The 72089-nt window shown below is 35.5% G+C and overlaps 1 non-coding gene across 1 annotated transcript; it reads right to left on the minus strand.

Moving 5' to 3' along the window:
- Window positions 1-37048: 37048 nt before the first annotated feature.
- LOC140851840 (small nucleolar RNA R71) lies at window positions 37049-37155 on the minus strand. The gene has a single exon (XR_012134597.1). It is a non-coding gene; the product is annotated as a small nucleolar RNA R71 (small nucleolar RNA).
- Window positions 37156-72089: the final 34934 nt, after the last annotated feature.

Genomic DNA, 72089 nt, shown 5'->3' on the forward strand with positions numbered 1-72089 from the left:
ATATGAATTAATTTTTTTATTAATTTTTTATTTATTTTGATACTTAAATTACTCAATTAGTTTGATATCTATTTTTCATAAATATGTTCTAATTTTATATTTTTAAAAATTATTTATTTTTGTAAAAAATCTAATTTATTTATGAAATTAGATTTTTTAGAAGATATTAGTATCATTAATTATCAAAATACTTAAAATAAATGTAAAAATATATGACTTATTATACCTTTCAATTTGAACTTTGCTCGTCTTTAAGTAAAGAAAGAATATAGAGTTAAGTACCATTTAACTTAGAGTTTCGAATTTTATCGGGTAATTTTCAAAAAAGAGCACTGATGTTTAATAGAGCATGAGTAAGGTATGTCATTAGGGTATTAATACTAATCAATATGGAAGTTAAGCCAAGAACACTAAATTTTTTTAAAATTATCCCTACTTTTATCTCTAAATCATTAACCTTTTTATGGGCAAGTATATTGTTACTTCTGTTTTTTATTTATTATTATTATTATTATTTTAACGTTGTATCGCTATTGAGTGTCTTGATCTTTTAAACTATTTGTTTGACTTATGTAGTGAGTTTTCAGCCAATGACTCTCAAACCAGATAGCTTTTAGGGTACTAGGTATAGAATATCCCTTGGACTTACTTGCTCAAATCAAACAGGCTACGAGTTAAAACTAGCTTCACAACAGAGCTTCTTTGTCTTTTATACCTTTTGACGTGAAACTCAATACTTACTTAGGCAAAGAGGCCTAGTTACTCAGCATTAAGTACTTGAATTTTTTTTTTATATATATATATAAAAAAATGTATAGTTATCCTATATAAGTCTATAGAAAGTAAACTCTTCTTTGATGCTGGTAGAAAAATTTAAAAATACTCAAAAAAATTATTTAAATTCTAAACTTAACTCTTTATTAGATTTTTTTAATACTTGATCCCTTGATCTCTCATAAATTCTCTGGTCCGTACATCAATTTTTCTTTTAAAAATACTTGATTTAACTCGATTCTTAAGTATATTTAGGTACTTAAATGCTAAATACTAACTTACTCGAAGACTTAACAATTTAAAAATTTTTATTATTCTTCTCCCCCAACTTAATCGACATTGTCTTCAATGGAGTAGGAAAAAAAAGGATGCATATAAAGAGAAAGAAAAGGAGAGATGTCACCTGATCCAAAAATCTTTTCAAAAATTAATTCTCTTCCTAACTTAGCCAATATTATCTTCAAATTTCTACAAAAGATACTAAGCAAGACTTAATTAACCTAAACAAAATGTCAAAAGTAGAAGCTGGGCTGCCTCCTAGAAAGTACTAAGTTTACCATCTTCAACCAAATCAATACAGATTCTCTCACCTACCTATGTCGAATATTTGATTGACAAATTCTAGTAGGTAAGGTGAGAAAAGTGAATCAAACAAGACATTCACCTCCTGAACTTGAGTTTCTTCATTAGGCTCATCCAGAAAATTATCTTTTATTAATTTTAAGGAGAAATTAGATTCAACTATTTTATCTATTAATTCAACTATCGAATAGTTTTCTCCTTCTGTGTATATTTTGAGGTATTAAAAATATTAATTTTTACCTTTTGATCCCCAAATAAAATATCCATGGCTCTTGTCTTATAATTGATATTGGCATTGGCTAGGAATGAACGACCTAAAATTATGAAATTCTAATTTAGCTTCTAGGATGGTTTCATATCAAGTACAAGGAAGTTTACTAAAAAATAATATTGATTTACTCTAACTAAGACATCCTCAATTAGACTACATGGTATTTTTACAAATCTATCAGTTAGTTACAAAATAATCGATGTGGGTTTTAGTTCTCCTATCTCAAATTTTTATAGATTGAGGTTGGAAGTAGGTTGACACTAGCTCCTAAGTCTAACAAGGCTTAATCAAAGGTGATGCCCCATATAACACATGAAATAAAAGGAGCACTATGATCTTTCATTTTCTGAGGCAATGGGTTCAACGGGACTGCACTTATATCCTCAGACAGCATAATTCTCTCTATTATTCTCGGCTCATGCTTTTGTGTGCAGAGTTCCTTAAGAAATTTTGCGTAAGCCAGAACATGTTGAATTACGTCAAGGAGGGATAGATTGTTGCCCAGCTATGCAACCCAAGAGGGGAGGGGTGAATTAAGTTTTTATAATTTTAAAGTTAATTTAGAATCACAAAGATTAAATAATAATAAGCAAGTTATGTGTAGTAAGTAATTTAAGCTAAGTGTAGAAATGAGTTGCAAAAATACTAGGAAATAAAAAAATTTAGATAGAGAGCAAGTATGCACACCACAAACAAACAAGATTTATAGTGGTTCGGTGCCAACCTTGCACCTACATCCACTCTCCAAGCTCCTACTTAAGAATTTAAATCTACTAAAATATATTCAACAAGATACTGAAAGGAATATGCCCTACAAGCCAATTGAAATTTGTATTTTGATGGGTTTTCTTGTAATCTTTCAGACTTATGTATTGACTCTTTAAATAATAAAAGATATTTTTCATCATATGCTGCATCTTACTTTAGTAATGATTATGATAAACTCCATAAATCAGAAAAATAAGTTTAGGTTTATGATGAGATCATACCTATGAGATCTAAAACCTTAAAAATCCTGATTTAGAATATTCCTAGTCATAGGAGCATTGAGTAGGGGATCAATGTTCCGGATAGATTAGCACTTTCTATGTATGCTCGATGGAGAGGATGGTAGATCTCATATGCCACTTGTGTGAGATACTAATACAAAGAAGTGGGTGCTCATTAGAGAATAAGTTCACTGAATTGATCCGACTTAAGAAACATCTTATGGAATTTACTTACCTGTCAAGAGATGTTTTCTTATAGTGGGAGTTGTGCATGTAATCCTTTGACCTGAGACTATCATAGAACCTTGTATACATGAATCCATATTTTTTAGTTCATACTCATTCATGACTTAGTCATGTATGGGGTGTTTTAGATATGGTAGAATATGTATGGAGGTTGTGAGTAGGTCAAATAGAATCGATCACTCCTGATAAGAGAAAATCGCATCCTACTTGTTCTGATCGATTGATGATTCAAAAAGTCGTTGATCAAAGCAGAATAAAAATTAAAAAAAGTTTCTAATATTTTATTAATTGAATCATCATATAATATTAAGAGAAATATGAGTATGATATTAGATTTGACATCATTCCATATCCAGAGTCATATTCAGGGTGCAGGGAGATCGCAGGATCAAATTGCACGGTAACTTTCCACTGAAGGGTATTTTTGATATTTTTATCAAAAATTTTATATCTTTAGGTAGACATGATATGTTGCTAGATGTCAATCTTATCTTATAGGTTTGATCGAATTAAAGAGTTTAATTCAATCACCAATTAGAAAGAGTTCTAATTGCTGAAATCGAATTAGCTCGATTGGATCTAGATCGATTAGATTAAATTCTAATCAAATCAAATAAACTTGAACTCAGACCTATTACTGGCTAGATGTGGAACCAATGGATCATACACAAAGGGTGTTGATCAGGGGTCTAATTGGATTAGATCATGTTTGCAAAATTGATATGCTAGCACATGTTGCAAAAAACTAGCTCCTTATTTCAAATTAGGTTTAAAATTGATTCTATATTAGGCTAATTAAAGCCAAATTAATTTAAATAAATTTTGAGTTTGAGTTGTTCAGCCCTTGGCTATATGTACTAAAAATTTGGAGCCAGAAAACTAAGTCTCCACAAGTCAAGAATTTTTCTTGTGCGTGGGTACAGTTTTTGTATGCAGAAACAGCTTTCACATCCCATGAGATGAGATGCCTCATCCTCAAGCTTATCTTATGTTCCATGATGAAATAAATTTTTAATAATTCTTACTTTATTTTGAGCATGAAAATTTTTTTGAAGTTAAAATTCCTTCTGATTTAATCATGGAAATTCGTTGAAGTTGGAAATCCTGACAGCCTGATTCATGCGCCTGACCAAGAGTCCAACTTGTGAAGGACTCTAACCCATTTGTCACGCCACTTCTTAATATAAATTTTTTTCATGACATTCTCATATTAGTTCCTTGATTTTTGGCCATTGGATGGACAAAATTACATTGATGGGTGGCAAAAAAAATTATGCCATGGGAAGCTGCATGATGCATCAAAGAATCATCAAGAAAAATATTCCGAAGAGTCCTTCTGCATGAAGCATCTCTTGGATTTTTTTCGATGATTGCCATGTGTCAAAAACTTTCAAATGGGCATAAGAATTTATCAGGAGGTATGAGATTTTCTGATGGATGCGAGATGGCCTGTGAAAGGGGTGCGAAAAATTCCCGAAGGCAACCCATCGCTAAGTATTTAAAGGGGGGTATGCCGGGGATTGGATTCATTCAGATTTTCAATTCTTCCTTTCTTTCTAACATTCTCTCTCTATTGTCTAATTAGTCTCTTCCTTCTCTTGTTAGGATAAATCCAAAAATAGAAAGGATAAGTTTGATTTTAGGACAAGAGTCTAGGAAGAGAATTAAGGAAGACAAGGAGAGAAGAAAGGTAGGGATAGGAAGGCTAGGAGAAGAGGAAGAGGGTCTTGAGGTCCTGGTGTTCAAAAAAATTCTCAGATTAGAATTTTGGAGGAAAAATCATCTAAAAAAGTTGGTGTCCTGATCATAGCCCTGTGTGGATCACTGTTGGAGGGCGAACATTGGGCGCCTGGTGGAGGTTCTACCGAAATTTGGATTAAGTGCTGCAGGTATTCTTCTATAACTTAAATTTAATCTTGAATTTATATTATATATAATTGTTAATCATTAAGGAGATGCTAGTTTAAGGGTTTAATATTTAAGATTTTTTTATTAAAATTTTGAAATCCATTATATTTTCACTGTGCATGCCCACCCTGAAACCCTACAGTGGTATCAGAGCCGGCCTTATTTGGTTCAATCATATATACATAATATTTATGTGATCCATAGTATGATTTATACTATAAAATAATTTATGCTTTCATATGATAATATGAAATAATACATATATCATTCACCACTTCATCATCTTGACATAAGGTTGTCCTAGCATAACGGGGTTATGCTGCAAGGTTGTCCTAAGATGATGAATGTCCATATGTTACACTTGCACATATAGAAAGTTTTAATGTTGATACATAAATAGGTATTATGTAGTTAGAATATGCATGAGACCAAATAAAAGCCCTCATTAAAAAATTATATTAAGTGGTAGTGTTATGCAACTATGGGTTAACTAATTCTTGATCAATTGATCAATTGGTGTCTAGGAAAGTGCTATAGGTGGTTCTTTAATTGGTTTCATTGTCTGACATGGCCAATTTATTGGTATCTAAGGAAAGTAACGGGAGAACCTCCACCTTAGTTATCTGGCCAATTTGATTAAGCGATCTTGATATTGAAAAACCCTAATGTTGAAAATACTATTAAGGATCTTCCTTCATGCTAGGTCAATGTTACATCATGAATTATGGCTAGTTTGTTGTGTTAACATGAGGCTTGTCATAAGGATTGATATAATATAATCCTGATGCATAGAAGATGTTACAGCAATTTTGAATATGCTGTTTTGTTGTGTTAACACAAGGACAGTTATATTAAATTTGACTGTATTGAAATGAAGGATCTAACTTAACTAAAATATTATAACTTGTTGTGTTAACACAAGGCTAATAATTTTTGGAGGCCAAGATATAATATTAAAAATTACATGAGATGCAATTGAAAACAGTTTCCTACCTATGAACTCATAAGGATTTGTTATATTAATACAAGATCATTATGAGAAATTAGGGTCTCAATCTCACTAAGATAAATATTAAATATGTCTCGTTCATCATAGTAGAGGATTATGATGTTCGATAAAATAGTGGGAGGCACAATTAAATCTAAAGACCTTATTTAATTGTATGAGTCAATATGAGTTATTTGCTTATGTAATATTCTTTAATTATTATAGATTAAATTCTACAAATGACATCTTCACTATCATTGTGAGAAATTTTAGATTCCAACAAGTTGATCGATCCCAATTATATAGACTAGTTGAGGAATTTAAAGATCGTACTCACTCAGAAGAAGCTCTTCTATATTCTTGACATCCCTGAACCACAAGTGGTTGGGGATGATGCCACAGAAGATGAGGTATCCATATACAAGATGTGGAAGAATGACAGTTTGACTGTCAAGTGCATCATACTGGCCTCTATGAGCAATGACTTGCAGAGGCAGCATGAGAGTATGGATACTCAATCCATACTCCTCAATCTTAAAGAGTTGTATGGAGAACAGAGTAGAACTGCTAGATATGGATATCTAAGTAGTTATTCCGTGCTAGAATGACTGAGGGATCATCCGTATAAGACCATGTCCTGAAGGTCATTGATCTAATCACTAGATTGGGTCAACTTGGTTTTGTGATGGATGGAGAATTAAGTCAGGATTTGATCCTGCAATCTCTCTCCGAGTCATTCGCTCAGTTTGTTGTGAACTATCATATGAACAAACCGAATACCTCCTTGCTTGAGCTATTAAATATGCTTAAGACAGCTGAGAGCCATATTAAGAAAGAAAAGGCTCCACTTCTTCTTGTGGGTAAAATCTCAAAGAAGAAGTCAGATTTTAAGGGTTCAAAGAAAGTACTGAATCCTAAGGGTGGCAAGATGAAGAAGAAGGGAAAGAAAGTCTTCGGACAGGCTACCTACTTTCACTGCAGCAAGGCAGGACACTGAAAAAAAAATTATAAATTATATCTTACAACTGTAAAGGTAGGTGCAAGCGATGCACCAAAAGATATGTATGAGATACATACAATTTTGTCATTAAGTTCTTCCAATTCAGACTCTTGGGTATTGGATACTGCCTGTGGTTCTCATATCTGCAAGTCATTGCAGGGGGTGCAGAACATTAGAGTACTGAAGAAGGGTGACTTTGAGCTCTTCGGTGCTGGAGGAGAGTCAATCCAAGCAGAGGCTGTAGGGATATATATGTTAAAGTTACCTTCTGGAAAGATCTTAGAGCTAGAAAACTGCTATTATATGCCTAAGATCATTAGAAATATTATTTCTGTATCGTTACTATTGCAACGAGGTTATGAAATAAATGGAAAGAGCAATAGTTGCTCAATTTTTTTTTTCTAATAAAATTATTTGTCATGGCGTTATTAATAATGGTCTTCTAATTCTATCTAATGACAATGTTTTTCATATTAATGAAAGTAAAAAGCGAAAGAGAGAAGAGTTGAATAATACTTTACTTTGGTATTGTCGACTTGGTCATATAAGTGAGACAAGGATTAACAAGTTATACAAAGAAGAGTTCTTTAATCCTTATGATTATGAATCATTAGGTACTTGTGAATCTTGTCTTATGGAAAAAATGACTAAGACTCCATTTAGTGGACATGGAGAAAGGACAAGTGAGTTGTTAGGACTTGTACATACTGATGTATGTGGTCCTGTGACAACAGAAGCCAGAGGAGGATACTCTTATTTTATAACGTTCACTGATGATTTATCTAGGTTTGGATATGTGTATCTTATGAAACACAAATCCGAAGCCTTTGATAAATTTAAAGAGTATCAAAGTATGGTCAAAAAATAAACTGAAAAAAATATTAAAATTCTTTGATCTGATCGAGGAGGAGAATACTTATCCAATGAATTTTTAGATCATCTTAAAGAAAATAAAATTCTCTCAGAATGAACCCCTCCCTATACACCACAGCTAAATGGTATAGCGGAAAGGAGGAATCGCACTTTATTAGATATGGTGCGGTCCATGATGTGCCTTACAGATTTGCCAATTTATTTTTAAGGATACGCCCTAGAAACTGCTGTTTATATCCTAAATAGAGTACCTTCAAAATCTGTGCCAAGCACTCCATATGAGATATGGAGAGGAAAGAAGCCTAATCTTAAGTATCTTAAGATATGGGGCTGTCAGCTTATGTTAAAAAAAATTTTGGACATAAGCTGAGTGCTAGGACAGATAAATGCTTGTTTGTAGGTTATCCTAAAGAGAGTATAGGATACTTCTTTTACCATCCTACTGAACATAAGGTGTTTGTCAGTAAATATGCCACTTTTATGAAAAAAGAGTTTATCCTAGAAAGAGGCAGTGGGAAGAAAATTGAACTTGAAAAAATTCAAGACCTACAAATGCAAGCACAAGATGATCCTCAACCAAAAATATCCATTAATGAAGTACAAACACAAAGTACACCTCCTCTCCAAAGGTCGGATAGGGTGCGGAATGCACCTATGAGGTATGGGTTCGTTATTGAGAATAATGAAGCCTACATCATTGAAAATGATGAACCTTTGACTTATACGGAAGCCATCATGAGAAGGGACTCAGATAATTGGCTAGAGGCTATGAAATCCAAAATGGACTCCATGTATTCCAACCAAGTATGGACTTTGGTTGATGCACCAGAGGGTGTGACCCCTATTGGATGCAAATGGATCTATAAGAAAAAGATTGGAGCGGATGGTCAAGTTGAAATCTATAAAGCTAGATTAGTAGCTAAAGGTTTCAGGCAAAAATAGAGTATTGATTATGATGAAATATTTTCACCTGTTGCCATACTCAAATCTATATAGATTATGCTTGCAATAGCAGCATACCATGATTATGAGATTTGGCAAATGGATGTGAAGACCGCCTTCCTTAATGGTTATCTTGAGGAAGAGATTTACATGTCTTAGCTAGAAGGGTTTGTCTCAAAAGAGAGAGAAAATCAGGTATGCAAGCTTAAAAAATCTATTTATGGATTAAAACAGGCCTCGAGGAGTTGGAACATCCGATTTGATGTTACCATCAAAGAGTTTGGCTTTATCAAAAATATGGATGAACCTTGTGTATACAAGAAGACTAGTGGGAGTGCCATTATCTTCTTAATTTTATATGTGGATGACATACTTCTTATTGAAAATGATATCCCAATGTTACAATCGGTCAAAAAATGGCTATCAAGTAAGTTTTCCATGAAAGATTTGGGTGAAGCATCCTATATACTAGGTTTAAAGATCTATAGGGATAGATCTAAGAGGATGTTAGGTTTGTCCTAATCCAGGTACATAGACTTAGTGCTAAAGAGGTTTAGCATGGATGGAAGTAAAAGAGGTTATTTACCCATGAATCAAGGCATACATCTCTCTAAAAGGATGTCTCCTAAAACATCGAAAGAGAGAAATAGAATGAGTTCTATTCCCTATGCTTCAGCAGTAGGGTCGATCATGTATGCTATGCTATGTACTAGGCCTGATGTTGTCTATGCCTTAAGCATAGTTAGTAGATTTCAGGCTGATCCATGAGAAGATCATTGGAAAGCAGTGAAAAATATTCTTAAGTACCTAAGAAGGACTGAAGATATTTTTCTGGTATATGGAGGATCTGATTTAAAACTAGAAAGTTATTCTGACTCTAGTTTCCAATCAGACCCTGATGATAGCAAGTCCACTTCAGGATATGTCTTTACACTTAACGGTGGAGCTGTTAGTTAGAAAAGTTTCAAGCAGCAGACTGTAGTTGACTCAACCACTGAGGCAGAATATATAGTGTAGGAACCAGATCTAGGGTTTCAGGCTTAGATCTTGAAACTTTTTCAAGATCATACAGCGGAAGACTAAAATAAATCAAAATTTATTTTCTAAGATCAAAAAATCCCTAGATCTAAGATCCTATTACATGATTATTACATAGCATTAAATCAAAAATTAAAATATATATAAATATAGTATGAACTACATGTTGATCATATCAACATGTTTCTATACTAGCTACATCTAATGTATGTATTAAATAATAGATCAGATCTATTACCTTGCAAGTTAGACGCTCTAACCTCGCTGATCCGGGCTTAAGGATGATGTTGCAAGCCACACACACGTCCGGCCTCTAGGAGTCGTCCACACGAGCCCACGAATCTCGATCAGAAGTCCTGCTTCAGGAAATCAGCACAGTATGCTAGTACTGCGCTGATCCTTCTTTGATGGTTGATCAGGTGCCTCCTTCTTCTTGATTTGGACTCTTCCAAAGATGGAAAGTAGAAGGAGGAGTTTCAGATCTGAGACACTCTCAGGAAACTCAAGATGGAAGGAGGAAAGATATGAAAATAAAAACCCTAGAAGAAGACCCTCTTCTTCTTCACGTTTTTCTCTCTAAATGCCCAAACTTGCATCTTTTATATCTCCACGACCAAAAGGTATTTATCTCTGATTTTTGGATGGTAGAAAGGTCTCTCGAAAAGCTATCTCCTCTTAAAATTTCATGAAGAAACTCGTCTTATATAGAGAGATATGGTAGAGTCCTTGTCTAGGTCAAACACCTAGTCAAGGCTTATCCAAACATGGCAAGTAAAGGGACGCCCAACTCTTGAGCACCTCCTTCATATTTTCGTAGATGGATCAACAGAAAAGGGTGCACAATGTAAACTCTAAAAGCCACGAAAATTCCAAAACAAATTTGGATAAATTCGGTGCAAAATTGAAAGAGTTTTGGATTTCTAAAACTCTATCTCATAGAATTCAAAATCCAAACTTATTCCTTTTAGATTTGATCCAAACCACCTTCCATGTAAGAAAGAAGAGAAGAGACCTTTTGTGAATATGAGAGAGATCTGGGAGAGGGCTTTTGTCGCACAAAATAAGTGGAGATTGGCGTTGAATAAGAGAGAGGGCGTGGAGAAGGCTTATGTGGCGCAAGGTGGAATCCTAGTCCTACTAGGATTCTGTCTCATAACTTGTTTTAATTTGGTTTCCCAAACCAAATCAAATCAAAATTAGATCAACCCAATTAAAATAGGTCTTAACCTAATTAAGAACCTAATTTAATCAGATTAAATTATATTTAAATCTGATTTAATTTTCTAATCAAATTAGAAATTAGATTGACCCAAGTCCTAGTTGAACTAGGACTAGTTTTTCCTTGCACTTGGCTTATCCAATAAACCAATTGGACTTGATCCAATGAAGCCCAAACTAAATCTAATTAAATCATATTTAATTAGACTTAATCTCAGCCCATTGGCTTAATCAAGCCAATTAGCAATCGAATTACTAATCGATCCTCCTACAACACTTGCACTGGGTTAAATGTCAATCGTATTGATCATTTAACCCTAGAACGATTCTTAATCGTTGATCAACCATCCGATCGGATCATGAACTCTAATGTGTGTGACCTCATAGGTCCGAACCTAAGCCGGTAGCATAGGAACAAATTTCTATACCAATCGAAGTGACCATCTAGCAATGGTACCCGACGACCGGATAGGTCGAATGTGTAGAACAACATCCTTAGAACCCATGCGGATATAGTTTTCATATAATTCATCCCCTTGACCAAAATGATCATAGGACACCCCAGAGCTCAACTGTCAACTCTGATCAGGTTGTCCACATTGTATTTCAAAATATCAAATCCATCTGATGGATTACCCTGGCCAAGATTTTGCTAAATTGAAATACAGCGACTCATTCTTCTCCAACTCTTGGAGTGGTCAATCCCATCTCGATCACACTCTGACTTCGCAAGTACTTGACTGTGCCCAGAAGCCTTCCATCCCTGAATTAAAAATTCAGTTAGTCCAGTACCAAAGCACAGTGAGTTGCTTGCAAGTCACTGAGGCGATCTCAAGTCTAAGGGACACTTATACCTATATCCCATCAGAGACATTCTCGACAGCAGAATGCTCTGGAGTTGGTCACGTTCAATGACGATGTACCCTTACATCTCACCTGTATGCCATACCAGTGTCTCCACACTCCTTGGTTAAGAGGACAACCAACCCATATGGCCTACAGCGACCTATGCTTGATAGAAGCTGTCGTCCTTATTAACAGCCTATCATTTGGTCGTGAACAGTTTTAAGGACTAATCGATAAATCCTCTCTTTATCGAACTTAAATAGTCCTAAGGACTTCATCATAACAACGGAGTTCATTAGAAGATGAAAGCTTATGATGAAAATGCCAAATATATTTTATTTATTAACAAATCAATTACAATACTTGGTTGCTCAACCGTCAACAGCTTGACGATTGGCTTTTTAGGACACATTTCCCAATATATAGCTGCAAGTGAAGCCGCCAAGGAAGCTGTCTGGATGAAGAAGTTCATCACTGAGTTGGGTGTCATTCATGAGATTAAGAATCCAGTATCACTTTACTGTGATAATACTGGAGCAGTTGCTCAAGCAAAGGAACCAAGATCTCATCATAAATCTAAGCACATTCTAAGACGCTTCCATCTCGTTCGTGAAATAATCGAAAGACAAGATATTGTCATTGAACGAGTACAAACAAAGAATAACATAGCAGACCCATTCACTAAGACTCTACCACAGCAGCAGTTCGATCGCCATCTCGATTGTATGGGGATAAAATATAAGGACGATTGGCTTTAGTGCAAGTGGGAGATTGAAAGGAATATGCCCTACAAGCCAATCGAAATTTATATTTTGATGGATTTTCTTATAATCTTTCAGATTTATGTATTGACTCTTTAAATAATAAAAGGTATTTTTCATCATATGCTGCATCTTACTTTAGTAATGATTATGATAAACTCCATAAATCAGAAAAATGGGTTTAGGGTTATGATGAGATCATACCTATGAGATCTAAAATCCTAAAAATCCTGATTTAGAATATTCCTAGTCATAGGAGATTGAGTAGGAGATCAATGTTTCAGATAGATTAGCACTTTCTATGTATGCTCGATGGAGAGGGTGGCAGATCTCATATGCCACTTGTGTGAGATACTAATACAAGAAAGTGGGTGCTCATTAGAGAATGAGTTCACTGAATTGATCCGACTTAAGAAACATCTTATGGAATTTACATACCTGTCAAGAGATGTTTTCTTATAGCGGGAGTTGTGCATGTAATCCTTTGACCTGAGACTACCATAGAACCTTGTATACATGAATCCATATTTTTTGGTTCATACTCATTCATGACTTAGTCATGTATGGGGTATTTTAGATATGATAGAATGTGTATGGAGGTTGTGAATAGGTCAACATGAAATCGATCACTCCTGATAAGAGAAAATCGCATCCTACTTGTTCTGATCGATTGATGATTCAGGAAGCCTTTGATCAAAGTAAAATAAAAATTAGAAATTTTTTTAATATTTTATTAATTGAATCATCATATAAGATTGAGAAAAATATGAGTATGATATTGGATTTGACATCATTCCATATCCAGAGTCATATTTGGGGTGCAGGGAGATCGCAGGATCAAATTGCACGGTAACTTTTCACTGAAGGATATTTTTAGTATTTTCATCAAAAATTTTATATCTTTCAGGTAGACATGATATGTTGCTAGACGTCAATCTTATCTTGTGAGTTTGATCGAATTAAATAGTTTAATTCAATCATCAATTAGAAAGAGTTCTAATTGCTGAAATCGGGTTAGCTCAATTAGATCTAGATCGGTTAGATTAAATTCTAATCAAATCAAATCAACTTAAACTTAGATCTATTGCTGACTAGATGTGGAAACTAATGGGTCACACACAAAGGATATTGATCAGGGGTCTAATTGGATTAGATCATGTTTGCAAAATTGACATGCTAGCACATGTTGCAAAAAACTAGCTCCTTGTTTCGAATTGGATTTAAAATTGATTTCATATTAGGCTAATTAAAGCAAAATTAATTCAAATCAATTTTGGGTTTGAGTTGGTTCAACCCTTGGCTACATGTACCAAAAATTTGGAGTCAGGAAACCAAGTCTCCATGAGTCAAGAATTTTTTTTGTGCATGGGTGCAGTTTTGTATGCAGAAACAGCTTTCGCATCTCATGAGATGGGATGCCTCATCCTCAAGCTTATCCTATGTTCCATGATGAAATAAATTTTTTAATAATTCATAACTTTATTTTGAGCTTGATAAATTTTTCTAAAGTTAAAATTCTTTCTGGTTTAATTATGGAAATTCATTGAAGTTGGAAATCCTGATAGCCTGATCTATGTGCCTGACCAAGAGTCCAACTTGTGAAGGACTCTAACCCATTTGTCACGCCACTTCTTAATCTAAAATTTTTTTTACGATATTATCATGTTAGTGCCTTGGTTTTTGGCTATTGGATAGATAAAATTACATTGATGGGTGGTGGAAAAAAATTATGCCATGGGAAGCTGCGCGATGAATTGGAGAATCATCGAGAAAAATGTTCCAAAGAGTCCTTCTGCATGAAGCATCTCTTGGATTTTTTTTGATGATTGTCATGTATCAAAAACTTTTAGATGGGTATGAAAATTTATCAGGAGGTATGAGATTTTTTGATGGATGCGAGATGGCGCATGGAAGGAGTGCGAAAAATTCCCGAAGGCAACCCATCGCTAAGTATTTAAAGGGGGGTGCACTGGGGGATTGGATTCATTCAGATTTTCAATTCCTCCTTTCTTTCTAACATCCTCTCCCTATTATCTAATTAGTCTCTTTCTTTTCTTATTAGAATAAGTCTAAAAATAGAAAGGACAAGTCTGATTTTAGGACAAGAGTCTAGGAAGAGAATTAAGGAAGACAAGGAGAAAGAAAGGTAGGGATAGGAAGGCTAGGAGAAGAGGAAGAGGGTCTTGAGATCCTGGTGTTCAAAAAAATTCTCAGAGTGAGAATTTTGGAGGAAAAATCATCTTAAAGAGTTGGTGTCCTGATCATAGCCCTGTGTGGATCACCGTTGGAGGGCGAACACTTGGGCGCTTAGTGGAGATTCTGTCGAAATTTGGATTAAACGCTGCAGGTATTCTTTTATAACTTAAATTTAATCTTAAATTTATGTTATATATGATTATTAATTATCAAGAAGATGCTGGTTTAAGGGTTTAATATTTAAGATTTTTTTATTAAAATTTTAAAATCTATTATGTTTTCACTGTGCATGCCCACCCTGAAACTCTATAGATACAACATCGGTACCTATGATTCTAGCTATCTCAAGCTAGAACACTTGTTTCTCAAGTACAAGCCAACCTAATACAATCTAATTCAAGGTTTGGATAAATCTTTCCAAGTTTTGAAATCCTTCCAAAACTAAAGATCAAGACAAAAAATAGAGTATGAGAGTTAATCACATGGAAATACAAGTTTAGCTCCTTTAATGAGCAAATAAAACTTTAAATACACTTTACACAATAAGGAAGAAGCTTTTCTAATTTTTCTCAAGGTTGTTGAAGACTTGAATGAGCTCTTAGGGGGTTGGCGAGCTTGAAATGAAAGATTCTTTTGGTTAAAGAGGGCTTTTTGCTTAAGGCTGAAATGAATGCTTGAAAAACCATAAAAATCTTATCTTTTTTCCTCTTTCAAGTACCTTTATATTTTCAATAGATGCTAGAGATAAATCTGGATTGAAATAGAGCTATTGGAGTGCATTAAATACGGTCAAAATAGCTGAAAAACTAGTCGTTACGGAGATTTTTCGTCGCAGGGGTCGACTCATAGGGTCGACCTCTGTGGCGCAGAACAGAAAATCACTGTTCTGTATCTTTGACCTATATAACAACAGAGGTCGACCATAGGATAGGATCATTCCCTTTAAGTATGCCAGCCAAAAATAGCATGTCGTTCAGCCCCTTTTGACAAGAGTCGACTCATAGGATCGACTCTTTTCTTTAAACTTGATTTTCTCTCAAAATATATATCCAAAAAATATGAAATTACCTCCAATAAATCACAAATCTTCTATTCTTGCTTTTGAGGCTCTCGAATCAGAACTTGATAAAATTATGATTTTTGCCTCTGAAATACAATAAATTTTTTTTCAAGCCAAAATCATTAGTAACCCCCTCAAATATATTGTAATCATCAAAATCAATTCATGGAGCAATAATTTCTCCTTTTTGATGATGACAAAACACTTGAGCAAAAGCAAAATAAATATATATAAAGTATTGATTAAAAATTTTAAATTTATGAAGATACATCACTTAAATATTATAGTCAATTGTTTGAATAAAATGCATCATGAGTAGTTGCAGATTAGTTTTTAAAATAGCTTATAAGATTTTTTTTTTGATAAATTTGCTTATTGCTCAATTTTATTTCTCTACTCTTCCTTTTTAACAATATCAATTATGATCACTACTCTCCTTTTTAAAGAAAAATGAAAAAGACTCTCCCTCACTATGGCAATCATAAAAGATATTTTAATTTGCTCATATAGAGGATCTTGCCAATCATAATATTTCATAGTACATATATGAGGCATTTTTTATATCACAAAATTAGGACATTTCAATTGATGCCATTCATAAAAATCAATCCAAATGATACCACATTCATAGAAGTTAAAAGCATATATATATATATATACATGTATATATATATATATGTATATATATGTATATATCCAAAATGACATAAGTGTCACATTACATAAGAGTCAAGTCAAAATACAGTTTTTCATTAGTCAATCAGCCAACAAATACAAAAGCCATAAGCTAGATCCTAAACATAAAAGACTAACTATGCTAGATCTAATAGATATCATGGCTAGAGGGATCAGAATCAGAAGAGTCAGAGATATGATGAAGAGTCTCAGTATCAAGGCCATGGGCACGTCCTCGACCACATCTGCCTCGGCTACAGGTAGAAGTGTTGGCATGAGCAGAAGAGCGAGAAGGTCCTGAAGCTTGGGAAGCTATGGATTGTGCTAGGAGAGAAAGTCTGATGGTGTCCAATTATTTCAAAGCTCTCGTCAAGGACTGCATCAGGATACCAATTTGAGTAGAGACAGTCTCACTGGAGCCTCTGATCTTCCTCCTCAAAAAATCAAAGCCACTCTGCAAAACACCTCGAAGCCTAGCCACTTTTGCAGATAGGTCAGAGACCTCCATGATGTTCTCTTACGGCTAGGGAAGGGCTAAGGCTAATACCTGCCTCTGCAAATCCAAAACTCTGTCCGTCAATCTCAGAATACATCCCTCAAGCTCTTCAATTCGTGCAGACTGAGCTGTAAGCATCTGAAAGACAGTAGAGATATGAGGGATCAAGGTCTGATCTGAAATAGCCTGAGATGTCATCCTCTAAGTAAAACCTGAGGTGACAAATTGCTGGAATAAAATGGAGGCAACCTGCTAGGACATCAACTCAATCTAATCATCTGCAAGTCTGACCTCTAAAGGATCTACTCTGCTCTCAGACTGTGGGATAGAAATATGCCTCCCCACTGACTCTGAGGGACCAGCCTCGTGATCAGACATGAACTGAATATCAGGAGATGCTCTGTGATCATGAGAAGGTAAAGATGTCCCTCCTCCTCTGCTCTCTTCCTACTCTCTCTTCTGCTCTCTCCTTAACACCCTTCGACCAACCACCATCAATCTTTGAAAAACTCATACGATGCAGTGTGTGACGGTTGATGGTGTCAGAATGTGACAATCTGGTGACTGCTCTCCCCTCAAAATAGACTTCGAACCTCCTAAAGACCAGGATGAGTGCCATACCATAAGGCAAGTGAGCCTTAGATCTATTCAGGTCTCCCTCATGGCCTCAAACATCAAAGCAGGAAGGTTCAAGGAGGTCTCGGTGATCAATATTCCTACCAGATAAGAGGTCATGCCTGCCACTCCTAGGGACAAAAAGTTTGGTAACCATGTGATGCAAAAGTCTCATCTCTACTGAAAGAAACCTTACTTCTAATTTATTTAAATTTTTAGTAAAAGTTCTCCCTAAAATAACACTTATTCCTTCTTCTTTGATTGGAAGCTCCACATGAATATAACCTTCACAAGGCAAGTGCAAGATTTGTCCAAATGCAATGGATCAAGAACAATGTTAGCACCTTTCACTAAAGATTTTACTGTTCCATTGCAGTAAGTTAAATTTAAATAAAACTCTTTGACTAAATCAACATAAGTATTTTTCTTCAACAGACAGTAAAACTTCATCCTTGATTTTTAATTTTTGATCCAATAGAGAACCCTTCTTTTTCAAAAAACTTAAAATCTATATTCTTTCTGGGTTTTACTTTTCGATTGGAGAGAGATACCTTGCTTGGACTGAGTGGGGACAGTGAAGAAGCTGGAGCAGGATCTGAAACTGAGGTTGGAGCAGGAGAGGGCTCGACTGCCATTCATTTTCTGCGCACATTCTCCTCTAACCCATGAACTGACTTTCTTCTCTGTGGTAGCTTCAGTTTAGGAGCCATTTCGAACAACAGAGATTGCAAACAACTTAGGAGACCTAATGAGAGGTAGAGTGGAAAGGATTTTAGAAGAAAGATAAAAATTTTTAGGGAGATGAATCGCTGGTTTGGAGATGAGGGTTTGAAGCTAGGATAAGCTTGATCCATCCAAATGAAGAAGAAAAAGAAAAGAGATTTAATTCCTAAAAGGATGATTTGAAGGGAAAAATCTGATGGGAAGAGGATTTTAAGAGATTTTTGCGATTGAGAGAGTGGAGAGGGAGGAGATTTTTGTTGGTGGGATGAGGAAGACGAAAGGCAAAGGGTCGGCTCATTTACAATAGGAGATTTTTCAATAAAACAGAGCGCCCGATGAGTTTTAATAAAAATTATAAGTTTACCCTGGGGTCACCCTATGGGTCGACTCATGACTAAAAAAATTAAAAAAATGATGGAAAAATTTTGAAAAAATTTGAAACTTGAGAGAAGGGTGTCTATTTAAGAGATTGATTATATGAAGGATAGTTTTGAGCTTTTAAGAAATGAGAGAAGATAATTGAGCTCAAAATTTGGTTCAATAAATTTTTAGCAAAAAGAACTTGGAATCAGAAAGATACTTAAGCTGATAGATCAAAAATTTCTAGTTCTCTCCTAATTTCATAAAATCTATCTTCACTTAAGGCCTTGGTAAAGATGTCAGTCAATTATTTTTTAGGATAAACATAATTAAGAATTATATTATTATTTTGGATATGTTCTCTGATGAAATGATGTCTAATTTCAATATGCTTTGATCTAGAATGCTGAATTGGATTCTTAGTTAGATTAATAGCACTAGTGTTATCACATCTTATGGGAGTTTCATTAAGTTTGATGTCAAAGTCCTCAAGTTGTTGCTTAATCCACAAGATTTGAGCACAGCAATTTTGGCTGCAATATATTCGGCCTCGGTCGTAGACAGTGCCATCGAATTTTACTTCTTGCTAAACCAAGAGATTAATTTAACTCCAAAAATTGGCAAGTTTCATTAATATTTTTTTTATATAATCTACATCTAGCAAAATCGGTATCTGAATATCCTATTAAGTTAATTGATGAGTCCTTAGAATATCATAATCTTAGAGTTTGTGTACCTTTTAAATATCTAAAAATTCTTTTAACTGTATTTAAATGTGATTCTTTTGAATTTGATTGAAAGCATGCACATAGACAAATAATAAACATAATATCTGGTCAACTAGTAGTTAAATACAATAAAGAACCAATCATGCCTCTATAAAGTTTTGAGTCTATATTTTTACCTCCTTCATCCTTGTCAAGCTTACATGATGGGCTCATGGGGGTACCAATTACTTTGGAGCCCTCCATTCTAAATCTTCTGAGTAGTTCTCTTGTGTACTTACTTTGGGTGATGGAGATGCCTTCCTTTATTTGTTTGATTTAGAGTCTGAGGAAGAATGTAAGTTCTCCCATCATGCTCATCTCGAACTCCCCCTACATGAGCTTAGTAAAATCTTGACAAAGAGTTTCATTAGTAGATCCAAATATAATATCATCAAGTATATTTGTATAACTAAGATGTCATCATGATTTCTTTTAATGAAAAGGTTGTGTCTATATTTCTCTTGAAAAACATCATTAAGCAAGAATTTACTTAATCTTTCATACCAAGCCTATGTGCTTGTTTTAAACCATATAATGCTTTGTTTAATTTGAAAATATGATTAGAAAAGTATGATTTTTAAAATCGAGGGTTGTTCTACATAAACTTCTTGGCAATATAACCATTTAGAAAAGCACTTTTGACATCCATTTAGAATAACTTAAAATTCATGAAGCATGCATATAAAAGTAAAAGCCTAATTACTTCTAATCTAGCAATAGGTGCAAAGGTCTCATCAAAATTAATTTTTTCTTTTTGATTATAACCCTTTGCAACCAGTTTTGCTTTATTCTTGATTACATTTCTATGTTCATCTAATTTATTCCTATATACCCATTTTGTGTCAATTACTGGATAATTTTTAGGTCTTGATACTAAAGTCCATACATTATTTTTTTTGAATTGATTAAGTTCTTCTTGCATTGTATTTATCCAATTATAATCTTTTTAGCTTCATCTATAGTTTTAGGTTCAAAATGAGAAATAAATGCAAAATGATTGTATGCATCTCTAAGTAAAGAACGAGTTCTTACTCCATGTGTAGGATCACCAATGATTAATTTTTTGGGTGATTGTGATCATACCTCATTCTTTGGATAGATCATTTGTATCTTGAGGTTTTCTTGTTGTTCTTCACCTTCATCCTCTTTTTGTTATCATGTTCTTCTTCATTTTGAATTGTTGAGTCTTTTAGGGTGAGCTCCTTCATCCCTTCTATAAGAGGATCTGCATCATCAATACCTTCACTCTTTCTTGAAAGAAGATCATTAGTCTCATAAAAAAAACATGTATTGACTCCTCTACTACTAAAGTCTTTTGTTGAAAACTCTAAAAGCTTTGCTAGAAGAGGAGTAACAAGAAAAATAGCTTCATTAGATTTTGCATCAAATTTTTCTAATCTCTCTTTACCATTGTTCAAAACAAAACATCGGCAACCAAAAATATGAAAAAATATAATATTTGGTTTTTTTCCTTTCCAAAGCTCATAGGGTGTTTTCTTTAGAATTGGTCTAATCAAAACATGGTTTAAAATATAACATGCCATGTTAATTGCTTCCGCCCAAAAGTATCTTGGGAGGTTGCTTTCACATAGCATGGTATGGGCCATTTCTTTAAGAGTTCTATTTTTTCTTTCTACTACTCCATTTTATTGGGGTTTCTAGGTGCTGAAATATTATGGTCAATATCTTTTTCATCATAAAACTTTTCAAAATCTTGATTTTCAAATTCAGTTCCATGATCACTTCGAATATTTTGAATTAAAATTTTTTTTTCATTAGTAACTCTTCGATAAAATTTTGAGAACACATGAAAAGTTTCATCCTTATGTGCCAAAAAAAAATCCATGTAAAATAAGAAAAATCATTAATAATTATAAAGTCATATCATTTTTCACTTAAACTAGTAATTCTAGTGGATCTAAATAAATCCATGTGCAATAATTCTAACGGCTTAGAAGTTGAAATAATATTTTTAGATTTGAATGAAACTTTTGTTTGTTTACCTAGTTGGCATACATCATAAATTCTATCCTTTTCAAATTTAATTTAGATAAACTGGTAACCAATTCTTTTTTAAAAATTTTGAAAGTGAATGCATGCTAATATGTGCAAACCTACGGTACCAAAGCCAACTAGTCTCATTAATTTTGGCATTCAAGACTACTAGCATTGCAAGTTTATCTTGAAAAGATCATTCAAATCTACCATATAAATATTACCATGTCTATGCCCAACAAATTTAATGCCTTTATCATTGGGACTAGTTACTATGCATAATGAAGATTCAAAAATAATTTTGTACCTTTATTACAGAATTGACAATGCTTAATAGATTATGTTTCAAAATCTACTAATAAAATATTTTCAATATACTTGGAGGGAGTAATACCAATGTTACCTATACCGATGATCTTTCCTTTGCTATTGTCTCCAAAGGTGACCATCCCTTCATCTTTTGCATCAAGTGTGATGAATTGAAATTCATCACCGGTCATGTATCTTGAGCACCCACTATCAAGATACCATTTTTGATTTTTTTTGAGATGCAAGACACACCTGCATGCAAAAATTAAGTTTTCACTTTAGATACCCAAGTTTTCTTGGGTCCTCTTTGGTTAGTCACAATGATTGTTTTTAGAATCTATATCTTCTTCACATTTGAATTTTCAGATTTACTAAAGAAACAAGTATAGGATTTGTGTCCTACTTTACCACATTTAAAGTAAGAAATATTTAAAAACTTGATGCTTGATGAGTTCGCATAGATATTTTTCAAAAATTTTTGTTTCATTAAAGGGTTATAGCCAAGACCGACTTTTTCATAAATGGCCTTTTGATTATCAAGTATCATTTGAAGTTTAGTTGAACTAAGAGTGAACTTTTTTACCATAGATTTTAACTTAGCAATTTTATTTTTCAAGTTTAGATTTTTTTGTGTCAAGATTAATTTTTTATTTGAAATAATTTTATTTTCTTTTAGTAAAGATTGATTTTTGATTTTAATTCTTTATTCTTTACCCCTAACTTCTTTAGATCATCAACTGGATCATAAAATACTTCTTGAAGTTTTTCAAAATAAACTCATCAGCAGTTTCAGTGTTTACTTTATTTTCATGTGCCATAAGGCACAAGTTGGCTTGCTCATGTGAATCTTTTTTTCGTAGCTTGACTCATCACTGTCACTCCATGTAGCCACCATAGCTTTTTTTTGAACTTCTTGGGGCCCTTCTTAAGTTATGGATATTTGGACCTAAAGTATCTCGGCTTCTTACATTCATAGCAAATAAGGGGCTGCTCCTTATCCTTCTCCTTGCTATACTCCCCTTTTGTAGGTGGCCTCTTCCTCATCCCTTATTTTCTTTTCTTCAAAAATCTTTTAAACTTTCTAGTGATGAGGACTATTTCTTCATTTTGCTCTTCATTTTCTGTTTCATCAAATTTCTCATCGAGTTGAGCAGTAGATTTGAGGGTGATTATTCTCTTCTTCTTGACATCTTCTTCTTGATGTTGTTTTATGCTTAGCTCGTATGTCATTAGCGATCCTAGAAGCTCCTCCAAGGGTAAGACATTCAGATCTTTGGCTTCTTGGATTGCGGTCACTTTGACCTTCCAAATTCTTGATAAAGATCTAAAATCTTTCTCACAAGATCGCTGTTAGAGTAAGACTTATCAAAATTTTTTAGATCATTAATAATATCCATAAAATGAGTAAATATTTTAGTTATTGATTCATCATGCTCCATTTTAAAGAGTTCATATTTGTACACAAGCATGTTAATTTTTGATTCCTTAATTGATTAGTGCCTTCATGTGTTACTTCTAATCTATCCTATATTTTCTTAGCTGACATGCATGTTGAAATACGATTAAACTCATTAGCATCCAAAGCATAATATAAAATATTCATGGCTTTAGCATTGAGTTGAGCCATTTTCTTGTCAACCTCATCCCATTTTCTTTCGAGTTTGGTTGATTCTAAACCATCAATTATCTTAGTGGATGTGTGTGGTCCATTAACTATGATACTCCACATATTATAGTCAAGAGTTTGGATAAAAATTTTCATCCGAGCTTTTCAATAGGTATAGTTTGACCCATTGAAAACTGGAGGTCGGTTTGTAGACTGCCTCTCGACTAGTGAAGCACCAACTTGAGTTGCCATAGATTTTTAGCTCTTTAATAGTTAAATCAAAGTAGGACTAGAGCATCGAGCTCTGATACCACTTGTTGTCCAGCTATGCAACCAAGAGAGGGAGTGAATTGGGTTTTTAAAATTTTAAAATTAATTTAGAACCATAAGGATTAAGTAATAATAAGCAAGTTATGTGTAGTAAGTGATTTAAGTGAAGTGTAGAAATGAGATGCAAGAATGTAAAAAAATAAGAAAATTTAGATAAAGAGCAAGTATGCACACCACAAATAAACAAGATTTATAGTGGTTCGATGCCAACCTTGTATCTACATCCACTCCCAAGCTTCTACTTGAGAATTTAAATCCACTAAAATGTATTCAACAAGGATACAATATCGGTACCTCCGACTCTAGCTATTCCAAGCTAGAATACTTATTTTTTAGGTACAAACCAATCCAATATAATTCGATTCAAGGTTTGGATCAACCTTTTCAAGTTTGGAACCCTTCCAAAACTAAAGATCAAGATAAAAAATAGAATATGAGAATTAATCATACAGAAATACAAGTTTAGCTCTTTTAATGAGCAAATAAAACTTTAAATATACTTTACAAATAAGGAAGAAGCTTTTCTAATTTTTTTCAAGGTTGTTGAAGACTTGAATGAGCTTTTGAAGGGTTGGTGAGCTTGAAATGAAAGCTTCTTTTGGTTAAAGAGGGCTTTTTGCTTAAGGCTGAAATGAATGCTTGAAAAACTTTGAAAACCTTATCTTTTTCCTCCTTCAAGTACCTTTATATCTTCAATAGATGCTAGATATAAATTTGGACTGAAATAAAGCTATTGAAGTGCATTAAATGAGCATTAAATATAGTCAAAATGAGCTGAAAAATTAATCGTTATGGAGATTTTTCATCGCAGAGGTCGACTCATAGGATCGACCTCTGCACAGGGGTCGACTCATAGGTTGATCTCTGTGGTGCATAATAGAAATTACTGTTCTGTATCTTTGGCCTGCATAGCAACAGAGGTCGACTCATAGGGTCATTTTCTTTGGGTGTGCCAGCCAAAAATAGCATGCCGTTTAACCTCTTTTGACAGGAGTCGACTCATAGGGTCGACTCTTTTCTGTAAACTTGATTTTCTCTCAAAATATATATTCAAAATATATAAAATTACCTCCAATAGATCATAAATCTTCTGTTCTTGCTTTTGAGGCTCTCGAATCAGAACTTGATAAAATTATGATTTTGCCCTTGAAATACAATAAATCTTTTTTCAAGCCAAAATCATTAGTAACCCCCTCAAATATATTGTAATAATTAAAATTAATTCATGGAGCAACACAAATTAATGTGAACTTGCTTAAACAACTCCATTAGTTCCTCGTTGCATGCTCATTGCTTTTTGCGGGAAGAACCGACTTTTAGGGCTGAAAGGCAGGGGACTCTTGATTTATATATCTCGGGTAACTCATCCACTCTCTTCTTTTTTTTATCTTTTTCACTCAAATTAGAATCAATATCAGTACTAGTTTCAAACTCAGATTCTTCTATTGAGTTAGTCTTAGTACTAACCTCTTCTTTCAAGTTTTCATTTTGGCTAGCATCAGTACTAGCCTTTCTCACCTGGTCTTGATATGGATCTTTAAGAATCCTATCACTTCTAAGCTCATAAATTGCTTTAGCATTCTCAAATTGGGGATTCTTGGTTGGGACATTGGATTGATGACTAAGTCCAGATGGTTGGTGGGTGGATGGATTATTCCTTGGATTTGGTATCGGTTGGCTTGGTAATTGATATGATTCTTTCCTCATGGTAGACTCAATTAACTATCATATTTATGCTTCTAGCCTAGCGATAGATTGCTGTTGGATCATAATTAATTATTGAAGTTGATTAAATCTATCATCGACTAGATTGGTCTGTTGAGGAGGTGGATATGACGGCAGATTGTGATATGGTAGTTGGTAGGCTGACTAGGTTGATCTCTATTATAGATATAATTCTGGTATTGGAGCTTATTTTGAAAGTTTTGCCCAGAAGAATTTGGATCTGAGCCTGAGTTTACTGAGGTCTTCAAAAAAAATTAGGTAGTTCCTCCAACCTAGATTACATGTATTTGAAAATGGATCATTGACAGGCTTGGAGTAACTTGGGTAGCTTAAACTTGTTCTTAGATAAAGATAGAAACTGTGCAGCTATGGGACATTCACTGATATGATGACTGGCTAGCACAAATAGAACAGATCTTTTGATAATTGAGAGGTGGTGTATATTACGCAGGAGATTGTTAACCTAGGATTGGAACTAATCTAACTTTTGGACAAGAAGGTCAGTTTTATCTAATTTTTAAGCTATTAGGTTCAAATCAACCTTAGAACTAGAGTCTATTTGTTTGATCTCAAAAATTTCTATTCACTTTTGGTGAGGGATCGATCTTTCATAGAAAGATAATGAAGCATAGTTGATCGAGTTTTTATTGGGTTTCGATCATGCAGTGGAAAGTGATTTTTAAAATTTTTTAAAATACTCAAATCAATAGCTTTATCAAATAAAACTATCGAGCTGAACCCAAAACCCTAGAATCATCTTGTTGAACATGATTAAAGCAAATTCAAGCATGTAAAGAGATAGAATATTATACTTTAATCAAAATAGAAAAGTTACAATTGGTGTTCTCCATAAGACCCAAGGTAGAAGTCCTCCAATGGTGATCCACACGGAAGTTGGCCAAGGTCCTTCCCGATTGGTGCGCAGCCGCAGCTTTGTCTTCTCAAGAACACTGCCAGCTTCAAACTTACGTCACGATCGCACCAAAATCCAGTTGCTTTTGATCTTATCATCAAAATGACACCAAGAAAATACTCTTCAGATGTCATATAGTCTAGGATTCAATTTTTGGCTCTAACATATGGAAAAATTAAATCCTAGGACACTCCAGCAAACTTGCTGAAAATCTCACTACCCTTGTAACAAATTTTGCCACTCAAATTTCTCTCTCTTTTTTTCTCAATTTTTTTTTAGATTTTTTTTTTATGATTTTTCACATCCCCTCTTAACTATAAATAGGGGACCAGGGATGTTACATGGGATGAAGGGGCACCAACTTTTGGTGCTCCAACTTCCCACGTGTGAAATAAATTTATCAAGTAAATTTTTAATGATTTAGATATTTAGATTAGAACAACTCTTTATTCTCTATGTGCCATTAAAATTCTATTCATTTTTGGCATTAAAACATAGGATTTCTGATTTATCTTCTAAGGCAACGCGTTTAATAAAGAGCCTTCTTTAAGAAGGACTCTTTATTTCTCATGCTAAATTGAGGTGGGTGGCAATTATATTTTTGCATGAATTTTAGTAAACATGGAGGAGTCCTTCTCCACTTGAAACTAGTCTAAGTTTGATAAGGATCCAATCCAAATTGATCCAATCCCATTAGGTCAAAGCCAACTGTCTAGGTTAGCTCAAATACTTTGAACCAAACTAATTTGAAAACTTGGATTAATACAATGTGCTAGCATATCAAATTAACCATAGAATTTATATTAAACTCTAATTAAATCAGACCAAGACTAAATCCTAAAGTGTGTGATCTATTAGGTTTCAAATCTAGCCAGCAGTGGACCCGAACTTTTGACGTAACCCTAATCCAATGAGATTAGGTCATCCGAAGAGTCCCAATCAACATGGACTCTTCCAAATTAATTCCAGAATCAAATTCTTTTAATTTTTATCAAGCCCACAAATAATATTGATGTCTAGCAACATATCATGACTACCTAAAAATTTAAAATTTTAATAAAAAATTATCAAAATATCCTTCAGTGGCAAGTTCTCGTGTAATTCAATCTTTCAGTCAAATAATATTTCAGATGAGCTGTAGGCATAAAAATATGTCAAACCCAATCATTTATCTTTATGTATCTCATCTGAAGGTGATGATTCAGTTGATGATATATTAAAAATTCTTTTCTAATTATCACCTTGCTTTGGTCAAAAACTTCAAAATCATCATCCTATGAGATCACATAGGATGTTCGCTCCCCTTATTAGGAGTGACTGATCCCTTATTGATCACTCAGAACCTCCATGCATACTTCACCATATCCAAAAACTCCATACAAGGATCAGAGAATCAAGTTAGATAGTGAACCAAAATATGGATCCACATACATAAGGTACCATAGTGACCTCAGGTCAAAAGATCATTTACGCAACTTCCACTAGAAAATTATCGGTTGACATGTAAATAAGACTCCATCTAATTATTCTCTTGCAGATCAATTCAGTAAACTCATTCTCTAATAAGCACCCATATCTTTGTATTAGTGTCACCACACAAGTGGTTGTGAGATCAACCACCTTATTTTTAAGCATACATAAGACATGTCAGTCTTATCAGTATCATTGATCTCCAACTCAATGTACCAACAACTAAGAATATTTTAGATCAGAGCTATCAAGATTTAGATCTCACTGGCGTAATCTCATCGTGGCCCTAAAATCATTGCCCAACCTATGGGGTTTATTATAATCTTAAAATTAATAAGATGCAGTATATAATAAATCAAAAATATCAATTTTATTAATAATATAATATCAATTACATGAGTTTGGAAGATAAATTACAATAAACATCCTATCGCATCCCATATGCGATTGCTTGTAGGGCATAATTCTTTTAGTTTTTACTCAAGATTTCAAATAAAGTATAGGCTTTATCCTCACTCTTACTCATGAATGCACCTCCACAAGATGCATCAATCATCTATTTATACTGGTCACCTAAACCCATATAGAAAGCTTGAACAATTTATCACCTGGATAGACCATAGTGTGGGCATTTTCTAAGAAGTTTCTTAAGTCTTTCCCATAACTCGTGAATTTTTCCCCTGAAAGCTGAGCAAATCTAGTGATAGCTCACCTCATGGTGTTGGTTCGACCTATGAGATAGAATTTTTTAAGAAACTCGTGCTGTATTTCAGTCCCAGTTTGATTTGGTCTCCTTATTGTGTCAAGCCAGTACTTGACTTTATCCTTAAGTGAGAAAAAAAATAGGGTCAATCTAAGTGCATCATCAGTAAAATTTTGAATCTTCATCATGGATAAATTTTTAAGAACTCATCTAGATACTTGTAAGGATCTTCATTAGTATTTCATAGAAAGATGAGAGCATCTAGATTATGGTTGACTTGATCTCATAATGGCTTGCCAGGATATCAGATAAGTGAATACAAGTCGATGGGTTATAGGTGGAAGGAATAAAATATTCTTTCATTTGCCTAGGTGGTTCTCTAGGGTTTTCAGCCATTTGATTTTCAGGTTTAACGTGAATCAACCGTTCAACTTCAGAATTAGGTTCAACTAGGTCAAGATAAAGAGCTTTTTTACTGTGTACGTACCAGTGCAAACCCTAACGTGTGTGGTTCAAATAGATTTTTTTTTTAAGGAAGAGGAAGAGAGGAAGAAGAAGAGAAGAGGAAGACAGAGAGAAGATTTAAAGGTGAGAATCTTAAGAAAGTCCTAGACCTAAAGATGATAGATGAGAAGAATTAGTTATGGTTAAGTGTTAATTGCAATCAAGTTGGCAAGCAATTAAACCTAGGACACCTATGGGTTTCTTAGACTAACAGATCGATGTAGAGTGGCTTAGCCTAAATACAAGTTGGGTCTGTTCTCACTTCCTTCAACTAGTCAGGTAAGAGGTGGGGTCATGGGGGTCCCTCCATTACTTGCCTTAGATACCAATTGGATTGGCCAGGTAAGCTAACGAACCAATTAAATAACTACGAGTCCACTTAGGCTTTGCCTTTGTAACTTCTTGTCTTAGACACCAGTTTTAGGGATGAGTCCAAACTTATTTTGCACTTGACTTTATCACAATACTCAAACTGAACTCAATTGATCCTAGGGGCCAATGTTTGCTTAATTTTCGTTAGGCTTGGATTAATGTTGGATGCTGGTTGGTTATTTTTGGGCTAAGAAAGGGTGATGAAATCTCCAACTTATCTTATTAATGAATATTACCCTTAAGTTGATTTGAGATGAATATGCATAATCAATTTCAAACAAGGAGTTCTATGTGACTAAATTATATGCATGTAATTAATCCAACTTGAAAGCTCACCTTGTCTTCAGCGATCATCAAAAGTAAATCTAAGATGATGAATACTTCTAAACAATTAAGTTTCTACTCTTGTCATTCAATTTTTATTAGATTTATGTGGATGAATTTTATGTTAATTTGAAAAAAATAGTAATTAATACTAAAAAAAAAGTAGTTTAGGATTAGGGTTAGGATTGATCTCACCAACTTTAAGCGTTTCACCCTTCTTTTCTTCTTTTTTTTTTAATTTTTTTAACAAAAAAGATAAAAAAATCAAAAAAATTAGTAAACTATATTCATAAAAAAATTAAAAAATTAAATATTAAAATTGGTGCCTTCCCTGATAACGACGTTAAAAATAGATAGCTTGTGATGTTGTCGTTAGAATACTGTGATTATCAAATTAATTTTAATTTTTAAAAATTAAAAATATATAAAAAATAGTGAGTCGGGTTGAATTCATAGGAAGACAATACTTTGATTTGATAACTTTAATTTTATCAAATAAAAAATAAAATTTTAAAAAAATAATTTAAGTCAGAAAATAAAAATTAAAAGTATGAAAAATAAATCAAATACTAAGATCTACTATTTAGATCCTAGCTTCTACTTGTAATAAAAATAAAATATAAAAATTTAAAGAGTATAAAAATAAATTAGTACTAAGATCTACTAATTAAAACTTAGCATATACTTGTAATAAAATAAATAACAAAAATTTAAAGTGCAAGAAAATAAATTTTATATTAATTAAAATTAAAGTTTAATTATAAAAAATTTAAAAAAAATAATAAAATAAAATAAAATTATAACAAAGATCAAAAGTTGATCGATGCAGTCTCGTCGGAAAGATAGTTGACGACCTCTCCTTCTTTCTTCATACTTCGTAAAACGAATTGACTTCTCTCTTTCGTCTTCTTAAATTCTTAAATTTTTTATTATTATTTTTTATTTTTTTCACTATTTTTTCTATCTTTTTTCTTATTTTGGACTCTTTTATTTATAAGTAAAATTTTTATCTTTTTTGGTAGCAAACGGAGTCCCAAAAATCCTCAAAATCATATGAAACCCGCATCTTGAATTTTTGACTGTCGGATCGCATTTGGACACATGAGATCCATCCAAAAATCATCGTTAAGCTCCTCATCTCGATCGAGATTGCTGTCAACCATCAGATCATTAGTAGGATGATTTTGGACTGTCGATCAGCACACAGGATCTCCTATTCATAGTTGGATTCAATGTCAACCATCAAAACAGGCAATGGATTTATTTTGGACCATTGGATGGTGCTCAAAAAATCAGTTCTGTCTCAGTTCTCCCATCGACAACGAACATGGACCATCGGATCTCGCTTCAAACTGATTTGGGTCATTGGATTGCACAGTTGCTGTAGGCCACCATCGAAGCATATGGGAAAGCGGGTTCTCAGCCGTCCGATCCCCTATTCAATGCGATCTCAGCTATTTGATCGCATGAAAATCAATCATCCGCCATGAGCCATGACAAAGACCGTGTAACTATGCTTGTGGACTGTGCCTCTGATTCTATGGATCGAGCGGTCGATCCACCATGCATCGAAGGTTATTTAAAATTAATTTTTTGGATATTATTATTTGATTTTGCTCGAATTTTATGCTTGAAAAATAGAAAAAAATATGAATTAAATTTTTATTAATTTTTTATTTATTTTGATGCTTAAATTGCTCAATTACTTTGACATCTATTTATCATAAATATACTCTAATTTTATATTTTTTTAAATTATTTATTTTTATAAAAAAATTAATTTATTTATGAAATTAATTTTTTTAGAAGATGTTAGCACCATTAATTATCAAAAATATCTAAAATAAATATAAAAATATATAACTTATCAATGATCTAGATCTATTTCGAGTGGATATTCATAGAGGTCGGATGATTGTGTGGCTCTATTAGGACTCATCAGGCATCCACGATCATCAAATTGTGGAGTTCTACTACTCGCACAAAGATAGTAATCTTATTTAGATCTGATTTTTATTTTTCAAAATCTTAATCTTGCATGTGATAGATCTTAGGATAGTAATAGATTAGATCTATTGTGTGCATGATTGACTAAAAGGAGTTTTAATCAGATCTAAAATTTTTTCGCTGTGATTTTTAAATCTGTATGTACATTTAAGAGATGAGATTTTCTAAAATTTTCTTCAACTCAATATTATAATTTCTAATTTAAAGCAAAGTTCTTCTAAATTGGTGACCTTATCTTCAAAAAAGCTGAGATGTCCGAGCTTGGAGAATAAGAAAAATTGTTGCTGGATTGGAAAGGACCATACCAGATAGACAAAGCTATGTGATCGAAAACTTATCAATTATAGCACCTAGATGGCACCTTGGTGCCACGGATTTGGCACTTCGATAATCTATGGCCTTATTGTTAGAAAAGTAGTCTATCCTTTAGAGAAGACATTCAATAAAATTTTCTTTCATTATTTTGTCCAAGTATTTTATGTTTTCAGTGTAAAGCAAATAAATATTTCAATTCGAACAATAATTTCTGATCTATGATAAGGTGGGACAACCTAGAAGTGACCAGGACCCTAATATAAAATACTTATGAAGAACTCATTGCTCCTATGGAGACACCATGGTGAAAATCAGGATCTCCAATAATCAAGCTCACTCAGCTAATGAGCAAAAATTGAAGCTAAACTTCGGGTACTCAAAGCGGAGATAACCTGAGGTGGGACCTTCAAAAACTAACCCTCATGCTGATCAAAAGATCTAACAAAAATTAGTCTCATTTCACCTAACCAAACTGAAAACTACTCAAATTATGAACTCAAAAAATCTATGAGCAAGAAAAATGAAAGCTATAAGTAAAAGGCAATCGAACATAAAAAGTTAAAAAAAAAATTTCTTTCATTGATAAAGAAATATTTACATGGGCTTGGCAGTAGGAAATACTTAAGCTTCTACTACTTCAACCCTCTCCTTAGTGGCCTTGAGCTTCTTCTCGGTCTCAAGAATAACCAACTTACATTTCTCCTTGGTTACCCTGACCATCACCTCCACCTCAGCAAATTTCTCCTCAGCCACCTTCACTTTCTTCTCAGCCTCTTCGGCATTACCCTTCAGCTTCTTCATAGCTTCATAGAAGAAGCTTACAACATGGTGCACTGGCTAAAAAGGAATAGAATGAGTTCTAAAAAAAAATTCTACCAAGGTAAAGAGTTCCGTACTTACCCAAAGAGTTGCATCAAAGATGTCGGAGATGTGGGTGTTTGAGCTTAGCCCCTTAAAGTACTACTTGTCTGAGGGCAACTGGATTGCCCGAAGCTACTTTTGAGCAAAGTTGTTATTTTTCAATCCCGAGTCAGATAACTTTATGCCCTACTTTGGGATGTAAATATCATGCTTAGGTTAAGCAAGAGCCAGGGATGACGGGCCAGCACTAATCGCCTCTCCTCAAAAACTCGAGGAGAAAAGTGAGAAACATTGCTTCAACAAAATGAAAAATGAAAAAGCTATGGAAACTTTATCACAGGGATCAACTGGACATAGGCTAATGTTGATTAGCATTTGCCCAAATAATAACTCACGCAAGGATGGTACACTACACCCAAATAGGACGTCCAAGGAGCATTGCTCAGCATCCATTAACCCTGAATCTCAGTATAAGGTGTCGAATCACCATGATTGCTCTGAATAAATAAAAATGGATATCTCATTCTATCCATGACTAGGGGAAGGAGTATCTCAAATAAGATGACATCATTTTCGAGGTTAAAAATTTCACCAGTGCCTCTCTTCACCGATGGCTGAACATCATGAAGAAGACAGAGAATAAAGAAAGCATTGATGACCCACTAGGAGATTGGCATTAGAAAGGTCAAGACAAAAAGATAGAATCTCATAAGTTGAACAAGAAAGAGGTAAAGAGAAAATTAGAGTCCAACCTTAAGGATCTCTTCGTACAGACTCACCTCAACCAAGTTGGAGGACGATTGGTCACCCGATCCTCAAGACCTGCAAGCTCAATGTGAAACTTAGGGAGGAATGTAATATTGAATGCAAAGTCTCCAAGTCCTCACAAATGAGGATGGATACTTCATTCTTGGGCCCAAGAAAGGCTTGGACCCCGACCTCTAGGGAGGAATGTAATATTGAATGCAAAGTCTTCAAGTCCTCAAAAATGAGGATGGATACTTCATTCTTGGGCCCAAGAAAGGCTTAGACCCTGACCTCTGAACCATCAAAGGAGGACTTGTGACCTAAGGTGGAGCCTATCGATCCTAAGGTGGATTCTGGCCAAACAACTAGCTCCCAGTAGAAAGCTCCACTTTACTCATCCTCGAAGGAACTACCAAATATAAACACAAAAAAAAAGCAAAGAAAAATTAAAGAAAGAAGCAAGGAGTTGAGGCTGTACCTAATCTAAGTTTGAAGAAGGAGATGAGGATAAAGAAAATCGAGCAATCAAATAATCTGATATTGGACGACCTTAGCAATGATGCCACTACAAATGCTCTCAAGGATAAAGTCTCACCAAAAAACTCAAGCTTGCCGAAGCTCAGGCGATGAACTCTTCAAGATCAAAAGTTTCTCCATTGGTGAAAAGTGAAAGTGAGAGGTAAAAGGGGGCAACCTATATTTATAGATGGATGGAGGACTAAGATCTTTATGATGTCTAACTGTCTTTACTAACTGAAAAATAATTTACATACATTTTGTGGTCATAAGTTCTTGATTTTAGGTTGAGTTCTATGTTTATTAGTTATTTTGTTTAGTGTTTTGGATTTTATTTTGTATTTACTTAATTTTTTGAACCTTCTTTATGTTTTACAGGTGTTAAAGTGTCTACTTGGGCTGAATATGGGCAGAAAATAAAGAAAAAAATAGTTGGGCCAAGAGAGATTCGATATTGTAATCATGAAGACTTAATCCCAATATTTGAAATCAGACAAGTCCAAAGTCGATAACTGGACAGATTTCAAAGCATGAGAATACAACTCAAATAGGGAGCACAGTTCACCACAGACCAAGGGGTCCATGTGTGCACACATATCTATGCAACAGATGTCCATGGCTGGTCAACATGCATAAGTATGGCATTCAAGCATGGTGCAATGTGTGGAATAAAGGAGCAGCATATTAATGCATGACGTGTAGGTAAATACAAGAAAAATTAAAGCAATAAATGCAAGTGGAGAATGGTTGGCTCACATGGATATCAAGGGAGTAATTAATGCACCAATATGGAAAACAAGGATGCTTGGGCGCTGGTCACAAATGTTGAAAAGCCCAAGAGCACACAAAGCATGATGAACCTAAGCATTTATTGTCAAAGCATTAAATGCCCAATTTCATTAGTGGGTATGTGATGGATGGACGCAAAGAGCAATTGAAGGCTGAGGATGCCCATATAGCTGGGTATTTGAGGTGCGTTTCGGGTGTTTCACGTGGCGTACGAAAGAAACTAATGCATTGGTGAGGTATTGGACTTGACACAAAGGCTGGGCACGAGGAATTATGCACTTGACATAGCGCTGCATGTAGACACTTGAAGCAATGCGGAAGTTTGAGCAAGGCAAGCACAGGAGGATGTGGTTGTACGTAGGTCAAGCAGAAATGCATTTTGAATGTGCAATGAATGTGGCATGTGGCTGGGTGCTTCATGGGTGCTTGTGGCATGTGGTTCATGAGAAGACTATGTGGGAGCGCATGGGTGTTTGGGAGAGTGCACGTCCAACAGGGGTTGTAGGTGGGAAGTCAACAAGCATGGCCTACGAGCAAAGTGTGGCTGAACATGCTCGAGTTTGGTTAATGCGCAGAAGCGAGAATATGTAGGAAAACATAGATGCGGGCATGAGTACGCGAGTGCATGGATGGTGTAGGGATTTGAGTCTTTATAAAGGCAGAGGAAAGGGGGAAGACAAAAGGGGGGGAAAAGTTGATAAACCGAAAAGAAGAGAGCTCAGATTTGATTTTCAAGCCTTCTCCATTTCAATAGTTCTTTCTTTCTTCTTCATCTATGCTTTAGTTTACTGAATTCTTATTGGTTAATGATGAATACTTTCTAGTTTTATTCAATGATAATTGTGTGTGATTTTCTGTCAATGAATAGCTAAACTTTTTGCTCTAAAACTTAGATGTAGTCCGTGAATTTTTTGTGATCACTTAATATAATAGATTGGATATTTTTGTTGGTGTAAGTTGATGTTTTTGGATTTAATTTATGTAATTAACTGACCACTAATTATATGTTTAAGATGTTACATGATGGATCGAAAGAGGAAGGATAATGTTAGTTGGTAAAAATATCAAACCTTGGCAATGTTACTTAGAAATAACGACATCCCATTGTGACTTTTGTCTAAGACATCCAAAGAGCTTAATAAACTTGCATTAAAATTAAAGATCACGAAAGTAGGCTTAGAGTTAACATGATTATAAGTATTGAGTTTTGAAAAAGATCATCACGTAAAAAAAGGAGTTTGGTTATTACTACTAGCAAGAATAAAACCAATCAATTATGTTTAAAATGATCACAAAAAATCAAGTGACGAAATCTAAGTTTTAGGAACCCATCATTTATTTTTTATTTGAACCTTAGAAAATTACATTTGATTTAGTTTTAGGTGTTACAAACATTATTCAGTTTATTAAATTTCAGATTTAATCAATTGAACTTGACTTGTCTAGATAATATAGGAAATTAGAATCTTGGTACTTATACTTCTTCCTCATGGGAAGGATACTCTATTTGCCCTTTACTACTAGTTACAATCTATACACTTGTGGGTTAGTTTTCCAGATATCAAGTTTTTGGCACCATTATTGGGGAAGAGTATTTTCAATATCAACCAAAAAAAATTTCTTATTAATTTAGACTGTATTGTTTGTTTTGTTTTTGTTGAAATTTTATGTTTTTGTCCATTTGTTTTCAATTGATTTAATTTTACTTGTTTTTTTTTTTTTGTATTTCAGATTATTTTTTATTTATGAGACAAGATCGTGGTATAGATTTGAAAAATTTTGATCAAGAGATTGAACGTATATTACATGCACTAAGGAGAGAACGAAGACTGGAGAGAGATCAACTAATAGACATGGCTGAGGGCCAAATGATCTTGCATGACTATGCAATACCTAATGTCAATGGGGCTCAGACAAGCATTGTCAAACCAATTATCAATGCTAATAATTTTGAGATCAAATATGGTCTCATTCAAATGGTGCAATAAGAATAGTTTGGTGGAGGAACTATAGAGGACCTAAATGAGCACCTAACCAATTTTTTGAAGATATGTACTGACACTATCATGACCAATGGAGCTAGTGAAGATGCCATTCGGCTAAGATTGTTTTCTTTTTTCTTAAAGGACAAAGCCAAAGCTTGGTTAAATTTCAAGTCTCCAAATTCTTTTATAACATAGAATGCTTTGTCACAAGCCTTCTTGAGTAAGTATTTTTCCTCAAGTAAGATTGCAAAACTCAGAAATGATATTACTAGTTTTGTTCAGTTGGATGGTGAATCTTTGTCTGAAGCTTCGAAAAGGTATAAAGATTTGCAGAGAAAGCATCCACATCATGGTCTTCCTGATTGGTTGATTGTGCAAACCTTTTATAATATGGTTTGACACATTCAGTCAGGATTACTATAGATGCAGCTGCAGAAAGTGTCTTGATGGGTAAGTCAATTAAAAAAGCTTATGAGTTGTTGGAAGAGATGGCTTCCAATAACTATCAATGGTTAAATGAGAGAGGTATGCCTAAAAGAGCACCAGGTATATATGATGTGGATGGCATCAACATGTTGAATGCCAAGTTTGATTCTCTTCTAAAAATATTTGGTAAGCTTGGTACTGCTAATGTTGTTTCTAACCCTATTTTGAGTTGTAATTGGTGTGGAGGAGCTCACATGAGTTTTGATTGTCAGTAGGTGGAGCAAGCTCAGTTTGTTTCTAACTTCAATAGGTAGCAGAGCAATCTCTATTCCAATACTTACAACCTAGGATGGAGGAATCATCCTAACTTCTCTTGGAGAGATCAAGATAATCAAGGTAGCAGTTTCAGACTTCTTAATCTCTCTGATTTTCAACCAAGACCCCATGGAGTTGTACAACACTCCGAAAGCAAGCAATCTTGGAAAATGGCTATTGAAAAGCTAGCCAATGTGACTTCAGACAGATTTGAAAAGCTAGAGGCTAAAATTGATCATTTAGCCAGTTACAACTAAAATCTGGAGGTACAAATGGGGCAGTTGGCAAATTCAATCAATTCGCATGACCAAGACAACTTGCCTAGCAAGATCGAGATGAATCCAAAGGAACAATGCAAAGCAGTCACATTGAGAAGTGGTAAGCAACTTGATTAGATAAGTGGTGAGACTGTGGTGGATGATGAAAATAAAGCAGAGCATGAAGAAGTTACCAATCTAGCTCTCGGTGAACAAATTAACAAAGAATCAAATCAGATCGAGACTGAGTCTACACCACTGCCAATCAAACCGTATGTTCCCCTTATTCCTTTTCCACAGAGACATAAGCAAAATAAGTTAGATAAATAATTTAAAAAAAAAATTAAGTGTTTAGGCAACTTCATATCAATATTTCTTTTGTAGATGCTTTGGCTCAGATTCCAGCCTATGCAAAATTTCTCAAGGAGATCATGTCTAACAAGAGGAAATTGGAGGATTATGAGACCATTGCTTTGACTGACGAGTGCAGTGCAATAATCCAAAACAAGCTTCCACCAAAGCTTAGAGATCTAGAGAGTTTTACTATCCCTTGTACTATTGATAATATTGACTTTGGTAAAGCTTTATATGATTTGGATGCTAGTGTCTCACTGATGCCTTTGTCTATTTCTAGAAAGATTGGACTGAAGGTGTTTAAGCCTACTACCATTTCTTTGCAGCTAGTAGATAGTTCAGTAAAGTATCCTATGGGTATCTTGGAGAATATTTTGATCAAGATAAAAAAATTTTACATTCTTGTGGACTTCATTGTGCTGGAAATGGAGGAAGATGCAAAAATTTCTATCATTTTGGATCGACTATTTGTAGCCACAGTTGGAGCGATAATTATTAAAAATTATATCTCAAAGCCAATCATCAATCAATTGATGGTTGTGCTCATTTTGTAATTATATATGAATTATTTCATAATAAAAGTTATTTGGCTTATTCATTATAAAGTTATGTACACATCTTCTTTAATGAAACTCTGTGTTGTGATGAAGTTCTTAGGACTATTTAGAATTAATAAAGAAGGATTTATCATTTAGTCCTTAAACTTGTTCGCAACCAAATGATACGCTATTAATAGGACGATAGCGATATCAAGTGTAGGTCATTGTATGCTATATGAGTTAGTTGTCTTCTTATCCAAAGAGTGTGGAGATACTAGTATGGCATGCAGATAAAATATAAGAGAATATTTGCATCGAATGTGATCAACTATAGAGCACTCCGTTGTCAAGAGTAGCTCGTAAAGGGTATGGATATAAATGTCTCTCTGACCTGAGATCACCATGGTGATTTGTAAGTAACTTACTATGCTTTAGTGTCAGACTACCTGAATTTTTAATTTAGTGATGAAAGATTTTTTAGCACAGTCAAGTACTTGTTAAGTCGGTGTGTGAGTCAAGATGGGATGGACCCCTTCAGATTATAGGAGTTAATACATCATTGTATTCTAATTTAATAAAATCATGATCAAGATAATTCATGTGATGAATTTAAAAAATTAAAATATAATGTGGTTGACCATTCTAGGATTGACAGTTAAATCCTAGATCACCTTGAGTATTAGGATCAAAAGGATGAATTATATGACAACCATACATCAGTAAGTTCTTGAATGTTACTTTGCAATTATTTGACCTATCTAGATGTCGGATCTCATTACTAGATGGTTTCATCGATTAGTTTAAAAAGTTATTCCTATGCTATCGGCTTAGGTTCGAACCTATAGGGTCACACTCAAAAGAAGTTACTATCTAATCAAGTGGTCGATCAACAATTGAGAATCATTTCAAGGTGTAATCATCAATTCAATTGATGGTTAACCTGATGCAAAAGTTATAATAAATTAATTTGCTAATGGTTAGTGAATTAAAGGAAGATTGATAAGCAATTAGATTACTAATTAAGCTCAATTTGATCGAGCAATGTAATTTGGTTCAAGTCTGATGGAATTGGATTGATTAGATTGACCTAATTGCTAAGTGTGATTGATTTCTGATTTGATCAAAAATTGGGTTCGATTAAATTTTGATTTAATTAGGTTTGGAACCTTATTGGATTGGGTTCAAGTTATCTAATTAGTCTAACCCAATTTGATTAGGGTGGAGACTTAATTAGATAAAACCCTAGTGTCCAAATTAGCTTGGACTCCTACCCTAACCAACCACCCTTGCTCACGCCCACAAGTTTCTCATCGCTAATTTCAGATTGGCGTGAGAAAATTCAACAAAAAAAATATTTTGTCACCCCCTCTACACATCCCAAAGGATAGGATAACTTTTGATTTGATTTAAATTCAAGTTGGACTTGAATTTCACTTGAAACCAGACTCTTATCTAAGTTCGAATTTGATTTGAACTTGATCCTTATCGCCCCATCCATGCCATCTATAAAAAGGGTTGATTTTTTATTTGATAGAAATTAGTTGAGATCTAAGATTAAGGAGAAGGAGTTAGGGTTTTGGGCATGAGGTCTTGGGGTGGGCAGCCTATCATAGGCATGTGAGCGTAGAGGAGAACTTCCTCCTCTTGGATGAGCGTCCTAGAATTGTTTTAGGATTTTTTGGTGAGGAAAAACTAAAGAGAAAAGAGAGTCTTCTTCCTTCTATTACCAAATCCTCCTCATCCAACTTTGAGTTTTGGAGGGGTTTATTAGATTCGAAGAAGGATGCAAATCAGCCATCCAGAAGGTCTTCGCATGAGCTAGTATTTTCAGAAAGATTGATCAGTGCAGGGCTTCAAGTGGATCAACCGTAGAGGCCAGACACCTTGTGCGGCTATAAGAAACCAGCAAGACCTTGAGATTTAGTCACAATGATCTACTTCCCATGCTCAAGTGATGAGTTTTGAACTCGTGCTTGCGATACATATGATGTATATTATAGATATAATCTACTAGTGCATGTCTAGATGTGATCTTGCATGCTGATTTTATTTTTAGATCTTTGTATGCAAATATGATATGTTATAGATCCTAGGATAGGCATTAACATTAGATTTTAAGCATGTTTTATAGATTAAATTATTTAATCTATTTTATCCCGCTGCTTAAAATTTTTAAAAAATACATGCTACGCGCCTACCGGTTTTCTAACAGTAATTGATGTCAAAAATGGTTAGTTGATATTGTAGGTTGGTGAAGAGGAGGTAGAGTTTAATTTGAGTAGAGAAACCAAGGATCCTTCCTTTACTGATAGTGTTTATCAAATTAATTGTGTTGACAAGCTAACCCAAAAGATTTTTAGGCTTGAACATCTTAAGGAACCTCTTGAGATTTGTTTAGTGCATGCAGCAACAGTTAAAGATGAGAATTTGGAGGTTGCAGAGGTTGCATATGCTTTGGAGGCTACACCTCCTATGCCAAAGCTGAGAAAGATGCAGTTTGAGGAGATAGGTATAAGTAAGCCACATCCTCCCCCTTTCAATATGCAAGCACCAATTCTTGAGCTAACCCACTACCCCTACATCTCATATATGCATTTCTAGATGAGAATGACACCTTATCTATGATTGTCAATGCTTCTTTGTCTGATAAACAACTTGATAAGCTGCTGCATGTGTTGAGATCTAGAAAACAGGCCACAGGATGGACTATCTCAGATCTTAGAGAAATTAGCCCTTCATTGTGCATGCATAGAATATTAATGAAGGATAACTATAAATCTACTGTTGAAAATCAAAGAAGGTTAAATCCTAGTATGAAATAAGTGGTAAGAGCTGAAATTCTTAAATGATTAGATGTGGCTATTGTCTACCCAATTTCTGATAGTTCATGGATTAGCCCAGTGTAGGTAGTACCTAAAAAGGGTGGGATGATTGTTGTGCATAATGAGAATAATGAATTAATTCCCACTAAGATAGTAACTGATTAAAGGATCTATGTGGACTATAGAAAACTTAATGGTGCTACCCATAAGGATTACTTTTTTTTACCCTTCCTTGATTAGATGTTAGAGAGACTTGTAGGGTATGACTACTACTATTTCCTAGATGGTTATTTAGGTTATAACCAGATTTTCATAGCTCCTGAAGATCAAGAAAAGACCACCTTTACATATCCTTATAGTACTTTTGCATTTCGTAGAATGCCTTTTAGTTTATGTAATGCACCTGCTACTTTCCAACATTGTATGATGGCCATATTTTTTGATTTTATTGAAAAGATTATGGAGGTTTTCATGGATGATTTTTGTGTGTTTGGATCTTTTTTTGATAACTGTTTGGCTAACTTGTCTCAAGTTTTGCAGCATTATAAGGAGACCAATTTGGTCTTGAATTGGGAGAAATATCATTTTATGGTGCAGGAAGGCATTTTCTCAGGCCATAAGATTTCATCACAGGGTATTGAGGTGGACCAAGCAAAAATTGAAATTATTGAGAAATTGCCACCACCTACCATTGTTAAGAGAGTTAGAAGCTTCCTTGGCCATGCAGGATTCTACCAACAGTTTATCAAAGATTTTTCTAAAATCTCTAAACCTCTTTGTAATTTGTTGAATAAGGATGCTTTTTTTGATTTTGACAAAAATTATTGGGATGCTTTCAATAGGTTGAAGAAGGAGCTAATCTCAACCCCAATTATGGCAGCATCGGATTGGAATTTGCCATTTGAGTTGATGTATGATGTTAGTAACTTTGTGTTGGATGTCATTCTTGGTCAGAGAAAAGATAGGAAGTTGCATGTTATTTATTATGCTAGCAACATTTTAAATGATGCACAGTTAAATTATGCAACTACTGAGAAAGAATTGCTTACTGTTGTGTTTGCTTTTGCTTATCTTATAGATTCTAAGGTCATTGTGTGCATGGATCACTCAGCAATCAAGTACTTGCTGACCAAGAAAGATGCCAAGCCACGTTTGATCTGGTGGGTACTGTTGTTACAAGAATTTGACCTTGAGATCCGAGATAAGAAAGGTATGAAAAATGTAGTGGCAGACCACTTGTCAAGGTTAGAACAGTAGTTGAATGCAGATGAGGTGCCCATTAGCAAAAACTTTCCGGATGAACAGTTGTTGGCAATTTCTTTTACGACCCCTTGGTATGCTGATTATGTCAACTATTTGGTGAATGGCATTCTTTCTTCTGATTTAAGTTACTACCAAAGGAAGAAGTTTTTTGTAGGAGGTGAAACACTACTTTTGGGAGGAGCCATTGCTGTACAAGCACTGTTTTGATGGGATGATTAGAAGATGTGTGCCCCAGGAAGAAATAAAGGATATTCTTGATCATTGCCATTCTCTGGAGTGTGGTGGCCATTTTAGTACTTCCAAGACTGTTGCTAAGATATGACAATCTAATTTTTATTTGCCTATCAAGTATCAAGATACCAGGCAGTATGTGTGTAGCGAAAATACAGTGCAGGGGCAAAATGGTAATTTTAAAATTTTTTCAAAATTACTATTTTACAGTGAAATTATTAATTAATCTCATTAATTAATACTAATTAACCCTACACTAGGATCTAAATATGATACAACAGTATGCATTTAAATTTGAAATTCAAATTTGAAACAGTAAACTTTTACTGTACTGTGTTCAGAACACATCACCTTTTATGGGTAATCGATCACCGTAATCTGATCACCGTCGGAGGGCTCTGATCATCATGTCGTAGCCACACTAGTATCTGGTCTCTGCAGATCATCCACATGAAGCTCCCATCTGATCGGTTCCACACGAATGCTAGTTCGTGATTTCACCCTTTTGATGGCTGATGTTGATCGAACTCCTTCGATCGATGTGTGCTGACTCCTCAGATGCTCTGGATCATCTGCACGATTGGTTAAGAGGCTGATGGATCTCTTCCTAAAATTTGGTAGACTCACGACACTCGTGGTACACCAATCTCACTTCCCGAACCCCTGGCTGAAACCCTAGGGATTACACTGAAAACCCTGCGCCCAATTTTCTTTCTTTTCTTTCTTTTTCTCTCGGAAGGTTTTGGACCTTCACCTTATGTATAAGACTTCCTCACGCCCCACTCTCTTTCTCAAAATTTTTCTACGCACGCCCCACCTCCCTATCTCTTTTAAAATAGTTCAAAACGTGTCTTATCCGCGTGAGAGGATAAAGACAAGTGGTTACACATTTGAATTCAAATCAAATTTGAATTCAAATGAAAACCAAGTCATCCCTATCCACTTATGGCGTGAGAAGAGAAGGGCGTGGACTCTTTGTACATGAAAAGGTTTCACGAGAAACTCTTTCTCGTGTGAATTATGTGGCGCACAAGATGGATAAGCTTGAAGGCAAAAGAGATAAGTTATCCATTCAAATTCAAACATGCTTTGAATTTGAATGGTTAACTAATCAGCTTTATCCATCCATATGGTGCATAAAAGTGGGCGTGAGAGAGCTTTGCATGAGAGAAAATTCACAAAAAAATTTCTTCTCGCAAATTCAAATGGGCGCAAGAAAGTTGAGTGGCGCAGGGAATTTAAAACAAGGTGGTTTGATTCAAATTGAGCCAACCTAATTAAAATAGGTTAAGCACAATTAGACCAGATTAAACCCAACACAATTAGACTTAATTAGGCTCAATAAAATTCTAATCAAATCAGGAATTAACTAAGCCTAATCCCTGATCAAATCAGGGACTAAACCACCTTAGCGATTAGATCAACACTTAACCTAATCGGGTCAATCCAAACTGAATCCAATTCAATTGGACTTGATCTAAAAATAATTACTCAATCAAATTGAGTTAATTAGCGATCAAATCACTAATTAAACCTCTCATAAATATTGAGTCCAAATTCGATGGGCAATTAGGCATCAGAGACCATCGATAGGAAACCCTGATCAAAGAGTTCAAATTTCAAATTCAAAATTTGAAATTCAAAATTTTGACCCCGGTACCCAAAATGTGTGAAACTCATGATCAGAGAATCTTAATTCTCAATCATAGAGTCCCAGACACATAAGACTCATAATCAGCCATCAGATCAGAAAGGAACCTCTAATGTGTGTGACCCCGCAGGTTCGAACCTAAGCTGGTAGCACAGGAACCAATTCCTGTACTAATCGAAGTGACCATCTAGCAATGGTACCCGACGATCGAATAGATCGAATAGTCACAATCACAACATTCAGAACCTACGTGAATATGGTTATCATATAATTCATCCCTTTTGACCCCTGTGTTTAGGATGACTCAGGGTTAAACTGTCAATCCTGATGAGATCATCCGAATCGTGCTCAACTCAATTAGTCCTGTGACTCCTCACCAGGACTACCCTGGCCAAAGTTTTGCTAAATTGAAACACGACTGTACACAGCTTCTAAACTAGAGTGGTCAATCCCATCTTGACACATGCACCGACAAGTCAAGTACTTGACTACACCCAGCAGCCTTCCGTCACTGAATTAGAAATTCAGGTAGTCCAGTGCCTAAGTGCAGTGAGTTGCTTGCAAGTCACCGTGGCGGTCTCAGGTCGGAGAAATATTTATACCCATATTTCATCGGAGCAAATCTTGATAGCAGAAATAGCTCTGGAGTCGGTCACGTTCAGTGCAGATGTACCATTATATCTCACCTGTATGCCATACCAGTGTCTCCACACTCCTTGGTTATGAGGACAACCAACCCATATGGCACACAACGACCTATGCTCGATAAACGTTGTTGTCCTTGGTAACAACGTATCATTTGGTCGCGAACAGGTTTAAGGACTAAGCGACAAATCCTCCTTTGTCGAGTCTAAATAGTCCTAAGGACTTCACCACAACACAGGAGTTCATTAGAAGATGAAACATTTATGATGAAAAAATATCAAAATAACTTTTATTTATTTATAATTCATGTACTAATACAAAAGGAGCACAACCGTCAACAGGCTGACGATTGGCTTTGGGACACTATTCCCAACAATCTTTCACTTGGCCTAAAGCCAATCGGTGCAGTATCTAATACCCATCTTCGACTTGTAGTCGTTGAACTCCTTCATCGCAATGGCTTTAGTGAATGGGTCAGCTAGATTCTCCTTCCCGTCGATCTTCTGAAGGTCGACATCACCTCGATCCATGATCTCCCGGATGAGATGGTAGCGACGCAGAATATGCTTCGTCCGCTGGTGTGCCTTCGGTTCCTTCGCCTGAGCAATGGCTCCAAAGCTATCATAGTAGAGCAAAAATGGACCAACAAGGGAGGGTGCTACTCTGAGCTCGGTGATGAATTTTCTCAGCCACACCGCTTCTTTGGCAGCATCTGATGCAGTAATATACTCTGCCTCGCATACTGAATCAGCCACAGTGTGCTGCTTGAAACTCTTCCAGCAGACAGCCCCACCATTAAGGGTAAAAATAAATCCTGACACACTCTTGCTGTCATCGCGATCAGACTGAATACTAGAGTCTGTAAACCCTATAAGTCTCAAGTCTGATTCACCATATACAAGCCACTGGTCTTTAGTATTTCTTAAATACTTCAGGATGGTTTTAACAACCTTCCAGTGATTCTCCCCTAGATCAGATTGGTATCTACTCACTACCCCAAGTGAGTATGCCACATCTGATTGTGTACATGTCATGGCATACATGATAGATCCCACTGCCGAAGCATATGAAATCTTACCCATACGCTCTCTCTCTTGAGGTGTTGTCGGACAATCCCTTTTTGAGAGAGAAATTCCATGGCCTATCGGTAGATAGCCTTTCTTGGAATTCTTAATGCTGAATCTTTTCAGCATAGTATCAATGTACGTGGACTGGGATAAGCCAAGCAACCTTTTGGATCTATCCCTATAGATCCTCATCCCTAGGATGTAGGAAGCTTCTCCCAGATCCTTCATGGAGAACTGTGACGACAGCCAAATCTTTATTCCCTATAATGCAGGGACATCATTCCCGATTAAGAGAATGTCATCCACATACAATATAAGAAATACTACTACTGGACCATTAGCCCACTTATAAATGCAGGGCTCTTCTCCGTTCTTAATGAAGCCATATGTTTTGATCATCCTATCAAAACGTATGTTCCAACTCCGAGATGCCTGCTTAAGTCCATAAATGGACCTTTGTAGCTTGCATACCTTAGACTCATCTGTGGATGTGAACCCTTCAGGTTGTATCATATACACTTCTTCATCCAGCTCTCCATTTAAAAAAGCTGTCTTCACATCCATCTACCAGATTTCATAGTCTAGATGGGCAGCTATCGCAAGCATAATCCGAATGGATTTGAGCATTGCCACAGGAGAAAATATCTCGTCATAGTCTATACCATAACGTTGACGATATCCCTTGACAACCAGACGGGCTTTATAGGTCTCTACCTTTCCGTATGCGCCCCTCTTCCTCTTGAAGACCCACTTACACCCTATGGATTTCATTCCTTCGGATGAGTCAACCAATGTCCACACATCGTTGACCTTCATGGACTCCATTTCAAATTTCATGGCCTCTAGCCATTTCTCAGAGTCATGTCTCTGCATTGCATCCATGTAGGTGATCGGATCCTCATCATTTTCATCAAGTTTGACAGGATCGCCATCTCGGATCAAGAAACTATAGTATCTGTCCGGTTGATGTGGTACTCTACCAGACCGTCTTAAGGGTGCATAATCAATGGGCTCCGGATCTGATCTAATCAAATCCGGTTCAGGTTCAGTAATATGTATCGGATTTTTCACCTGTCGAACTTCGTCAAGTTTAACCTTAGAGGCAACAGTTCCTTCATTAAGAAACTCTTTTTCTAAAAAGATTGCCTTAAGGCTGACAAACACCTTTTGCTCATCAGCAAGGTAGAAATAATACCCTTTGGTCTCTTTTGGGTACCCTATAAAATTATACTTGTCAGACCTAGGTCCAAGCTTGTCTGTAATTAAACGTTTAACATAAGCCGGACACCCCCAAACCCTAAGGTGCGAGAGTACTGGCTTACGTCCTATCCATATCTCATATGGCGTTTTGGCTACAGACTTACTCGAAACTCTATTTAGAAGGTAACAAGCTGATTCGAGTGCATATCCCCAGAGAGAGATCGGCAGACCAGCAAACCCCATCATGGATCGAACCATGTCCAATAAGGTCCGATTCTTCCTTTCAGACACACCATTATGCTGTGGTATTCTAGGAGGAGTCCACTGAGAGAGAATCCCATTCTCCCCTAGATATGTCAGAAACTCGTTGGAAAGGTATTCACCTCCTCGATCAGATCGAAGAATTTTAATACACTTCCCAGTTTGTTTTTCTACCTGATTTCGGAATAGTTTGAACATTTCAAACGACTCCGACTTATGCTTCATTAAGTAGACATACCCATACCTCGATAGGTCATCTGTGAAGGTTATGAAGTAGAAATATCCACCTCTTGCACTTGAGCTCATAGGTTCACATACATCAGAATGTACCATACCCAAGAGTTCACTGGCTCGCTCACCTTTTCCAGTAAAAGGTGACTTGGTCATCTTTTCAAGAAGATAAGACTCACAGGTTGGAAGTGATTCACAATCATCAAGTTCAAGAATTCTTTCTTGAGCCAACCTGTTTATCCTGTTCTTATTGATATGACCTAGCCTACAGTGCCAAAGGTAGACTTCTGACACATTATCTATTCTAGGGTGTTTACCGAAGTTTTGAACTACATTAACTGGCTGTGATAATAAGTAAATTTTATTATTTAATTATCCAACAAATATTGTAATACCATTCAAAATGATATTGCAAATATTTTCTTTTATTAAAAAATCATAACCGTACATGGCCAAAAGGCCTACAAAAATAATATTTAATAAAAAGCTTAGACAATAGTGACATTTACTCAGAATTACATGACGAGAATTGATTACAAGACTCATGATTCCTAAAGCTAGAACTGGAACTTTGCTTCCATCTCCAACGTTCAGGAACCTCTCGCCTTCATCAAATCTCCTACTGACCTGTAGACCCTGCATCGAATTACAAATATGATAAGGGCTTCCGGTATCTAATACCCGACAGTAGTATCATAAATGAAAAAGTTGCAAGGAGTTATCATATAATTACCTTGCTTCTTCTTCGGCCTGTTCGGGTCCAGGGAGGCAATGTATTGAGGACAGTTCCTCTTCCAATGCCCCTGCTTCTTGCAAAAGAAGCACTCCACCTGGCTCTGGTCGGGCTTGCGCTTCTTGGTCTGACCCTGTGCAACCGTCCCAGCATGAGGCTGCACTTTCTTGTTCTTGTTCTTCTTATTCTTCTTCCCCTTCTCAAAGGGTCGACGATGAGAAGAAGACCCTCCCACTACATTCACCGACTCCTTATGGAGCTGGTGATCCTTCTCAAAGTTCTACAGTAACCCCAACAACCCGTGATAGTTTACTGCAGGCTTTGTCATTCGAAAATGAGTAAGGAATGGGAGAAAGGACTTGGGCAAGGAATTAAGGATCGCATCCTTACCGAGCTGCTCGTGCAGAGGAAAACCCAATTTGCTTAGGCGCTCAATCATCTCGATCATGTACAGTACATGATCAGTGACTGAGGTCCCATCCCTCATTCGAGCATTGAAAATGGCACAACTAGTTTTGTGCCTTTCAACGTCGTCAGGCGTGCCAAAGGAGTCGTTCAACATTTGAAGCATCTCCTGTGGCTGGGCATTCTCAAACCTGCGGCTGAACTCGTCATTCATTGCTGCCAGCATAATACATCGGACGGTAGTGCGGTCATTGAGCCACTTCTGGTAAGTATCTCTGATCGTCTTACTAGCATTCGGAGCTGGCTCCTCAGGTGCTGGATCCGTTACTACATAAAGGATCCGCTCATGCTCAAGGATGATTTTTAATTTTCGATACCAGCTATCGAAATTAGATCCCATGAGCTTGTCATTATCTAATAATGATCAGAGCGACAGGGTAGTGGCCATAGCTGTATAAAGGAAAACCAGACCTTTATTAGTACATAAATTAATACTAAAGACTTGGACTTTAGTCTAAAGTTTTTTCTAATATTTTTATGAACTGGTAGCCTCAACCTCCAATTCAAGAAATTACTTTAATTCCTTAATGGGTACTAGAATCCACACAGACTACACATGAGCCCAACTTTGGTTGGTCAACCCATGTGCATCTATGGGTAGGTTCTTAACCAGTTATTTCTCTAAACAACTTCTAGTAATTGATTTTGTCCCAGAACCTAATCAGTAGGCTTTGGCCTCTACTGAAAAGATCTGGTTAGGTCCAACCATTAACATGACTTAATTTGGTGAATCAGATCAATAAATGATCAGGCCCGACTTTGGCGGCCAACCTAACCACCATCAGAAAGACTCAACCAAATTATCATATTATGAATGATAATTCCATTAGCCAATGAGCACCAGGCCTTTGGGCCTCCAGTGATCATTGAACTAATGGACTCATTATCACTCACTTAATAGGCGGCATTGACTTAGTTATCATTATAACTTAATCATTTTAGGAACTTAATATTTTTTGAGGATTTTATTAAAGGATAGTAGAGAAGAAATCATCCAGCCAATTTCAATCCTCCCACTGACTTCACCAAGTCAGATTAAAAAGGATTTAATTAAAGCTGGCATTAGGAGCACCTAAATCAGTCACACTGATTTACCTAATGATATGGGTGAGCTCTAATCACCAAGTGATCTAATCAAAATCTAACTTACCAGATTGGCCAGGTAAGTGAGATCAGTGGTGGAGATTTGTCATTAACTCGTCAATGATCGAATCAATGCGAGTAGCTCCCGCTTAAGAACCACTGGTCAAAACTGTCGAACTTACCTTAGACATCAACCGATTCATTAGTTTTAATTTTGATCAACTTAGTAAATAGGATTCCACTGTGTAGCCATGAATTAAGTCCATCTTGATCTAGTTAAAGACATGGACCCATTCAACTACAACTATTGAAGTTGAGTCAAGAGTATCCTTGACCTAATCTAATTCAACTTTTGATTAGATTTGACCAATTACTTCATTTAGTCCATTTTTTAAGGTAACCTTAGGTCTAACCCAATTATGGACCTAATTCATCTAACCCATTGACCCACAAGTTTATGCAATTGTCTTAGGTCTTAATTCATAATTCTAGACCTACTAGAAAATACTTAATTCTTTTAATTAAGTACTTGGGCTGATGGGTCAAGGTTTGGCATTTCGAAAATAATTTTCAAATTTTGAAAGATTTTATTTTCTGTTCACCAAATGTGTTGACTCATTTCACAAACGGATCAGCACAATTCATAAACAGCAATCCTATTGCTCATTTCATAATAGAAAATAACTCAAAATAAATCATGAATTTTTTTTAGATCTAATCTAACACATTCATGATAAATTTTATAATTAAGTCATTTCACTACTTCATCGGCATGGGATATAATTGCATCGGCACCCCTACCGCCATAGGAGACCCCATCGAATGGGAAGAGAGGGCCTTTAAACCCTACTTTTTCCTATGATCAGACGGCCATGGCAACCAACCCAATTAGATTACTTGCTACTTGGATCAAGTATATCTAAATATACTAATTTCAAATTTTAAATTTTAAATTTCAAATTTTAAATTTCAAATTTTAAATTTCAAATTTTAAATTTGAGATTTCAACCAAATTTCAAATTTTGAATTTCCAATTTTTGAATTTTAAATTTTTGAATTTTGAATTTCAAATTTCAAATTTTGAATTTAAAATTTCAAACAAATTTTAAATTTTAAATTTTAAATTTTAAATTTCAAATTTCAAATTTCAAATTTCAAATTTTAAATTTCAAATTTGAAACTTCTAACAAATTTTAAATTTTAAATTTCAAATTTTGAATTTTAAATTTGGAATTTTTAATTTCAAATTTAAACTTATAGATTACACCTTAATCTACGCATGCATATGTATATCATATTCTAGAACCATGCTCTGATACCATTTGTAGCAAAAATTCAGTGCAGGGGCAAAATGGTAATATTAAAACTTTTTAAAATTACTATTTTACAGTGAAATTATTAATTAATCTCATTAATTAATACTAATTAACTCTACACTAGGATCTAAATATGATACAACAGCATGCATTTAAATTTGAAATTCAAATTTGAAACAGTAAACTTTTTACTGTACTGTGTTCAGAACACATCACCTTTTGTGGATAGTCGATCACCGCAATCTGATCACCGTCAGGGGGCTCTGATCATCACATCATAGCCACACTAGTGTCTGGCTTCTGTGGATCATCCACACAAAGCTCCCGTCTGATCGGTTCCACACGAATGCTAGTTCGTGATTTCACCCTTTTGATGGCTGATGTTGATCGAACTCCTTCGATCGATGTGTGCTGACTCTTCGGACACTCTGAATCATCTACACGATTGGTTGAGAGGCTGATGGATCTCTCTCTAAAATTTGGTGGACTCACGACACTCGTGGCACACCAATCTCACTTCCCGAACCCTTGGCTGAAACCCTAGGGATTACACTGAAAACCCTGCACCCAATTTTCTTTCTTTTCTTTCTTTTTCTCTCGAAAGGTTTTGGACCTTCACCTCATGTATTAGACTTCCTCACGCCCCACTCTCTTTCTCAGAATTTTTCTATGCACGCCCCACCTCCCTATCTCTTTTAAAATAGTTCAAAACGTGTCTTATCCGCGTGAGAGGATAAAGACAAGTGGTTACACATTTGAATTCAAATCAAATTTGAATTCAAATGGAAATCAACTCATCCCTATCTAATTATGGCATGAGAAGAGAAAAGTGTGGACTCTTTGTGTGTGGAAAGGTTTTACGAGAAACTCTTTCTCGTGTGAATTATGTGGTGCACAAGATGGATAAGCTTGAAGGCAAAAGAGATAAGTTATCCATTCAAATTCAAACACGCTTTGAATTTGAATGGTTAACTAATCAGCTTTATCCATCCATATGGTGTACAAAAGTGAGCGTGAGAGAGCTTTGCGTGGGAGAAAATTTATGAGAAAATTTCTTCTCGCAAATTCAAATGGGCGCAAGGAAGTTGGGTGGCGCAGGGAATTTAAAATAAGGTGGTTTGATTCAAATTGAGCCAACCTAATTAAAATAGGTTAAGCACAATTAGACCAGATTAAATCTAACACAATTAGGCTTAATTAGACTCAATAAAATCTTAATCAAATCAGAAATTAACTAAGCCTAACCCCTGATCAAATCAGGAACTAAACCACCTTAGCGATTAGATCAACACTTAACCTAATCGGGTCAATCCAAACTGAATCCAATTCAATTGGACTTGATCTAAAAATAATTACTCAATCAAATTGAGTTAATTAGCAATCAAATTACTAATTAAATCTCTCATAAATATTGAGTCCAAATCCGATGGGCAATTAGGCATCAAAGACCATCGATATGAAACCCTGATCAAAGAGTTAAAATTTCAAATTCAAAATTTGAAATTCAAAATTTTGACCCCGGTATCCAAAATATGTGGAACTCATGATCAGAGAATCCTAATTCTCAATCATAGAGTTCCAGACACATAAGACTCATAATCAGCCATCAGATCAGAAAGGAACCTCTAATGTGTGTGACCCCGCAGGTTCGAACCTAAGTCGGTAGCACAGGAACCAATTCCTGTACTAATCGAAGTGACCTTCTAGTAATGGTACCCGACGATCGGATAGGTTGAATAGTCACAATCGCAGCATTCAAAATCTACGTGAATATGGTTACCGTATAATTCATCTCTTTTGACCCCTGTGTTTAGGACGACTCAGGGTTAAACTGTCAACCCTGATGAGATCATCCGAATCGTGCTCAACTCAATTAGTCCTGTGACTCCTCACCAGGACTACCCTGGCCAAAGTTTTGCTAAATTGAAACATGACTGTACACAGCTCCTAAACTGGAGTGGTCAATCCCATCTTGACACACGCACCGACAAGTCAAGTACTTGACTACACCCAGCAGCCTTCCGTCACTGAATTAAAAATTCAGGTAGTCCAATACCTAAGTGCAGTGAGTTGCTTATAAGTCACCGAGGCGGTCTCAGGTCAGAGAGATATTTATACCCATATCCCATCAGAGCAAATCTTGACAGCAGAAATAGCTCTGGAGTCGGTCACGTTCAGTGCAGATGTACCATTATATCTCACCTGTATGCCATACCAGTGTCTCCACACTCCTTGGTTATGAGGACAACCAACCCATATGGCACACAACGACCTATGCTCGATAAACGTTGTCGTCCTTGATAACAACATATCATTTGATCACGAACAGGTTTAAGGACTAAGCGACAAATCCTCCTTTGTCGAGTCTAAATAGTCCTAAAGACTTCACCACAACACAGGAGTTCATTAGAAGATGAAACATTTATGATGAAAAAATATCAAAATAATTTTTATTTATTTATAATTCATGTACTAATACAAAAGGAGCACAACCGTCAACAGGCTGACGATTGGCTTTGGGATACTATTTCCAACAATGTGGGCATGTGTGATCGATGTTAGAGCATTGGTAACATTTCGAAGAAACATAAGATGCCCTTGAACAACATTTTGGAAGTAGAGCTGTTTAACATGTAGGGAGTTGACTTCATGGGCCCATTTCCTTCCTCCTTCAATAACCAGTACATCTTAGTAGTAATGGACTATGTGTCAAATGGGTTAAAGCTGTTGCAACACCTATCAATGATTCTTGAGTGGTGATGAGGTTTGTCAAAAAGAATATTTTCTCAAGGTTTGGAGTTTCAAGGGCAATCATCAGTGATGAAGATTCTTACTTTTGCAATCAATCCTTTGATGTTTTATTAAAGAAGTATAGGGTTACTCACAAGGTAGCACTTGCTTACCATCCTCAAACTAATGGACAAGTGAAACTTGCAAATCAAGAGCTAAAGCACATTTTAGAGATGATTGTGGGTAGTTCAAGGAAAGATTGGGCAAACAAATTAGACGATGCACTGTGAGCTTATAAGACAGCCTTCAAGACTTCCTTAGGTATGTCTCCTTATAAGCTTGTCTTTGGAAAGTCTTGTCACTTGCCAGTTGAGTTGGAGCATAAAGCCTATTGGGCAATCAAAGAGCTGAACATAGATTTAAAGGTTGCAGGTGAGAAAAAGTAGCTTCAGTTGAGTGAGTTGAAGGAGTTTCAGTTGGATGCTTATAAGAGTGCTTGGCTTTACAAGGAAAAGACCAAATGTTGGCATGACAAGCACATTCAGAAAAGGGACTTTGAAGTTGGACAACAATTGCTACTCTTCAACTCATGCCTTAAATTATTTCCAAGCAAGTTGAGGTTGAGATGGTCTGGTCCATTCATGGTGTCAAAAGGTATCCATATGGTGCTGTGGAGATTTATAGTGAGGCTACTGGTTTGTTCAAGTTTAATGGGCAGCATTTGAAGCCTTATATTATGGGTGATGTGGTACCAAAAGGGATGACTTACCCTTTGCAAAATCCGAGCTATAATTAGAGATTATGTGGTAGTCAAGTTAATGACTATAAACGAGCGCTTCTTGAGAGGCAACCCAAGTTAAAACTTTCTCTTATCTTTTGTCTATTATAATTTCTTAATTTTTGTTGTTTAAATAATTATGACCGTGATCCTCTTTGATTTTGTTATGCAGATTTGAGAATTAAGCATGAAGTTAGTGTTGGAAAATGTGTCTCAAAAAACCAATCGTCAGCTTGTTGACGGTTGAGCAATCTTGTATGGTAATTGATTTATTAATAAATAAAATATATTTGATATTTTCATCATAAACTTTCATCTTCTAATGAACTCCATTGTTATGATGAAGTCCTTAGGACTATTTAGATTCGATAAAGAGAGGATTTATCGATTAGTTCTTAAAACTGTTCACGATCAAATGATAGGCTGTTAATAAGGGCGACAGCTTCTATCGAGCATAGGTCGCTGTAGGCCATATGGGTTGGTTGTCCTCTTAACCAAAGAGTATGGAGATACTGGTATGACATACAGATGAGATGTAAAGGTACATCATCATTGAACTTGACCAACTCCAGAGCATTCTGTTGTCGAGAATGTCTTTGATGGGATATAGGTATAAGTGTCCCTTAGACCTGAGATCACTTCAGTAACTTGCAAGCAACTCACTGTGCTTTGGTACTGGACTAACTGAATTTCTAATTTAGTGATGGAAGGCTTCTGGGCATAGTCAAGTACTTGCAAAGTCAGAGTGTGATCGAGATGGGATTGACCACTCCAAGAGTTGGAGAAGAATGAGTCACTGTATTTCAATTTAGCAAATCTTGGCCAGGGTAATCCATCAGATGGATTTGATATTTTGAAATACAATGTGGATAACCTGATCAGAGTTAACAGTTGAACTCTGAGGTGTCCTATGATCATTTTGGTCAAGGAGATGAATTATATGAAAACTATATACGCATAGGTTCTAAGGATGTTGTTCTACACATTCGACCTATCCGATCGTCGGATATCATTGCTAGATGGTCACTTCGATTGGTATAAAAATTTATTTCTATACCATTAGCTTAGATTTAGATCTATGAGGTCACACACATTAGAGTTCATGATCCGATCGGATGGTTGATCAACGATTAAGAATCATTCAAGGGTTAAATGATCAATACAATTGATATTTAACCTAGTGCAAGTGTTGCAGGAAGATCGATTAGCAATTTGATTGCTAATTGGCTTAATTTGATTAAGCCAATGGGCTGAGATTAAGTCTAATTGAATATAATTTAATTAGATTTAGTTTGAGTTTAATTGGATCAAGTTCAATTAGTTTATTGGATAAGCCAAGTGCAAGGAAAAAACTAGTCCTAGTTCAATTAAGACTTGGGTCAACATAATTTTTAATTTGATTAGAAATTAAATTAGATTTAAATCTAATTTAATCTGATTAAATTATATTTTTAATTAGATTAAGATCTATTTTAATTGGGTTGATCTAATTTTGATTTGATTTGATTTGAAAAATCAAATTAAAATAAGTCATAAGATAGAATCCTAGTAAGACTAGGATTCCACCTTGCGCCACATAAGCCCCCCCCACACCCTCTCTCTTATTCCATGCCAATCTCCTCTTATTTTGTGCGACAAAATCCCTCTCCCAGGTCTTTTCTATGTCCAAAAGGTTTCCTCTCTTCTTTCATACATAAAAGTGGTTGTGGATCAAATCAAAGTAGGAATAAGTTTGGATTTCAAATTCTATGAGATAGAGTTTTAGAAATCCAAAACTCTTTTCTTTTTGCACTGAATTTATCCAATTTTTTTTTGAGATTTTCATGGTTTTAGAGCACATATTGTGCATCCTTTTCTGATGGTCCATGCATGAAAATAAGGAGGAGACGCCCAAGAGTTGGGCACCCCTTATCTTGCCATGTTTGGATAAGCCTTGACTAGGTATTTAACCTAGACAAGAACTCTATCATATCTCTCTCTATAAAATGAGTTTCTTTATAAAATTTTTGTAGACATAAAGATTTGAGAGACCTTTATGGAATCCAAAAATTAGAGAGAAATACTTTTGGGTCATGGAGATATAATAGATACAAGATAGGTATCTAGGAGAGAGTAAAGAGAAGAAGAAGAGGGTCTTCTTCAGGGTTGTTAGTTTCATCTCTTCCTTCCTCCATCTTGAGTTTTTCTGAGAGCGTCTCAGATCTAAAACTTCTCCTCCTACTTCTCATCTTTGGAAGAGTCCAAATCAAGAAGAAAGAGGCACCTGATCAACCATCGAAGAAGGATCAGCACAGTACCAGCATACTGTGCTGATTTCCTGAAGCAGACTTCTGATCGAGATTCGTGGGCTCATGTGGATGACTCCTAGAGACCGGACATGTGTATGATTTGCAACATCATCTTCAAGTCTAGATCAGCAAGGTTAGAACATCTAACTTGTAAGGTAATATATCTGATCTATTGTTTAATACATACATTAAATGTAGTATAGAAACATGTTGATATGATCAACATGTAGCTCATGTTCTATATATTTTAATTTTTGATTTAATGCTATATAATAATCATATAATAAAAACTTAGATCTAAAGATTCTCTAATTTTAAAAAATAAATTTTGATTTATTTTAGTCTTTCGCTGTCTAATCTTGAAAAAGTTTCAAGATCTAACCTAAAATCCTAGATCTGGTTCCTACAATTGGTATCAGAGCCAAAATTTATTTATTACATAATTATTTATACATATTTAGATTATTTTTTAGATTAGATCTAATTTATAATCTGATTATTAAATCTAAAATTAAAATTTTAGATCAATCACGAACTGCAAGGTTGTCCTGCTGTAAGGTTTATCCCTTACAGTGCAAAGGTTGTCCTAGTTCGTGTAGATCTATCTTTAATCATAAATTTATTAGATATGATCTAGATTAAATTTATAATTTATTAGATTTAAAAAATATTTAAATCTGAAATAAAATCTCTTTGTTAATAATTTTTGTACAAAAAAATTATTTAAAGTTAAAATTATTTCAATTACATGAACCTATTTAGATTAGATCTAAAGTAGTTTCATATTTATTTCACTTGCATCTTGATTATGAATCAAACATACAATAAGTTGGTAGAACCATATTATAAAATTATTTTATAAATATAAAAATTATTTTTAAAAAGTCGAACCCAACCCTCAGCCCAAAACTTAATTGAGAATTAGAAGTTGTTTGATTAGATTCTAGGATTGTGAATTGAAGAACCTAAGACACAAATCATAATACATTGGATTAATGGGTTAGTGAGAATTAGATCCATTAATTGGGTTAGACCTATGGTTAGATTAAAGATAGACTTAATTAGAGAATTGACTAAATCTAATCAATTATTGTCTTAGATTAGGTCAAGAATTCTCTAGATCAATTACAATAGTTGTAGTTGGTCAAGTCCATGTCTTTAACGAGAATCAAATGGACTTAATTCTTGGCTAAGTGGTCTAGCACGAACTGTTAGGTTGATCTAATTGAAACTAATTAAACCAGTTGGTATCTAAGGTAAATCAGACCGGTGATTTTTAATTGGGAGCCGCTTATCTGGCCATTTTTTATGGTGTCTAAGGCAAGCTTTGGCCGACCCTCCCACTGATCGAACTTACCTGGTCTCTTGATGAAATTATGTTTTGATCGGATCACTTGACTATTCGAGCTGACCCATGTCAGCTAGGTGAATCAATGTGACTGATTTAGGTGCTCCTAGACTAGCCCTTTTAATGATCTCCCTTAAGCTGACTTGGTGAAGCCAGTGGGAGGATCATGATAAGCTGGTTCATCTGACATCATCTCTAAATCATTTAAATCTTCTAAAATTATTAGGTCCTTAAAATGATAAAGTTATGGAGATAACTGAGTCATGGCCTCCCATTAAGGTGTTTGATAATGAGTCCATTAACTCAATAATCATTGCAGACCCAAAGGCCTAGTGCTTGTTGACTAATGGAATTATCACTCATCATATGATGACTTGAAAGTGTCTCTCTAATAGTGGTTAGGTGAGCAACCAAAGTTGGACTTAATCATTCATTGGTTAGATGCACCAAGTATGGTCATGTTAATGGTTGGATCTAACCGGATCCTTACAGTGGAGGCCAAAGCCTACTGATTAGTTTCTGAGGTAAAATTAAAATTACTAGAAATTATTTAGAGAAATAATTGGTTATGAACCTATCCTTAGATGTACATGGGTTGGCCAACCAAAGTTGGGCTTGTGTGCAGTCTAAGTGGATCTAGTACCCACTAAGGAATTAGGATAATTCTTCGAATTGGAGGTAGAGGCTACCAATTCGAATAAAATATGGAAGAAACCTTTTGATTAAAGTCTAAATCTTTAGGTTTAATGAATCAATTATTAATTAGGTTATGATTTTTTTTGTGTAGATATGGCCACTTTCCTATCGCTTTGATCATTGATGGACAATGATAAGTTGGTGGGACCCAACTTCGGTAGCTGGTACCGAAAGTTGAAGATAGTCCTGGAGCATAAATGGATCCTATATTGATAATGGATCCTGCACCTGAGGAGCCAGCTGCCAATGCACGTGGAACATCAGAGACACTTACCAGAAGTGGCTCAGTGATCGGACTATGGTGCGCTGTATCATGCTGGCTGCATGAGCGACGAGTTCAATCACAGATTCGAGATGGCTCAGCCAAAGGACATGCTTCAAGGGTTGGAGGATGCGTTTAGCACACCCATGACATGGAGAGGCACAAGACTAGTTGTGCCATCTTCAACACCAAAATACAGGATGGTGCCTCTGTCACTGATCATGTATTGTACATGATCGAGCTGATGGAACGATTGAGCAAGCTTGGCTTTCCCTTGCATGAGCAGCTTGGGAAGGATGCAATACTAAACTCGCTGCCCAAGTCTTATCTCCCATTCCTCACTTATTATAGAATAACAAAGCCTGAAGTAAACTACCACGGGTTACTAGGGTTGCTTCAGAACTTTGAGAAGGATCACCAACTCCACAAGGAGTCGGTGAACTTAGTGGGAGGTTCGTCTTCTGGTTCTCGATCCTTTAAGAAAGAAAGAAGAACAAGAAGAAGAAAGTGAAAAAGGTGCAAGTTCAGGCTGGGACATCAGTGCAGGACCAGACCAAAAAGATCAAGCCCGATAAGAGTCAAGCTGAATGCTTCTTTTGCAAGAAGCGGGGGCACTGGAAGAGGAACTTCCCTAGTACATTGCCTCCCTGGACCCAAATAGGTAGAGAAAGCTGCAAGTTGTTGCTGGGCAAGGTATTATATGATAACTCCTTGTAATTTCTCTATTGTGATATAACTGACTGGGTATTGGATACCGGTAGCCCTTACCATATTTGCAATTCGTTGCAGGGATTGCAGGTCAGTAGGAGATTCGAGCAAGACGAGAGGTTTTTGAACGTTGGAGATAGAAGACCAGTTCTAGTTCTAGCATTAGGAATCTTAAAACTGTATTTGAATCTCATATCGTTGTTCTTAATGATTGTCATTTCTGTCTCAGTTTCTTTTTAAATATCATTTCTATAGGCCTTCTGGCCAAAAATGATTATAAATTTTAATAAAAAAATAAGTTTGTAATATCATTATGAATGGTGTTACTATTTTTTGTGGACATTTGAACAATGATGTGTATATATTATCACAACCTGTTAATGTAGTCTATTCAACTGGCAAGCATCCTAGATTAGATAGTGTATCAGATATCTACTTATAGCACTGTAGGCTAGGTCATATAAACAAGAACAGAATAAATAGGTTGACTCATGAGGGAATCTTTGAAGTCAGTGATTGTGAATCACTTTCAATCTGTGAGTCCTATCTTCTTGTAAAATGACCAAGTCACCTTTTACTGAAAAAGGTGAGAGAGCTACTGAGCTCTTAGGCCTAGTACATACTGATGTATGTGGGCCCATGAGCACAAATGCTAGAGGTGGATATTTCTACTTCATAACTTTCATGGATGATCTATCCAGATATGGATATGTCTATCTGATGAAACATAAGTTGGATTCATTTGAAATGTTCAAACGATTTCGAAGTGAAGTAAAAAAATAAATTGGAAAGAGTATTAAAACTCTTCGATCTGATCGAGGAGAAGAATATCTTTCTAGTAAGTTTCTCACATATCTAGGAGAGAATGGGATTCTCTCCTAGTGGACTCCTCCAGGAACACTACAGCATAATGGTGTGTCTGAAAGGAGAAATCAGACTCTGTTAGACATGGTCCGATCCATGATGGATTTTACCAACTTGTCAATATCTTTCTGGGGATATGCACTCGAATCGGCCTGTTATCTGTTAAATAAGATTTCAAGTAAGTCTGTAATTAAGACTCCATATGAGATATGGACAAGACGTAAGCCAGCACTTTCACACCTTAGGGTCTGGGGGTGCCCGATCTATGTCAATCGATTAGTCACAGACAAACTTGGACCTAGGTCTGACAAATACACATTCATAGGGTACCCCAAAGAGACCAAAAGATATTTTTTCTACCATGCTGATGAACAAAAGGTGTTTGTCAGCCTTAAGGCAATCTTTTTAGAAAAGAAGTTCCTTGGTGAAGGAACCGTTGCCTCTAAGGTTGAACTTGATGAAGTTCAACAGGTAGAAGGACTGATACCAATAGCTGAACCTAAGTCGGATTTGATTAGATCAGATCCAGAGCCCAATGTACCTGCACCATCAAGGCGATCCGATAGAGTACCGCATCAGTCGGACACATACTATGATTTATTGGTCCGAGATAGTGATCCCATCGAACTCGATGAGAACGATGAGGATCCAATCACCTATATGGATGCAATGCAGAAACCTAATTTTAAGAAATCGCTTGAAGCCATGAAATCCGAAATGGAGTCCATGAAGGTCAATGATGTATGGACATTGGTTGACCCACCTGAAGGGGTTAATCCATTGGGTGTAAATAGGTGTTCAAAAGGAAAAGGGGCACAGACGTAAAGGTGGAGACCTACAAAGTCCGTCTAGTTGTCAAGGGGTATTGTCAATGTTATGGTATTGACTATGACGAGATATTTTCTCTTGTGGCAATACTCAAATCCATTCGGATAATACTTGCAATAGCTGCCCATCTGGATTATGAGATCTGGCAAATGGATGTAAAGATAGATTTTCTGAATGGAGAGCTGACCGAAGAGGTGTATATGATATAACCTGAGAGGTTTATATCCACAGATGAGTCCAAGGTGTGCAAGCTTCAGAGATCTATTTATGGATTGAAGCAAGTTTCTCGAAGTTGGAACATGCGTTTGATAAGATGATCAAAACGTATGGCTTCGTTAAGAATGGAGAAGAGCCCGCATCTATAAATGGGCAAATGATCCAGTTGGTATTCCTTATCTTGTATGTGGATGACATTCTCTTAATTGAAAATGGCATCCCCCACTACAGGGAATAAAAGTTTGGTTGTCATCGCAGTTCTCCATGAAGGACTTGGGTGAAGCATCCTACATCCTAGGATGAAGATCTATAGGGATAGATCTAAAAAGATGCTTGGATTATCCCAGTCCATATACATAGACACTGTGCTGAAGAGGTTTAGCATGGAGAATTCCAAGAAGGGCTATCTACCGATAGGCCATAGAATTTCTCTTTCTAAGAAGATTGTCTGACAACTTCTAAAGAGAGAGAGCGTATGAGTAGAGTCTCATATGCTTCGATCGTTGGATCTATCATGTACATCATTATATGTACAAGATCAGATATGGCATACTCACTAGGAGTAGTGAGTAGATACCAATCTGATCCTGGAGAAAACCACTGGAAAGTGGTTAAAGTCATCCTTAAGTATTTGAGAAATACTAAGACCAATGGTTGGTTTATGGTGAGTCAAATCTGAAACTTGTGGAGTTCACAGACTTCAGCTTTCAATCTGACCATGATAACAGCAAAGCGTGTCGGGTTATATCTTTGCTCTAAATGGTAGAGCTATCTACTAGAAGAGTTTCAAGCAGCATACTGTGGCAGACTCTGTTTGTGAAGTAGAGTACATCGCAGCATCGGATGCCGTAAAGAAAGTTGTGTGGCTGAGAAAATCTATCATCGAGCTCGAAGTAGTACCCTCCCTCGATGGTTCAATCCTGCTCTACTGCGACAGCACTGGTGCCATAGCTTAGGCGAAGGAACCCAAAGCACATCAGCAGACGAAGCATATTTTGCACCGCTTCTACCTGGTCTGAGAGATCGTGGATCGAGATAACGTCGACCTTCAGAAAATCGATGGAAAGGAGAACCTGGCCGACCCCTTCACTAAAGCTCTGGCGATAAAGGAGTTCGACAATCATAAGTCGAAGATGGGTATTAGATACTATGCCGAGTGGCTTTAGGACAAGTGAAAGTTGTTGGAAAATGTGTCCCAAAAAAGTAATTGTCAGCCTGTTGATGGTTGAGCAATCTTGTATGGTAATTGATTTGTTAATAAATAAAATATATTTGGTATTTTCATCATAAGCTTTCATCTTTTAACGAACTCCATTGTTATGATGAAGTCTTTAGGACTATTTAGATTCGATAAAGAGAGGATTTATCGATTAGTCCTTAAAACTGTTCACGACCAAATGATAGGCTATTAATAAGGACGACAGCTTCTATCATGCATAGATCGCTGTAGGCCATATGGGTTGGTTGTTCTCTTAACCAAGGAGTGTGGAGACACTGGTATGGCATACAGATGAGATGTAAGGGTACATCATCATTGAACTTGACCAACTCCAGAGCATTCTGCTGTCGAGAATGTCTCTGATGGGATATAGGTATAAGTGTCCCTTAGACCTGAGATCACCTCAGTGACTTACAAGCAACTCACTATGTTTTGATACTGGACTAACTGAATTTCTAATTCAGTGATGGAAGGCTTCTGGACATAGTCAAGTACTTGCAAAGTCAGAGTGTGATAGAGATGGGATTGACCACTCCAAGAGTTGGAGAAGAATGAGTCACTGTATTTCAATTTAGCAAAATCTTGGCCAGAGTAATCCATCAGATGGATTTGATATTTTGAAATACAATGTGGACAACCTGATCAGAGCTGACAGTTGAACTCTGAGGTGTCCTATGATCATTTTGATCAAGGGGATGAATTATATGGAAACTATATCCGTATGGGTTCTAAGGATGTGTTCTACACATTCGACCTATCCGATCGTCGGGTATCATTACTAGATGGTCACTTTGATTGGTATAGAAATTTATTTCTGTGCTACTGACTTAGGTTCAGACCTATGAGGTCACACACATTAGAGTTCATGATCCGATCGGATGGTTGATCAACGATTAAAAATCATTCTAGGGTTAAATGATCAATACGATTGATATTTAACCTAGTGCAAGTGTTGCAAGAGGATCGATTAGCAATTTGATTGCTCATTGGCTTAATTTGATTAAGCCAATGGGCTAAGATTAAGTCTAATTGAATATAATTTAATTAGATTTAGTTTGGGCTTGATTGGATCAAGTTCAATTGGTTTATTGGATAAGCCAAGTGAAAGAAAAAAACTAGTTCTAGTTCAATTAGGACTTGGATCAACTTAATTTCTAATTTGATTAAAAAATTAAATCAGATTTAAATCTAATTTAATTGGATTAAATTAAGTTCTTAGTTGGGTTAAGACCTATTTTAATTAGGTTTATCTAATTTTGGTTTGATTTGGTTTAAGAAACCAAATTAAAACAAGTCATAAGATAGAATCCTAGTAAGACTAGGATTCCACCTTGCGCCACATATGCCCCCCCATGCCCTCTCTCTTATTCCACACCAATCTCCTCTTATTTTGTGTGATAAAAACCCTCTCTCAGATCTTTCCTATATCCAAAAGGTTTCCTTTCTTCTTTCATACATGGAAAGTGATTGTGGATCAAATCAAAGTAGGAATAAGTTTGGATTTCAAATTCTACGAGATAGAGTTTTAGAAATTCAAAATTCTTTTCTTTTTGCATCTAATTTATTCAAATTTTTTTAAAAATTTTATGAATTTTAGAGCACATATTGTGCATCCTTTGCTGGTGGTCCATGCACAAAAATAAGGAAGAGGCACCCAAGAGTTGGGCACCCCTTATCTTGCCATGTTTGGATAAGCCTTGACTAGGTATTTGACCTAGACAAAGACTCTATCATATCTCTCTCTATAAAAGGAGTTTCTTCATGAAATTTTTTTAAAACATGGAGATTTAAGAGACCTTTGGGGTATCCAAAAATTAGAGAGAAAAACCTTTGGATCATGGAGATATAATAGACACAAGATAGGGTGTCTAGGAGAGAGTAAAGAGAAGAAGAAGAGGGTCTTCTTCTAGGGTTGTTAGTTTCATCTCTTCCCTTCCTCCATCTTGAGTTTTTCTGAGAGTATCTTAGATCTAAAACTCCTCCTCCTACTTCTCATCTTTGGAAGAGCCCAAATCAAGAAGAAGGAGGTACCTGATCAACCATCGAAGAAGGATCAGTGCAGTACTAGCATACTGTGCTGATTTCCTGAAGCAGGACTTCTGATCGAGATTCGTGGGCTCGTGTGAATGACTCCTAGAGATCAGACACATGTGTGGTTTGCAACATCATCCTCAAGCCCGGATCAGCAAGGTTAGAATGTCTAACTTGCAAGGTAATAGATCTGATCTATTGTTTAATACATACATTAGATGTAGTATAGAAACATGTTGATATGATCAACATGTAGCTCATGTTCTATATATTTTAATTTTTAATTTAATGCTATTTAATAATCATGTAATAGGATCTTAGATCTAGAGATACTTTGATATTAGAAAATAAATTTTAATTTATTTTAGTCTTCTGCTGCCTGATCTTGAAAAAGTTTCAAGATCTAACCCTGAAACCCTAGATCTGATTCCTACAGTTAGTACTTTTTCACTTTGATGAAATCTATACATTCAACTTTGCTTAATAGAGGAGTATCAGTCTTTCTTTCTTCTTTCTTGCACATTGAGGATAATGTGTAAATTAAGTTTGGGGGGATGGATTTGTGATTTATTTATACTTGATTGTGCTTTGTGTGATTTTATAAGGGCTCGGTAATTCATGCCTTTTAATGCCTTCCAAACCAGATTTATGTGTGAAATAAGTGAAAGAATGAGTAAAAAATTGATCCTACATTTGAAATCGAGACCTAGTAGAGTTAATAAATCATTCTTAGGTTCTCTATTATTTGTCAAGCATCAATTTTTGATTTGGGATAAGCAACATCTTATAAAGAATGTTTAAGCATTCTTGAATTTTTATAATTGTTGAAGTACATATCCCTTGCAAAGTTGTACGAGTTGTGTGACTATGCATGAAAGATGAGTGTGATACTTTTCTTATGATTATCTCCTTTGAGTTAGTCCGAAACATGATTTAAGTAAATAGGGTGATTTGTGCATAAAGTTAATCTATTCTAATGTTTTAAGTTGTTTAGTTACGAGGGGTATTCATCATCAATGTTTACTCTTATGTCAAACGACAACTTAAAATATAAGTATGCAAAGCACTTTAAGTTTGTGACTTGTTCAATAACTGGGTGCGTTCATCACAAATGTTTGTATTCGTGTCAAAAAGTAAGTGATTGCTTAAAGATGAAAGAATATATTCAAAAAAAAAAAATCCATAGTTTGCTACCTTGTTTGTAGTGGTGAGAATGGGTGATTACAAGTTGAGTTGATATATGATTCAATTGTGTTAGATGCATGATAAACATGATTAGGTTCGAAATTATGTATGAAAAATAGAATTAAAAAGTATGAGTATGCTTAGTTTTTCTTTATTTGTTAAAGACTTGATGTTTGCATGATAGGTACTTTGAGTATGGTGATATCTTGACTTTAGCTTGGATTGTTGTCCTTTGTTTTGAGTGATTTTTCTATTGCTTGAGAATAAATAATTATTCAAGTTTGGGGGTATTTGATTGGAGAATAATTTGCATACATTTTGTAGTCAAAAGTACTTGATTTTATGTTAAGTTCTATGTTTATTAGTTATTTTGTTTAGTGTTTTGGGTTTTATTTTGCATTTACTTAATTTTTTGAACTTTCTTTATGTTTTGTAGGTGTTAAAATGTCTACTTGGGCTGAATATGGGCAGAAAATAAAGAAAGAACAAGTTGGGCCAAGAGAGTTTCAAATTCAGTATTTTAATCATGAAGATTTAATCCCAACATTTGCAATAAGACAAGTCCAAAGTCGATAACTGGACGGATTTCAAAGCATAAGAATGCGGCTTGAATAGTGAGCGTAGTTCACCACAGACCAAGGGGTCCATGTGTGCACATGCATCTATGCAACAGATGTCCACGACAGGTCAACATGCATGAGCATCCATGGCATTCAAGCATGGTGCAATGTGTGGAATAAAGGAGCAGCACATTAATATATGACATGGAGGTAAATACAAGAGAAATTGGAGCAATAAATGCTGGAGTTTCATGATTTTATGAATACAAAATTTTTTAAAATGAATATACAGTAGAATTTAAAATTTTTCAGATTAAATCTAATTTAATCTAAGCATGCATAAGATCAAATATTAAAATCATAAACAAGATCATCATATATGAGATAGGATTCAGATATAGAAATCAAATAGAGAAACAAAATAGAGAACATACCTTGGCATGGATCGATCTTCACTATAAATTGATGATCATGGATATTTTTCGAAGATCTCTTGTAGCCGCATAAGCGTCCGATCTCTACAGATATCCACACGAATCTTTGATCTGATCAGAAACTTTTTGATCTCACCGGGGTGCTAGCTCCTTTGCAGAGATTGCATCTTGATGATGAAAAATCTTCTTTTCTCTCAAGACAATCTTAGAGAAGAAAAAGAAGTAGGAGGATGTTGATCTCTATGCTAGAGATTATGAGAAGAATCATTTCTTCTCTTTTCTTCCTAAAACCCATGCACCAAATCTCTACACTAGAGATGTAAAAATTTTGTCCAACTCACGTCCATGGCCTTCACGTTGTCCCTCTCTCTCCCTTGATTTTCCATGCATAAAGTTCTCTCTTTTAGCCATCCAAACCTGATCTCTATCTAGTTCATCTCACGCCCCATATTGGCCCATGGTTTAAATAGGAAGGGAGTTAGAGATTGGGTAGAAGATAAGAGTCCAAACATCCATGGACTCTTGGAATTTTAAGCAGCCCATCACCAAAATTTTTGTGCCCCATATACCTCATGGAAGAAAGGAGTTAGAGAGGGATTATTACATGCTAAAAAGAAAGGATGGCGTGGGGTGTTTTGGGCGACCAAATCTGGTTTAACGTGGGACCTTGTTGGCGCATGGAAAGAAAGAAGTTTAATGCACATGGGACTCTTCTTTAGGTGGCTGATTTAAATCAATTTAAATCCTAACCAATCCTAATCATATTAGTAATTGATTAGATCCAAATAGATAAAAATTCAAATCTGATTTGGTGCCCAAACTATTTAGATTAGATGTTACCTAATTAGAGGAGTCTTAGTCTTTTTGGACTCTCTTTTGGTGCTTGAGTCAAACTCAATTTAATCCTAATTCAATTAGAATTTGGTGCACCCATGAAAATGAGAATTTTTAGTCCAAATAGAAATTTAAATTTCTTATTTAGATCCTAATCTAATTAGGAATTGAGTCAAACTCAAATTCTAATTTAATTAGGAATCATTCTTCTATGCAATTTAGGTTATCACATAACCAAATCGGATTTAATCAAACCAAATTTTTATCAAATTAATTAAATCTAATTTAATTAGACTTGATGCAAGCCCCATAGCTCAATCAAATTGAGCCACTTAGCAATCCAATTACTAATTAATCCTCCTTTAAGTCACTAACTCTTTAGCGAGTTACTTGATTGCAATTTTTGCAATGGATCAATCATCAATCAAATTGATAATCAAATCCTATCACAATTCATAATCATAATTCAACCATCTGATCAGCCAAAAATCTCTTTTGTGTATGACCCCATAGGTTCTATTATGTCTGATAGTGAGATATATTATGATCTCTATCATAATATCATTGAAACTCTTTTCAATGGGTTGGAACCGTTCCAACTCTACCCACCAAGGATCATCGATCATCAAGATGATGCTCGTGGGTCTCAGAATCTACCAGTGACATCTAACAGTATGTAGTGGCAATCCAACAGAATAAAAGATGATGAATCTCTAGGTACAGTTAACGTATGATACAGTCCCTCTTTCGTGAGTCCCAACCGGATGCAGGTCATGGATGAATCGTCAAATCTCATCATCGGTCATATGATAGATTCAATTAGCTCAAATCCATATATGATTCTTATGAAAATTTTTTTCTATCAATCACACTGCTATGGCTATAGACTTAAAGACTTAGCTTCATAAATCTCATAGGACTACTCCCTTCTGCTAGGATCGATAGATCCCATCTAGGTGTACATTCTACTCCTACAATGGATCAACTATCACCAACATCTACTACAATGACTCATTGAGATTCATATTTATGTATAGTCAAACTCTAGTAGCCTCACCGCGAGCAGCTATAGCATCGTAGGTCAAAGGACCAGTCATACAACTGCAGCATCGAGAAAGTCACTAACGAATGAGCAGACATTCATGTAACTTCTCGTGTTGGTCACGCTCAGTGCTAGTTGTTCTCTAACAACCATCTGCACTCTCACTCCAGTATCACTACATCGTAGACTCAAGATCCATCTGCCCAAAGGAAGCGACCCGTGCATGGGTCTATCTGGATCAATCACCATCCCCATGATGATCCTATGATCAGGAGTAATTTAGGAATTAACTATCAATAACACATATCTCAAATTCTCAACTCTTTGAGAATATGTATCATCATCTTGTTTATCCCTTAGATGATTCATGGACCCATAAAATATGAATGGTAATATAAATGCCCATAAAGTACAAAATCATATCCAAGAAACATAATATGCATCAGCCAAGATTGGCTTCTAGGGTATACATCCAACAATCTCTCACTTCCACAAAAGCCAATCTATCCTGTACCAAGCCCTATCTTCACAAAACAAGCTATAGTCTTCAGCAAGCTAAGTGATTTACCAGTGAGTCAACCACATTACATGTGGAGTTTGCTCTCTGCACCTCTATATTTTTTTACTTGAGGTAGTCGCATGTTCTACTGCTCTATATGCTTGTATATCTGGTAAGACCTAGGCTCCTTAGCAAGTGCTAGGGTGCCATTATCTTTGCAGTATATTGTCATGGCATCTGAAGGCATGACATCTAATTCTATAACTAACATTAGAACCAGAATACATCCTACACATCTACAGTGTACTCAGCTTTCATCGATCGATTATTTGAAATCCTTCCAAAATATTGACACAGGAACACACCCCATGATGTAGACATTCTACCATCAATATCAAACATAAAATCTTAATTAGTGTATCCTTCCACTCCTAGCTTTGTTCCTTTTTCAAATTAAGAATAAATCTTTAGTTCTTCTTAAGTACCTAAGGATGTTTTCACAGTAATCCAGCGCTCTCAGCCTAGATATAACTGATATCTACTTGTGACATTCACAGTATTAACTATATCAGTTCAAGTACATTATATGGCACACATTTATGCCCGAGAGGGTAGCAGATCCCTCTTCGAAATTTTTATACTGAACTCTTTCAACATCTAGTCATTGTACTTTATCTATGAAAAATACAAGCATCCAATTGCATCTATCTCTATAAATCTTTATATTTTCAGAATATAAGATGCTTGCTTTATATCTTTCAGGGAGAATTCTATATACAACCATATTTTAATCGATGTCGGTATTGGACACTCCCACTGATCTTTTTAAAAATACATAATTTCTCTTTTCTGATCAAACAATTTGATCATATCATCAAAATGATTGTTCCAGCTCTAAGAGTATTATAGATTTTTTGATCTCCTATTATAAAAAGTAAAATCCATAAGCTATTCCATTCAGAAATCTTTAAAAGATATCCAGTCAGGAAAGCTAATTCATATCTTTTTCTTGGAGTCGATGTCTTACATCATCTCATTATAGATTTTGAGATTATTTCTATGCTCCCCATCTCCCACGAGAAATAACTTTCTCTACATTCTCTGTTGAGCATATCCAAATACTTTTCGAGAGGATGGGAGATCCTACTATATGTATGAGGTGGAAGAGAAATATATGTCAATGGCTCATCAAGAATAGGTTTTTTAGGTCCTACGGCTCATTGCTCTTCAGTGACACTCTCTTTGAGCTTAACTTTTTTCTCACTGCTTTATCTTGGCTAAATAATTTTTCAAGAAGGTAGCATGTCGGGTCACAATCACATTGTGATCCTATCAGAAAGTAGTATCTCAAACTCTTTTAGAATGAGCTTTATAGACCTATCCTCTAACATATCCACTTGTTGTCCTTGACACAGGCTGGACATCCTTAGATTTTGAAATAACCAAGATTCAGTTCTCACCATGACATATCTCATATGGTGTGGTAGGTTTAGAGAAAATCCAATTTTATAAAAGTAAAGCATGTCCCTAAAGAAACATAAATAAATCAGTAAAATTCATTATGGATCGGACCATATCTCATATGGTCCCATAACTCTTCTTAATTATCTCATTGAGTGGAGATATACTAAGAGCGGTCCAATATGAAACAATGCCATTTTATGAGATAATCAAAAAAAAATTTCATTGGTATTGCATCCTCGATTCGATCGAAGTACCTTTAAAAATTTTTCGATTTACTTCTCTACTTTACATCTAAATTATTTGAACCTTTCAAAAATTTCAGATTTGTATCTCATATACTTACCCATACTATGACTGATCATCGATAAAGATAATGAAGTAGAGATAACTTTCTTTGTTAGCACATCACATGGGCTACACACAATAAATGTGTACAAGGATAAGT

The sequence above is a fragment of the Elaeis guineensis genome, chromosome 9 (assembly GCF_000442705.2).
Source record: "Elaeis guineensis isolate ETL-2024a chromosome 9, EG11, whole genome shotgun sequence".
In the NCBI taxonomy this organism is placed as follows: domain Eukaryota; kingdom Viridiplantae; phylum Streptophyta; class Magnoliopsida; order Arecales; family Arecaceae; genus Elaeis; species Elaeis guineensis.